Below are 72089 nucleotides of genomic sequence, written 5' to 3'. Positions count from 1 at the left end.
TGATGTGCCTAAACAGTGGAAATCCCCCACAAGTGACACAATTTTGGAAAGTAGACCCCCTAAGGAACTTATCTAGATGTGTGGTGAGCACTTTGAACCCCAAAGTGCTTCACAAAAGTTTATAATGTAGAGCCGTAAAAATAAAAAATCATGTTTTTTTTCACAAAAATTATATTTTCACCACCAATTTTTTATTTTCCCATTCGTAACAAGAGAAATTGGACACCAAAAGAGGTTGTGCAATTTGTCCTGAGTATGCTGATACCCCATATGTTGGGGTAAACCACTGTTTGGGCACATGGCAGAGCTCAGAAGGAAAGGAGCGCCGTTAGACTTTTCAATGCAAAATTGGCTGGATTTGAGATAGGACACCATATCGCTTTTGTAGAGCCCCTGATATGCCTAAACAGTGGAACTCACCCACAAGTGACACCATTTTGGAGCGTAGACCCCTTAAGGAACTTATCTAGATGTGTGAACTTTGAACCCCCAAGTGCTTCACATAAGTTTGTAATGTAGAGCCGTTAAATTAAAAAATCATATTTTTTTCACAAAAATGATCTTTTCACCCCCAATTTTTTATTTTCCCAAGGGTAACAGGAGAAATTTGTCCTGAGTATGCTGATACCCCATATGTGGGGGGGGGGGAACCACCGTTTGGGCGCATAGCAGAGCTCGGAAGGGAAAGAGCACTGTTTTGGAATGCAGACATAAATGGAATTGTCTGCGGGCATCATGTTGGGTTTAGAGAACCCCTGAAGTACCTAAACAGTAGAAACCCCACACAAGTGACCTCATATTGGAAACTAGATCCCCCAGTGAACTTATCTAGATGTGTTGTGAGAACTTTGAACCCCCCAAGTGTTTCACTAAAGTTTATAACGCAGAGCCATGAAAATATAAAATCATTTTTTTCCACAAAAATTATTTTTAGCACACAGTTTTTGTATTTTCCCAAGGGTAACAGGAGAAATTTGACCCCAAAAGTTGTTGTGCAATTTGTCGTGAGTACGCTGATACCCCATATGTGGGAGAAAACTACTGTTTGGGTATACGTCGGGTATCAGAAGGGAAGTAGTGGCATTTTGTAATGCATACTTTGATGGAATGGTCTGCAGGCATCATGTTGCATTTGCAGAGCCACTGATGTGCCTAAACAGTAGAAACTCCCCACAAGTAACCCCATTTTGGAAACTAGACCCTCCAAGGAACTTATCTAGATGTGTTGTGAGAACTTTGAACCCCCAAGTGTTTCACTAAAGTTTATAATGCAGAGCCGAGAAAAGAAGAAATATTTTTTTCCCACAAAAAAAAGATTTTTTGTATCCCCCAGTTTTGTATTTTCCCAAGGGTAACAGGAGAAATTGGACCCCAAAAGTTGTGGCACAATTTGTTCTGAATATGCTGATCCCCATATGTGGGAGAAAACTACTGTTTGGGCACACGTCAGGGCTCAGAAGGGAAGTAGTGGTGTTTTGGAATGCAAACTTTGATGGAATGGTCTGCGGGTGTCATGTTGCGTTTGCAGAGCCACTAATGTGCCTAAAAAGTAGAAACTCCCTACAAGTGATGCCATTTTGGAAACTAGACCCCCTAAGGAACTTATCTAGATGTGTTGTGAGAACATTGAACCCCCAAGTCTTTCACTAAAGTTTATAATGCAGAGCTGTGAAAATAAAAAATAATTTTTTCCAAAAAAAATGATTTTTTTTTAGCCCCCAAATTTTTATTTTCCCAAGGGTAACAAGAGAAATTGGACCAAAAAAGTTGTTGTCCAATTTGTCCTTATACGCTGATACCCTATAAACCAGTGGGGATAAACCACTTTTTGTGTGCACGGCATAGCTCGGAAGGGAAGGAGCACCATTTTACTTTTTCAACGCAGAATTGGCTGGAGTTGAGATCAGACAACATGTCGCGTTTGGAGAGCCCCTGATGTGCCTAAACAGTGGAAACAACCCAATTCTAACTCCAAACCTAACCCGAACACACCTCTACCCCTAATCCCAACCCTAACAACACAACCCTAACTCCCCAACACACCCCTAACCCCAAAACACCTCTAACCCTAATCCCAACCCTAATCCCAACCCTAACCCCAACCGCAAACGTAATCCAAACCCTAACCCCATCTCTAGCCCCAAACCTAACCCTAACTTTAGCCCCAACCCTAAACCTAACTTTATCCCCAACCCTAACTTTATCCCCAACAATAACCTTAACGTTAGCTTCAACCCTAACCCTAACTTTAGCCCCAACCCTTGCCCTAACCCTAAAGGAAAAATGGAAATAAATACTTTTTTTTAGTTTATTAGTTTTCCATAACTAAGCGGTGATAAAGGAGGTTTGATTTACTGTTGATAGTGGGTTTTTATGGTGGGTTACTATGTTTGGCAGCTGTCACACACTAAAAGACACTTTATTGCAAAAAAAATAATTTTTGCATCACCACATTTTGAGAGCTATAATTTTTCCATATTTTGGCCCACAGAGTCATGTGAGGTCTTGTTTTTTGCGGGAAAAGTTGAATTTTTAATGGTACCATTCTCGGGCACATGACTTTTTTTTATCACTTTTTATTCTGATTTTTGAGAGGCAGAATGAGCAAAAATGAGCAATTCATGAAATTCTTTTGGGTGGGGCGTTTATACCATTCCGCATGTGGTAAAATTGATAAAGCAATTTTATTCTTTGGGTTAGTACAATTACAGCGATACCTCACTTATATAATTTTTTTATGTTTTGGTGCTTTTATACAATAAAAACTATTTTATATACAAAATAATTATCTTTGCATCGCTTTATTATGAGAGCTATAACTTTTTTTATCTTTTCGCTAATGACGCTGTATGGCAGCTTGTTGTTTGGCGGGACAAGATGACGTTTTCAGCGGTACTATGTTTATTTATATCTGTATTTTTGATCGCGTGTTATTCCACTTTTTGTTCCGCAGTATGATGATAAAGCATTGTTTTTTGCTTTATTTTTTATTTATTTTTTTACGGTGTTAACTGAAGGGGTTAACTAGTGGGAAAGTTTTATAGGTGTGAACATTTTGGACGCGGTGATACTAACTATGTGTACTTTTATTGTTTTTTATTTACATAAAGAAATGTATTTATTGGAACAATATATATTTTTTCTTTATTTAGGAATTTTTGAAAAAATATTTTTACACAGTATAATATTTTTTTTTTACTTTTTTACATTGTCCCAGGTTGGGACATCACTGTATAAAGTCAGATCACTGATTTGATACTTTGCTTAACACCGTGTCAGATCAGCGATCTGACAGGCAGTGAAGGAGGCTTCTCAGGTTCTGCTCTCAGCAGGCACTGACAAGCCACCTCCCTGCAGGACCCGTAAGGACCCCGCGGCCATATTGGATCCGGGGTCTGCAGGCAGGAAGAACCTCAGAACAACGCGATCACAACGTGTCGTTCTGATGGTCTAAGGGAAGCACGTAGGGAGCCCCCTCCCTGCGCGATTCTTCTCTATGCCACTGGAATGTTGCGATCTTGTTTGATCACAGTGTTCCGGGGGTTACAGTTCCGGGAGTGGTCCGTGACCGCTCCTGGCACTTGGTGCCGGGTGTCAGCTGTGAGAATTAGCTGACATCCGACACCGATCGGCCTATTATCTCGTCCATGGTCATATGGGCGCAGCCAACATGGACAGGATAGTACATTGGATGTCAGAAAGGGGTTAAAGGGAATCTTGATGTAGGGACAGAGACTATGATTACAGAGATGTATCAATTACTTCATTGGGTGAAGTAGTTATGATAGGATCACAGTTTTCTCTGCTGCAGAACTCAACAGTTGAGCTGTGTATAACCTTAATCCACATTACTGCCTAATGTGTACATTGTGTGGTAACAGAGAGCTGATTATCAGTGCTGGGATAGTGGTTGGATTAGGATGCATAAATCCAGTTGTCTTGTAGTGATAATCTCCTGCTGATAAAACACTGATTATATTGAAATCGCAAACGCACAGCCCTATAAGTGACACATCACTAGAATCAGGGACTCTGCTCCTACTTAATGCACTCAGATTACATAGCAATAACCTGGTGGCATATTCCCTTTAATCCAAACCCTTTGACTTCTACTAGTGCATAACTGAATATTAAAGAATAAAGCAAAACTATAGATACAAACTGACAAAGACAATGTGATCCAGTAAAATTGTTTATTGTTTCCCTACATGTTATCTTAGTGCATGGGGAAACCCTGTATATGGACATTTTCACTACTGATAATGGAGTATAAAAATAAAATCTAATCACATGGCCTCAGCTGGTACTTTACTTATACATGCAGGACACTGAATGAAGCAGATGTTTGCCTAAGTGGCACTCTTCCTATTGAGGAGCATCTATCTTCCAAGGTTCACCCATGCCAGGAACCTTAGCATCAATTCAACAGCTTCAGAATCATAGTAAGATTTGGATAATATTATTCACACTAATGCCCATCTGTTTCTTTTTAAATCTAGTGCTTAGGAACAGTGGGATCAAAGAAATAATCATGCAAGCAAACTGCTTTTATACAAGTGCTTGAAGTATTTCTCAAGCAATAAACTGATAACTGTAGAGACAAGGTACAGCCAATGTAATGATAAAATATACTTACAAATTATATACAGTGTGGGTAATTAGTATTTGATCCCTTGCTGATTTTGTAAGTTTTCCCACTGACAAATACATGAACAGTCTATAATTTTAAGGGTAGGTTAATTTTAACATTGAGAGATAGAATATCAAACATAAAATCCAGAAAATCACACTGTATAAATTATTTAAATTTATTTGTCTTTTGCAGTGGGAAATAAGTCTTTGATCCCCTACCAACCATTAAAATTTCTGGCTCCTACAGACCAGTTAGACGCTCCTAATCCACTTGTTACCTGCATTAAAGACAGCTGCCTTACATAGTCACCTTTATAAAGAGACTCCTGTCAGTCAGACTCTAACCTCTACAACATGGGCAAGACCAAAGAGCTTTATAAGGATGTTAGGGACAAGATCACAGACCTGCACAAAGCTGGAATGGGCTACAAAACCATAAGTAAGACGCTGGGAGAGAAGGAGACAACTGTTGATGCAGTAGTAAGAAAATGGAAGAAATACAAAATGACTGTCAACTGACATCGATCTGAGGACCCATGCAAAATCTCACCTGGTGGGGTATCCTTGATCATGAGGAAGGTGAAAGATCAGCCTAAAACTACACGGGGGAACTTGGTAATGATAGCAAGGCATCTGGGATCACAGTCACCAAGAAAACAATTGGTAACATATTATGCCGTAAAGGTTTAAAATTCTGCAGTGCCCGCAGGGTCCCCCTGCTCAAAAAGGCACATGTGCAGGCCTGTCTAAAATTTGCAAATGAACACATGGATGATTCTGTGAGTGATTGGGAGAAGGTGCTGTTGTTTGATGAGACAAAAATTGAGGTCTTTGGCATTAACTCAACTTGCCGTGTTTGGAGGAAGAGAAATGCTGCCTATGACCCAAAGAACACCATCCCCACTGTCAAGCATGGAGGTGGAAACATGTTTTGGGGGTGTTTCTCTGCTAAGGGCACAGGACAACTTCACCACATCAATGGGAGAATGGATGGAGCCATGTACTGTAAAATCCTGAGCAACAACCTCCTTCCCTCCACCAGGACATTAAAAATGGGTCGTGGCTGGGTCTTGCAACAAGACAATGACCCAAAACATACAGCCAAGGCAACAAAGGAGTGGCTTAAAAAGAAACACATTAAGGTCAAGGAGTGGCCTAGCCAGTCTTCAGACCTTACTCCCACAGAAAACTTAAGGAGGAAATTGAAGCTCCGAGTTGCCATGCGACAGCCTCAAAACCTTAATGATTTAGATATGATCTGCAAACAGAAGTGGACCAAAATTCCTCCTGACATGTGCGCAAACCTCACCATCAACTACAGAAAATGTCTGACTGCTGTGCTTGTCAGCAAAGGGTTTTTTTTTTTTTATTTCTCACTGCAAAGCGCAAATAATTTATACAATGTGATTTTCTGGATTTTATTTTTTATAGTCTATCTCTAAATGTTAAAGTTAACCTACCCTTAAAATTATAGACTGTCCATGTCTTTGTCAGTAGGCAAACTTATAAAATCAGCATGGGATCAAATGCTTATTTCCCTCACTGTATTTTTGGGAATAACATGATATTTCAGCATTGATAAGACTTTGTTTTGTTTGTTTTTTTACCCTTTATATACCAAGACTGGTGAAGCATGATTAGTAGTTTTTCTCTAATACATCTAAAAGGCTAAAGAAATTCTGCGGTAAATACTGAATACACAGGCTAACATGGTTAGCACTTAAGCTGTGAATATATGCTTTAGGTCAGATCCCTGCCACTTCCCAAATGATTCACAGCTTGATTGTATCTTCCTAGTTGTGGAGAATACTTTAAAAGCAATTAGCCAAGAATAAAAAAAAACAAGGTGATATCTGCTCTCTGCAGGTTGCTTACTCTATGTGTCGATCATCATTTAAAAGTTAAAGGTTTTGATTTAAAAATAATGGCCTATTTGATTTTGTCTTTGGAGATGGTAATCCAGTATAAATCATATCCAAATTGTATCCTGATGTGCAGAGTATGTTCTTTTTGCCTTCAAAAATACAAGTAAAGAATTCATTAGTGTTGAGCGATACCTTCCGATATTTGAAAGTATCGGTATCGGATTGGATCGGCCGATATCCAAAAAATATCGGATGTCGCCGATACCGATACCCGATACCAATACAAGTCAATGGGACACAAACATCGGAAGTGATCCTGGATGGTTCCCAGGGTCTGAAGGAGAGGAAACTCTCCTTCAGGCCCTGGGATCCATATTCATGTAAAAAATAAAGAATAAAAATAAAAAATATGGATATACTCACCCTCGGACGAGCCCTGGCTGTCACCGCTGCAAGCGTCTGCCTCCGTTCCTAAGAGTGCAGAGAGTGAAGGACCTTCGATGACGTCGCGGCTTGTGATTGGTCGCGTGACCGCTCATGTGACCGCTCATGCGACCAATCACAAGCCGCGACGTCATCGCAGGTCCTACGCTCACTGCATTCTTAGGAACGGAGGCTGCCGGTTGCACCGCTGAGGTCCAGGGTCTGTCGGAGGGGTGAGTATATCCATATTTTTTATTTTTATTCTTTATTTTTTACATGAATATGGATCCCAGGGCCTGAAGGAGAGTCTCCTCTCCTCCAGACCCTGGGAACCATACGCACCACACACACCTGGGAACTTATAGGAACTTCCGATTCCGATTTCGGATATCACAAAAATATCGGAACTCAGTATCGGAATTCCGATACAGCGAATATCGGCCGATACCCGATATTTGCAGTATCAGAATGCTCAACACTAGAATTCATCCATGAGTTTCAATGTTTTGCCTCATTTTATACAATGTGTTATTTTATTGGATGAATTTCCCAATGTCCATACAAGTTCATGTCTAAAGTGTTCCATGGGGTTGAAATTAGGGCTCTGTGTAGCCTAGTCACGTTGTTCTTCACGAAGTCATAAAACAATGCCTTTATGAATCCTTCTTTGTACTCAAGAGTAGTGTTGAGCATTCCGATACCGCAAGTATTGGGTATCGGCCGATACTTGCGGGTATCGGAATTCCGATACCGAGATCCGATACTTTTGTGGTATCGGGAATCGGTATCGGGATTAATACCAATGTGTAAAAGAAAGAATTAAAATAAAAAATAGGGATATACTCACCTCTCCGGCGCAGCCTGGACTTTACCGCCGTAACCGGGAGCCGTTGTACCTAAAAATGCGCGCTTGAAGGGCCTTAGATGACGTCACGGTGCTCTGATTGGTCCGTAGTGGTCGCGTGACCGCTACGCGACCAATCACAAAGCAGTGACGTCACCTAAGGTCTTTCAAGCGCTTGAAAGACCTTAGGTGACGTCACTGCTTTGTGATTGGTCGCGTAGCGGTCACGCGAACGCTACGCGACCAATCAGAAACTGCGGACATCTTCTAAGGTATTTCAAGCGCTTGAAAGACCTTAGGTGACGTCACTGCTTTGTGATTGGTCGCGTAGCGGTCACGCGACCGCTACGGACCAATCAGAGCACCGTGACGTCATCTAAGGCCCTTCAAGCGCGCATTCTTAGGTACAACGGCTCCCGGTTACGGCTGTAAAGTCCAGGCTGCGTCGGAGAGGTGAGTATATCCCTATTTTTTATTTTAATTCTTTCTTTTACACATTGATATGGATCCCAGGGCCTGAAGGAGAGTTTCTTCTCCTTCAGACCCTGGGAACCATACAGGATACCGTCCGATACTTGGTGTCCCATTGACTTGTATTGGTATCGGGTATCGGTATCGGATTAGATCCGATACTTTGCCGGTATCGGCCGATACTTTCCGATACCGATACTTTCAAGTATCGGACAGTATCGCTCAACACTACTCAAGAGTAATCAAGCTAGAACAGAAGAGGACCTTCCCCAAACTATTCTTACAACATTATAAATATACAATTGTCAAAAATGTCTTGGTGTGCTGAAATATGAAGAGTGCCCTTCACTGGAACTAATGGTTCTAGGACAATCTCTGAAAAACAAACCAATAGCACCCATAGCACTTTTCCTCCTAAACCATATGCAAATTGCCTCTTCAGAGAAAAAGAGGACTTGAACTCTATAGCGCCACCTGCTGGAAGTAGCGATCCTACAAGTCACAATCAACCCTTTAATGAGTCTTGCAATATGACTTAGGATAAATAGCCAAATCAGTATCTCAATTCGCAGACACAGTGTTTCGGGCTGTTGGCCCTTGTCAGTGCGAAACATGAGAACTGATTTGGCTAGGTGAGAGGCTCTGGACTGAGGTCTAAGGGGTAAGGTTTCTCCTTGTGGAGAGTGACATACCAGCTTTGGCTTGTCAAGGTAAGGAGGTTTATTCACTGTGCAATGCTCCTCTGGGAAATTTAATATGCAAATTGCCTCTTCAGAGAAAAAGAGAACTTGAACTCTATAGCGCCACCTGTTGGATGCAGCAATCCTACAAGTCACAATCAACCTTTTAATCAGTTTTGCAATATGACTTAGGATAAGAGCCAAATCAGTATCTCAATTCGCAGACACTGTGTTTCGGGCTGTTGGCCCTCGTCAGTGCGAAGCATGAGAACTAAATTGGCTCCTAAACCAAAAACTTTACAGTTGGCACAATGCAGTCAGGCAGGTAACATTCTGCTGCTTTGCCTTGGAAACCTCTGTAATGAAGCTCCCTGTACAGTTTTAGTGCTGTTGCTAATGCAAGAGGAGGTTTATAGTCAGCTATTGCCAGTTATTGAGTCAACAAAGCAATGGTGACTTTTATGCACTTTGCATTCGATTACCCCACTCTGCATTATTTTGTTGTCTGCTTCTTCCCAAGTCTTAGAGACCCATAAACTTACTGTAGGCACTATAGTTAAGCTGTATGCTCAGATCACAGCTTTGCCCTAATTAAGCCGTGCAGTGGGCATGGCTAACTAAGGGCATGTTCTAACTCCATACAAGTATATGGAAGTGAGTCCATGCCCACTAGCAAATAGTATGTACTGTATAAAGGCAGAGACAGACTGCTGTATAACTCATGCAATGATCCCATCACACTGCACAGACTGGCCCGACACCTCTCTTGACCTGAGGATGACAGCGTGAAGTATTTCTATGCAGCTGTCAAGCTCAGGTCAGGAGAGGAGACAGCCAGTATGAGGTTTACAATGCGATTCTCATGCTAGTTATACAGCAGTCTGTCTCTGACCTTACTCATACAATCCCTCCAGTCCCCACTCTGAAACCTGCGAATCTCCGCAGCGCGCAGTGCATCCGCTGGTGGGATTCATAAGTCTGCAGTCACACTAAGTGACTGCAGACTTATTGATTTAGACATTACAACCCCTTTAAATAGACAAGTTGCACATGGCACTCGAGGTTCCTGGGTGGTGCTCAAGTAAGGTTTCCAACCCGTCAATAAATGAATAATAAACTTGGCACTCAGAAGTTCTTTTTGCAAGATGAAAGTAACTTTTTCGTTTATTAGTGCAACCAGTTCAATGATTAATGATTTAAACGTTTTCGGTCACAAGACCTTCATCAGAAACATCTCATATGAAACTGGAAGCAGGGCAGCGCAATGTACAGGCCCAAGTGGCCTGCGCACAAATGTAACCGGGCGATTATACCTGGAAAGTCCTGGGAGGTATACTAGGTAGGGCGCACTGGGGAGGCGAGAACCCCGCTGTAGAGAACTGGCGCTGATACGTCCAGGTCCAGGAAGCGCTGTGAAGCCGGTGAAGCCGGGAGTCGCCAGCTTCACCGGCTTCACAGCGCGACCTGGACGTATCAGCGCCAGTTCTCTACAGCGGGGCTCTCGCCTCCCCAGTGCGCCCTACCTAGTATACCTCCCAGGACTTTCCAGGTATAATCGCCCGGTTACATTTGTGCGCAGGCCACTTGGGCCTGTACATTGCGCTGCCCTGCTTCCAGTTTCATATGAGATGTTTCTGATGAAGGTCTTGTGACCGAAAACGTTTAAATCATTAATCATTGAACTGGTTGCACTAATAAACGAAAACGTTACTTTCATCTTGCAAAAAGAACTTCTGAGTGCCAAGTTTATTATTCAACCCCTTTAAATAGCACATCATTTTTCTCAATACTAATACACTAAAAAAGTAACTCAGGCACCAGAACTCAAGTGGATATAGGAAACTACAAGACAACACAAAGGGGCATAAAAAAGGCCCAAACATAGGAGTATATTGTGCCAAAGTGATAACAATTTATTATGCATAAAAAATACATACCATAGTACATAAATAGATAAAAGCTAGTGATGGGTGAGCACTAAAATGCTCGGGTGCTCGTTGCTCGGGTCGAGCATATTGGAATGCTCGGGTGCTCGACCTGAGCAACGAGCCTAATATAAGTCTATGGGAAACTCGAGCATTTTACCACGGCCCTCCCCGGCGGTCTTTAGAGGGACTAGATAAGAATAGTGCTCAAATGACATGGGAACATCATGGGGAAGAACCCTGGAAGCATTTTTCACTCCCAGGTCACTGCTGTGAACAATGTTGTCAGAGTCTTACGCCACTTTTACAGACTCACAATAAAACATACAGAAACGAAACCAAAATGGGTTTTCCTGGGAAATATGTTAAAGGGGTTGTCCACTACTTTCAATTAACCCCCCAATGTATCCCCCCGGGGCCCCTGATGAATTGTGCAAATACCTTTTGTTGCCGTTTTTGCCTGTGAGCAGCGCTGTAGCGGCGGCTGAGTCCGGGTCACGTGACCCCCAGGCTGCAGCCGCCGCTTATTTCCGCCGACGTCACGTCAATTTCCAGACTCTGGAAATTGACGTGACGTCAGCAGCAGGTGTGTCCCAGCCGCACAGTCAGGGCAGTCACTCATCAAGAGTGACTGGGCTGTGGGCGGGGCTGGGGGCTGCCTGCGGGGCTGTGCTGGGGGCGGGCGGGGTTAGGCAGTGATGATGAAGGTGCGGGCGCTGAGGTCTGTATGTACGTGCCGGCGCCGGTGCTCTGCGTGCCAGCGCCGGTATGTAGGTACGGCGCCGGGGCTCTGCGCCGGCATGTGGGGGTGGGGGTGGGGTCCGGCGCCGGGGCTCTGCTGCCGGTATGTGCTGGGTCTGCTGCGGGGGGTGGGGTGGTCTTTGGTGTGTGTGTGTGTGTGTGTCTCTGTGTGCAGGCATTGTCCGATGGGACTACAAGTCCCATGGGGCTCTGCCTGCTACAGTGACAGTCAGTGACACATTAGCCAATGATGGGACAGTAGTAGTCCCATCATCCGGCTAATGTGTTGAATGTAAAAAAAAACAAAACAAAAAAAAAACACACATATACAGTACATACACACATACAGAACATGCGCCATGCGACGACATGCGCCATGCGACGACATGCGCCATGCAACGCCATGCGATGACATGCGCCACGCGACGACATGCGCCATGCGACTGCATGCGCCATGCAACGGCATGCGACGACATGCGCCACGCGACGGCATGTGCCATGCGACGGCATGCGCCATGCGACGACATGCGACGACATGCGCCACGCGACGGCATGCGCCATGCGACTGCATGCGCCATGCGACGGCATGCGACGACATGCGCCATGCGACGACATGCGCCATGCGACGACATGCGCATACAGTACATACATACATACATACAGTACATACATACAGACATACAGTACATATAACATAGATTACATACTCACCATCACTTGTCACTTTGATCCCCGAAGCCAGTGTCATAAAAAATATTAAAATAATAAACAACCAATATACTCCCTGATCCGCAGAAATCCAATTAAAACGAGTGTCCCACGACGATCTCCCGTGGAGAGCAGGAGCCTCTGCTGATGCAACCACTCTCCAGGGGCTCCAGGAAGACAATGAGGGGAGGAAGGTATCCTTCCACAATGTATTCCCCACATTCCTACGCCCCTGTGAGAAAATAGTCCCTAGTCTCACTTTATGGTATGCTGTATGAGAAAGTTCCCACGCAGCTTTTTGCCATAAAGTGAGACCAGTGAACTATAGTAACCTCAGTGATGCAGTGCAGGAGCCATTGTCTCCTGTCAGTGTGTCACTGAGGGTTCTATAGAGCAGTGACATCACCCGATGTCTCTGTTCTATAGGGGAGGTCGTCGTGGGACACTCGTTATTATTTGGACTACGGCGGACAGGTAGTATACGGTTTATTATTTTACGTTTTTTGCAGGGGCTGAAGTATGGTAAGTATGGTGAAATGAAGCATATTAAAATACTTTTTCCTAATGTGTGTGTGTTTTATTAACCCTTTATTAATATTGGATTAATAATGGATAGGCGTCTTATTGACGCCTCTCCGTTATTAACCCGGCTTAATGTCACCTTACAATAGCAAGGTGACATTAACCCCTTATTACCCCATAGCCCACCGCTACAGGGGAGTGGGAAGAGAGGGGCTTAGGCTGGTTTCACACTTGCGTTTTTATCTGCATGCGTTTTTTAAAAAACTGCATGTGTGAAAAAACGCATGTAAACGTGGTAAAACGCTGCATTTTTTAGACGCATGCGTTTTTGCATGTAGAAAAAAATGCGGCGTTTTGCCACGTTTACATGCGTTTTTTCATGCGTTTGCGTTTTTAAAACGCATGCTGAGAAGTGTGTGACAGCTGCCAATCATCAAAATCCACAAGAAAACCCACTATAAATAGAAATAGCTAGGGGTAGGGTTAGGGCCTAACCCTAACCCTAAACGTGACAGAAATACGTGGCACTGAAATACGTGGCACTTACATAGGTGGCACTTACATAGGTGGCACTTACATAGGTGGCACTTAAATCCGTGGCACTGAAATACATGGCACGTGGCACTGAAATACGTGGCACTTAAATCCGTGGCACTGAAATACGTGTCACGTGGCACTTAAATACGTGGCACTTACATACATGGCACTTACATACATGGCACTTACATACGTGGCACTTACATATGTGGCACTTACATACGTGGCACTTAAATACGTGGCACGTGGCACTTACATACGTGGCACTTATATACGTGGCACTTACATACGTGGCACTTACATACGTGGCACTTACATACGTGGCACGTGGCACTTACATACGTGGCACTTACATACGTGGCACTTATATACGTGGCACTGAAATATCGTGGCACTATGTCATAAAATGTTCATTAAACGGTTAGGGGTGAGGTTAGGGGTAGGGTTAGGGTTTGGATCCCTTTATCACCCTGATGGTGGTGGGTGGTTTTTCAGTGTTTTTTCTGTTTTTTTTTCTATAAAAACGCATGCGTTTTTAATGTTAAGTATAGTGAAAAAACGCATGCGTTTTTTAGCGCTAAAACGCAGCGTCCAAAAACGCAAGTGTGAAACCAGCCTCAGTGCCGGAATTGACGCATCTAAGGCTACGTTCACATTTGCGTTGTGCGCCGCAGCATCGGAGATGCAACGCACAACGCAAACAAAAACGCAACAAAACGCACGCTAAAACGCTGCATTTTGTGACGCATGCGTCCTTTTTGGCCAAAAGTTGGACGCAAAAAAAACGCAGCACAATGCATGTCCATGCGCCCCCATGTTAAATATAGGAGCGCATGAAGCATGCGGCGACGCTGCGGGGCCGAACGCTAATGTGAACGTAGACTTACAGATGCGCCATTTCTTGGGTGGCTGCGGACTGGTATTTGTAGCCGGGGGGGGGACCAATATCCATGGCCCCTCTCTAGGCTATTAATATCAGCCCGCAGCTGTCTGCGTAGCCTTTCTGGCTATAAAATATAGGGGGACCCCACGTCATTTTTTGGGGGGGGTCCCTCTATTTTAATAGCCAGTAAAGGCTACGCAGACAGCTGCGGGCTGATATTCATAGCAGGCTACAAACATTGGCCTCGGCCGTCGGCTTTCCCCCTCTGGCACAGAAAATTGCGCGGGAGCCCACGCCGTTTTTTTCAGTTTTTTATTAAATTAAACGCTCATTAAGCCCTGTTTCACACTTGCGTCGGCACGGGTCCATCGCTATGCGTTGGGCCGACGTACCGACGCACGTTGTGAAATTTGTGCACGTCGTGGGCAGCGGATGCAGTTTTTCAATGCATCCGCTGCCCATTCTGAAGTCCGGGGAGGAGGGGGCGGAGTTTTGGCCGCGCATGCGTGGTAGAAAATGGCAGACGTGACGGATGTGCCAACGGTCCGCCAAAACACGACGCATCTGTTGCACGATGGACGCGACATGTGGCCATCCGTCGCGATCCTTCACTAATACACGTCTATGGGTAAAAAATGCATCCTGCGAGCACATTTGCAGGATCCGTTTTTTTCCCAAAAAGACGGATTGCGAAAAACGCAAGTGTGAAAGTAGCCTTATAGAAACATCGGCCTTTCTATTATATATCTATGGATATATCTATCTATAGATATATTTATCTATAGATATATCTATAGATACATAGATGTCTCTATCCATATATTTGGCTGCTTTCACACATCAGGTTTTTGCCGTGAGGCACAATCCAGCGAGTTTTGAAAAAAATGGATCCATTTTTTTCCGACGGATCCGTCTTTTTCTCATAGAGTTTCATCCGTTTTTTGCCGGATCCGTCAAAAAAGCTGTTTCCGCCGGATGGAAAACACATACAGAGGAACGTTTTTTCTGTCTGGCGAAAAAACGCACAGCGACGGATCCGGCAAAAAAAGTATGAAACTGAGCTGTGAAATGATGAATCCGGCCTTGGAATCCGTTTTTTCATGCATGTTTCCATTCAAATCATGCACATTTTCCGTTTATTTACTTATTTCCAAAAACGGCATTAAAACCGCGCATAAACCGCACCAAAAAAAGCATAAAAACTGCACCAAAAACTGCATCAAAACTGCACCAAAAACTGCATCAAAACCTGGTGCAGTTTCGCAGTTTTGGTGCGGTTTTGATACAGTTTTTGGTGCGTTTTTGATGCAGTTCTTGGTGCGGTTTCGGTGCGGCTTTTTCCGCAGCATGTGCACAAGTCTGCGGCTCCCATAGACTCACATTGGTTGTGCACTACACTGCGGATTTGATGCAATTCAGTGCAGCAAAAAACGCTGCGGACCTGCAATCAGATCCGCAACGTGTGCACACAGCCTTAGCATTTAGTGAACCTAGCCAAAAAGCCAAGCAAAAAACAAGCGTGGGATTGCACTTTTTTGCCATTTCATTGCACTTTGAATTTTTTTCACATTTTCTGCTAGACGACATGCTAAAACCAATGATGGCGTTCAAAAGTAGAACTTGTTCCGCAAAAGATAAGCCCTCACATGGCCATACTGACGGAAAAATTATGGCTCTGGAAAGAAGGGGAGCGATAAACGAAAACAAAAAAGCTCCAGGGGGTGAAGGGGTTTAGAAACATGGATATGGACATATCTATGGAAATAGACATAGATATATCTGTATCTATCTATCTATCTATCTATCTATCTATCTCATATCTATCTATCTATCTATCTATCTATCTATCTATCTATCCCTCTATCTGTAATGGAGTGTGGGTTGGACAAATGTAAAAGAGGAGGTCGGACAGAAATGACATCACAAATCTTTTTGAAGCTAGAGGAGGGAGAGGAGGGAGGGGTTGGGGTGTGTTTTGGAGAGGGTGTGCTAGGTTCAGGCTTAGTAGCAGTGCAATGCATCATGGAACTTGTAGTATTAGAGCACAATGACTCAGGAGAAAGGAAGTTGTCGATTAACCCCATGAGAGCTGAATCCAGCACTAAAATGTGCTGCTACAGCATGATAAAAGGTGATATTGCTAAAATAAACACAGTAGATGTTTTCAGTGGCCCATAATAGCAAGATTTATGAAAAAAAAAAAAAAGGTTATAGTAGTGGACAACTTCTTTAAGGAACATCCTTTTCAGGGTAATGAATTGTATTACAGGCAAAATAAATTACTGTGGAGATCAGATTGAAGAATCCATTTTGTCTTCCTTTTCAGAGACGTCTGGCTTAATATGAGGAAGACTTGAGCAAAATAGACATTTCCTTTTATGGACGCATTCCTTCTTGTTATTGTGACCTTTAACCTACATTCCAGAAGTTGAACGTTATCAGTAGAATAGATACTCTTTGTTAGAGAATATGAGCGCTTGTACGCATGTCTGTAAATGCTTATCTCTTTGCTATATAAAAAGGAGGGGTGAGTCCCAGTGAGTCAGAGGCGAGCTCCTGGGCGATCCCTGCACATGAATACACATCTCTTGTGCTGTGTGTCATTACTTGGATTTTCCTACATCAGAAAGCCAGGGACGGATAAGGACTCAACATTTCTTGGCCGCCCGAACAGGGACCCGAGGCGAGAGTATTTACTCAAGATTTACCTGCGGATACGGACAACGGAGATCTGGGATAATGGACGGCAAATGAACTGAAAAACCTGGCCAGGTAAGAGACATTATTAGTTCTCTTTTATCTGCCCTGTATTATCCGAAAGATCTCTATGAGCCGTGTCACGCTGGGTTAGTCTAGTAGTGAGTAGATACCTATAAAACTCGGGTTACCATATTGTATAGATTTATGAGTCTAGTCCCTGGCAGTGTGTGAACAGTGTGTGAACAGTGTGTGAACAGTGTGAAGGTTGTGACATGTTGTGAAAGAAGAATAGAAGTACGTAGAACAATAAGCCACGATTGTTAGAACAAGGTTATTGGTGAAGTCAGCCTAACTGGGTTATGAGGTAGCGTCCTTCTGGGAGACCTCCGCCCATGCTTGACTCTCCTATAGAACTTGTTTCTACATTCCCTGGATAAGGTGTGATAGAATGAGCCCAGGACGCGGTTTTCATGAGCCTGGGACAAGTATGCTAACTGACACAGAAAGTTTTGTGATCTGTATGGTGTTGCTGGGTCTGTGTGCATAATAGCACTTAAGTACGTCCTGCATATTAGAAGAAACGGAGCAGACAAGCCCTTCAATATTTTAGCTCCCTAGGAGAGAAGGCAACGAGACATCACCATAGAGTAAGTGATTGTCCAAACGTCACCTAGGGTAGTCATAGCTAATATTGAAAAGAAAAATGGGAAATAAACAGACCAAAACTGTCTTAGGACAAGTGGAAGCAGCAGATATCATACAGGAAAGATGTGGAAAGATAGTCAGAAGACAGATTAGAAGAGTAAGAGGAAAATTGGGAATTTCAGAAGCACTTATGTTCAGTACAGAATGGGAAAGACTGAGTAAAGAACGAGGTGGAATTATCAAAGACAATGGGTGGGAAGAAATCATACATTGTATGATAGAGGTCTCAAAAACAGCAAAAGAGGAGAATTGGAAGTATGATCCAGACACTTCCAAATGGATCATGGGAAAGGGAAAAAGTTGTGACATAATCCCACCACCTTACCTAGATCCAAAAGCCCAATCATTTGTACCATCTGGAAGAGCAGAAGGAGGAAAACAATTTCCAGCCTTGTATCCCAATCTTGGTGGGGTAGGAGGATGGGAATGTTCACACTGTGGACAACAAAATCCAGATTGGAGAAATGATTGCCTAGCCTGTGGTACACCTAGATATGGCGCTGTACTTGCCCCTGTTAGGGTAGTACCAAGACCTTTTAGAGAAGCTGGTGCTGACGGGGTAATGAACACCAGATATCATCAGACCAGACAATACTTCCCTTGGTCCCCTGCTGAGGGTATGTCCCTCTTACATAACGCACCAGATCCTATCCAGTTTCCAGTTAGATTTGCACAGTATATACAACAAATCATGCAGACTCATGCTGGGGTCTGGGCGGACGGGGAAGAATTATGTAGAATGAAAATGTCCCCCGGACTTTTTTCAGGAATTATTGACACACTTACAGCCCAATAGACCAGTGGCAGAAGGGGGTGCCTTACAGACAGAAGCATCAGGTACCCAGTTCACAGAGGCATTAATAATTTTCATGAGGGGAAAACAGAGGGAAAGGGGGTCTACAGGTGTGATTATGCAGAAATTTGGGCAAAGTATTGAAGAATATAGTCAGGAACTAGAAAATAGCTTTAGGGATGAAGGATTGGATTTGACTGATGCTTCAGTAAGGAGACTTTTTACAAAACAATTAATAGAGGGGCTAGATCCGAAAATCAGAGAAAAATTTAAATCCTCTACTCCAGATTGGAGAACAATTGAACAACCAAATATTGTGAAACAACGATGTTTAGGAATAGCCATGGATATGAGAGAGAATCATAAGCCTGTTAGAATAGCACAAGCTAATACAGGAGGAAGAATGAGACACAATTTTCCTTGTCACTACTGTAAAAAGCCAGGTCATTTCCAAAGAGAGTGCAGGAAGAAGTTGGCAGATATAAAGTCAGGCAAATTTGTTCCCAGAAATAACCCTCCCCAAACGGACAACCAGCAGAAATCTACCATCATAGATGGTTCCATACCAGATTCAGATTGACTCGATGTGTTACAAACTTCCCTACCAGCTAGGAGACCTATGATACAGGTGAATGTGGGGGGGAGAGAGATTCCATTTTTGATAGATACAGGTGCAACTTCCTCAATTTTGAATCAAGATTTTCTTCCAAATCCGGAAGATATTTCAGAACAAACAACTTTTGCTGAGGGTTATGATGGGGTAATTCGAACACTGCCATATACTGTGCCCCTAGAGGTCTCATTAGGACCTAAATGTTTTGCATCCAGATTTTTGTATGCCAGAGGTGCCCCAACATGTTTGTTAGGAACTGATGTCCTAAAGAAATTAGAAGCTAACATCAATTTTAGGGACGATGGCACAGTTATGTTGACTATCCCTGATGATGCAGAAACATTAGAACAATATGTCAGAATTCAGGCTTTTGAGGATTATGCTGAAGAAAAAGAGTACACCACAGATCTAGATCTCTCAATGGTCCCAGAAACACTGTGGGCACAGGGTGACACTGATGTGGGATTATTGCATATCTCTCCTGTAAAACTATCTGTGCAACCAGGAACTGTTCTCCCACAGCTCAGACAATACCCTGTGAGTGCCCAGCAGGAGAAGAGGAGAGGGACAGGTGGAAAAAGGAAGGGGCAGAAGAACAAGCAGGAATTTGGAAGAAAGATGGACTAATATGTCTACCTAGAGCCTGGTACCCGATTGTAGTTGGTGGACTGCACCACCCTACTCATGTGTCTGCAAATGCAATGACACTACTGGCAAAGCAAGTCTGGTTGGCTCCAGGTTTTGGCAACTACGCAAGAGACTATTGTGCAACATGCGCTATATGCCTGGCACATAATCCCGGACAGACAACAAAGACCCCTATGAAGCATCACGTCCGACCTCTCTATCCGTTTCAGCGATTACAAATAGACTTTATCCAGCTGCCGAAAAGTAATGGGTATGAGTATGTGTTGGTATGTGTGGACATGTTCTCGGGGTGGCCAGAGGCCTATCCAGTTCGGAAGGCTTCAGCTAAAAACACTGCTGTAAAGCTAGTTGCCGAACTGATACCCCGTTACGGTCTCCCTGAAGTGATCGAGTCAGATAGGGGTACTCATTTCACTGGAGAAATATTTCAAAATGTACTGAAAATGTTGGGTGTTGAAAGTCAGTTACACACTCCGTACCATCCTCAAAGTTCTGGTAAGGTGGAACGCATGAATGGAACTTTAAAATTAAAAATACAGAAAGCCATGGCTGAAACAGGAAAGCCTTGGACAGAATGCCTTCCACTGGCCCTTTACTCAATACGCAATACCCCAAGGGGTAAGACTAAACTGTCTCCATATGAAATTTTGTTTGGCAGGACTGCCAATTTAGGATGTTATTTTCCACAGCAACTTGTGTTAAATATTGAGTCATTGACTTCTTATGTGCAAAATCTTCAGAAACAATTAACTAAGGTGCATGCACAAGTTTTTGCTTCCCTTCCAGATCCTGACAACACTGAAGGAAGTCACAAGTTGGAACCAGGTGATCAAGTCTATGTAAAAAGACACACCAGAAAGGCTCTTGAACCAAGATTTGACGGACCCTTCCAAGTCCTGTTGACAACACCTACATCAGTCAAGCTCGAAGGAAAGGCATCATGGATACATGCAAGCCATTGCAAAAGAGCAGTATAAAACTCAGAATATTGATGTTAATAGTATTAACCTCAACGGAGGCATGGGATAAACTGAATTCTCTAACCCCTTTGAACAATAGATTCGTACAACATCATAGAAAATTAGTACATGACTTGTTAAATAATACACAACCCCTAGCAGATTGTTGGATCTGTACCCATTCACCAGTATCAGCCACAAGTATACCTTTTCTAGCAGTTCCCGTGTCAGTTGAAGAAATATTCGCTTGGCCTAATTGTTCAGACAACCTGGCCAACAACCAAATTGGTAATACTAGGCTGTGGAATACTACAATCGCCATACCAATTGTGGGATGGGTAGAATTTCCTTGGTGGCAGGGTAATCTTACAGGAAGAATAGGCAACTTACAATATTTTGCATTCAGGGGAGGAAAATGGGTACCTAGAAATAAGACTGGATTAACTGATTTAGGACAGGTCCCCACTGAAAATCTACAGCTCAGTTTCAGTACAACCACCGACTCTTCTTATGCTTTCAAACCTACAATGTTGGAAAGGTACATACATAATAGAAAATGGGAACATTCTGCGTTGTTCCCCCAAGGTGATGCAAACAGCTGTACAAGCAAACCGGGGAACCTGGTTTGTAATGAATCCGATGAGTATATCAGAGGAATGCCTTTATGTGGGAATCCCGCAGCCGGGTACTGTAGCCCCTTGGGACAAAAACCCTCTTGGTGTATGCTTCAGAATGTATCTAGATTTGTGGATTTGGCTCACAGATTGGTATTGCAGCACTCAGCACTATGGGATCTGCCTGAAGGTACATTTTGGATATGCGGAGAAGGAGCATATAAATGGCTTCCCGTAGGTATAAAGGGTACTTGTACATTAGGACGCCTAACCCCGGCTACTTTCATAATTTCAAATAAACAAGTGAATATGCAAGCCGTGCCCAAGCACACACTGTATAAAAGAGCTGCAGATAACTCACCACGTCCCTCAGGGAGACCACACATAGTGCAAATGGGTATAGCCAATAAAATTGTCAGTTCTATTTTTATTTACCCTATGTTAACACAAATGTGGGATAAATTAGTTAGAGCCACGGATTATCTAGATGATCAGATCTGGGATATATTGGATATACTAAACACTAGTATAGCTGTACAGAATCAGCTTATAATAGTCATCAACCAACATACTCTGGTATTGGATTACCTAACTGCCTCACAAGGGGGTATGTGTCAAATCATCGGACCCACCTGCTGTCATTATATAGACCCGAATAGTACTATGAGTATGACATTTAAATTAAAGGACGTACAACGACTCAGAGATCAGTATGATAAAGACAATGACCAGAATAAGGATAGCTGGTGGTCTGATACTTTCTCTTTTCTCAACCCAGCCAACTGGTTCAGAGGAATCGGTGGGTGGGTTGCTGGGATTATGCAGAGCATAATACATATAGTTATGATTATTGTAGTCATATACGTACTATTCCAGATTGTGCTCAAGAGTATCTCAGTATGCACAGATAAATTTTGTGTAATAGATGCAAGAGTATAAATTTTCTTCTTTATTCTTATGTTATCCTCTAGTGATTCTAATTAATATTACCGTACTAATTTTTGTTTTTATATTTTAGTATACTTATTGCAAAACAAAGAAAAGGTTGTGAGAGTTAAACGGAAGAATTGATACTAGATTTGATTCTCTTATTAATGATATAAGCGTGTACATGTGTAATACCAAAAATAAAGGCTTTGTCTTTGGCCCTGTGGTAATCTAAAATATGGATATGTTAAAGGGGATTTGTGATAGATTATAAAAGGAATATGTCAAAGGGGGGAATTGTGGAGATCAGATTGAAGAATCCATTTTGTCTTCCTTTTCAGAGACGTCTGGCTTAATATGAGGAAGACTTGAGCAAAATAGACATTTCCTTTTATGGACGCATTCCTTCTTGTTATTGTGACCTTTAACCTACATTCCAGAAGTTGAACGTTATCAGTAGAATAGATACTCTTTGTTAGAGAATATGAGCGCTTGTACGCATGTCTGTAAATGCTTATCTCTTTGCTATATAAAAAGGAGGGGTGAGTCCCAGTGAGTCAGAGGCGAGCTCCTGGGCGATCCCTGCACATGAATACACATCTCTTGTGCTGTGTGTCATTACTTGGATTTTCCTACATCAGAAAGCCAGGGACGGATAAGGACTCAACATTACCAAAACCAAAACTGCTCCTCCACACCTTGGGCTTTTTTCCTACGTAGCGTTTTTGATGCATTTTTTAGCTTTAGCATTGCTTTCAACTGAGACAAATGCATTCACTGGGTAATGTCATTTTAATATTTTACAACTGTAGCTGGCCATGTGGTGTGTGACACATCATCAGACACATGTTTCATTTATGAAGGAGGGACTTTGAAAGTCACAAAGCCTATTTTTATGGGGCCATCAGACTGCCTTGCTATTCATCCATCAGCCGGCTATGCTTTGCTGTTCCCATTATCAAACAGTTGGTCTCCTATACTTTTATTGCCTATGCAGTGAGTGTCAGGGCTTCCTAAAAAAAGGACGCACCCCAATACCCCTATAAAAATATGAAGAACCACCGAGCAGTCATAGAATCCAAAATTGTAACAACTTTTTTGAATATATAACAATAAAAACATGTCATATCAGACAACCGGACATGCAGGGCTAAAAAGATGGCAACAAGATGTCACCAGCATCAAAACCAGCCCAAGGTTGGGTGTATCCCTGAATGGGGGTATACATGTACAAATATATATAAAGAATATAGAATACAGTAGCGTCCACAGACTCATGGAACAGATGTAAGCGTTAAGAATAATTGGTGAGTAATGATAAAGTTATATGCTCTATAGCTGCAGTACTAATAAATAATACAATACTACAATAAACGTCCATGTATACACACTACCTGATGAAGATGGTAAGTAGCACAGGGACACCCGTCCACCCCGACACGCGTTTCGGTAATGGTACCTTCCTCAAGGGGCGCTACAAAACTACAAAATTTTATTGTAGTATTGTATTATTTATCAGTGTATTATTCTGTGATGGGATCGAATTTGGAGAGTGAGCCAGGGGAAATGCAGGGAGGGATGGGAGTCACTGCACTTGGTGGCTGGGAGCAGATTTCCTGACAGATATTATCTATTTTCTCTATAAAGTGGGAGGCCAGGTCATCAGCACAAATGTCTGTGATAGGGGCTTGTACTTTTGGCCTGAGGAGGGAGTGAAAGGTGTCAGTTTCTTGGGGTTGTTGCATAGTGAGGAGATCAGGGTGGTGAAGTAGGTCTGTTTGGCGAGGTGAAGAGCAGAATTATAGGTTCTTAACATAAATTTGAAGTGTATGAAGTCTTCTGGTGTGCAAGTTTTCCTCCATAAGTGTTCAGCACACCTAGAGCATCGCTGGAGAAATTGTGTTTGCGATGTGAGCCAGGGCTGTTTTAGTCTGTGTTTGGAGGTTCTGAGGGTGAGGGGAGCTACTTGGTCAAGGGTGCTTCTAAGAGTGTCATTGTAGTGATGTACAGCCAGATCAGGACAGGAAAAAGAGGAGATTGGGGATAATGATGAGTGTAGGGAGTCTGAAAGTGTATGAGGGTTAATAGCATATAGATTTCTGAAAGTGTGGTAGGTAGGAGTGTGCTGGGGTGGGCAAGGGATTGTGAGCGTGAAGGAAAGAATGTTGTGGTCAGAGAGGGGAAGTGGTGAGTTATCTTGTTAGGAGATTGAACAGAACCGGACAAAGACCAGGTCAAGGGTGTTACCGTCTTTGTGTGTTTCAGAGGTTGAGAGCTGTGAGAGGCCTAGAGAAGTAGTTAGTGATAGAAGCTGGGATGCAGATGTGGAAGTGGGGCTGTTAATGGGGATGTTGAAGTCTCCTAGGATAAAGCTTGGTAGTTCAGAGGACATGAAGTGCGGCAGCCAGGCAGAAAAATGGTCCAGGAAGTGGATGGGTGTGCCTGGGGGCCAGCATATGACCGCTACTCTGAGGGAGAGGGGACGGAAGAGCCTGATGGTGTGGACCTCAAAAGAAGGGAATGAGAGTGATGGAGCTGGGGGAGTGACCTGGAAAGTGCATTGTGGGGACAGGAGTATGCCGACTCCACCACCATGCCTGTTTGTGGGTCTCGGGGAATGTGGAAATTGTAAGCCACCATGGGAAATGGCAGCAGGAGAGACAGTGTCAGAATACTGAATCCCGGTTTCCGTGAGGGCCAACAGATTAAGAGACTTTTTCATAAAGTAATTGTGTAGGAAAGGAAGCTTGTTACATGCAGGCCATTGATTCCAAATGGCACAATTAAAAGAAGGAGAAGAAGGAGTGCAACTAATATTAGTAAGGTTAGTAAGGTTTCGATGTGAGATAGGGTAGGGGTTGAGGTTGGTGGATGGTGGACCAGGGTTTGGGGAGATGTCCCTTAAAATCAGTAGGAGTAGAAAGAGTAGTAGTGGTTCAGAAATTTATCAAAACATACCCTGACTTGCCGTACCTACTGGAGAAGGTGCGCCATATTTGTGCCCATTTCCGCCACTCCTCTACCGCTGTTGCCGATCTTGCAGCATTGATGCCAATTTATTTTCTTAACCTAAACTGCATTTTGGAGGGTTTCTGCTTTCAAAAGAATAATTTATTAAACCAATGAATGAATTTAACGTCAGGTTATAAGCTTTTATTTGCATAACATGGATAAGCGACATAACTTCTGTCAGGGAGTGTAGATTTGTGAACCCCTTGTAATGATGTTGGGTGGCTTCTTCCTGCATTAATCAACACACAGCATTTTACCGACTGCTTTTAAACAATCATGCACCCATTTCAGCCTTTTCCTCAGAAGCCCAGACCACTGTTAGGACTAGCATAAAATTACTTGCATTTCCCATTGACTTGCATTGCAAATATTTCACTACTCGCTCATCCCTATTCTGCATCCCAAAAATCGGAATAAAAAGCGATCAAAAAAGTAATGCGCCCAAAAATGGTAACAATAAAAACGTCAACTTGTCCCGAAAAAACAAGACCTCACATGACTCTGTGGGCCAAAATATGGAAAAATTATAGCTCTCAAAATGTGGTGATGCAAAAACTATTTTTTTGCAATAAAAAACGTCTTTTAGTGTGTGACAGATGCCAAACATAAAAACGCGCTATAAATAGTAAATCAAATCCCCCTTTATCGCCCCATTAGTTAGGGAAAAATAATACAATTAAAAAAAATTCCCATTATGGTTAGGGTTACAGTTAGAGTTAGGCTTGTGGTTAGGGTTATGGTTAGGGTTGGGACTAGGGTTAGGGGTGTGTTGGGGTTAGGATTGTAGTTGGAATTGGGGGGTTTCCAATGTTTAGGCACATCAGGGGCTCTCCAAACGTGACATGGCGTCTGATCTCAATTCCAGCCAATTTTGCATTGAAAAGTCCCTTCCGAGCTCTGCCATGCGCCAAAACAGAGGTTTACCTGCATATATTGGGTATCATCATACTCAAAACAAATTGCACAACAACTTTCGGAGTCCAATTTCTCCTGATACCCTTGGGAAAATATAAAATTGGGGGCAAAAAGATCATTTTTGTAAAAAAAAAAAAAAATAAGATTTTTTATTTTTACGGCTCTACATTATAAACTTCTGAGAAGCACTTGGGGGTTCAAAGTGCTCGCCACACATCTAGATAAGTTCCTTAGGGGGTCTGCTTTCCAAAATGGTGTCACTTTTTTTTTTTTTTACTGTTTAGGCACATCAGGGGCTCTCCAAATGCGACATGGCGTCTGATCTTAATTCCAGCCAATTTTGCACTGAAAAAGTCAAACAACGCTCCTTCCCTTCCGAGCTCTGCCATGTGCCCAAACAGTGGTTTACCTGCATATACGGGGTATCATAGAACTCCACCAGAAAGAATGATCATAAGGCAATTTTTACTGTATCAAAACCACAATTTTATTAAAGCACAATATCATTTAAAATCATACTGCCATAATTAGGGAAGTGGAACAACGGACAGCTCCAAGTGATAGACATTTACCTCACATATTGAGTATTGGTGGGAAGCTAATAATAACCAGTATAAATAAATAGTTTTTCAAGTTGACACACAGGTGTACTAGGTTTAAAATCATATGTATCCCATATTAATTAATTAATCCTGTATAGTAGAAGAAAACACGGCACTCAATAGAAAAAAAGTTTTTTGTAGGTGCTCAAGTAGGGTCTCCAACCCATAGAACAATAATAGAAAAAACTTGGCACTCAGTAGTGAGAAAAATTATTTTGCTTCTTTTTATTATTAATGCATCCAGACAAAATTAACGAATAAAAGTTTTCAGTCCGGCAAAGGACCTTCATCAGACAATTCTTTCGTGTGAACTATAAATACATAAAATAAGAGAACATCAGAAAATATAAATTGTCACAAGATGCAAAATATATCGAAAACAGTTGCTATACAGTGGTGATGATCATTAGAACTGGTGAAGTACAATTCAAAAACCGAAGAGATCTATCCGTGAGTGCTCTGTGGATGGTAGAGGCTCCAGTGAGTACGCCGATCGTGCTGTATGACATAAGTATAAGGGAAATGCAAAAGTGATATATTTGACTAATCAAAATCCACAACATATTAGAGTCCTGATAGCACTGAATGGTGAAGGATACGTAATTGGATATCCATGCCCTAGAGTGAACACGGTGTAAAATACATAGAGAGTCTTTTGATAGAAGTATCAGGTGACGATCTAAACATCAGATAAAGGATTAAGCGGTCACTGAAGCCCCCGTCTCACTAAGCGAGATCGCTAGCGAGATCGCTGCTGAGTCACAAGTTTTGTGACGCAACAGCGACCTCAGTAGCGATCTCGCTATGTGTGACACGTACCAGCGACCAGGCCCCTGCTGTGAGATCGCTGGTCGTGTCGGAATGGCCTGGACCTTTTTTTGATCGTTGAGGTCCCGCTGGGTAGCACACATCGCTGTGTTTGACACCTTACCAACGACCTCGTTGACGACTCAGACACTGAATTGTCATAATAGCTCCCATGTGACATCGTTGTACAGGTCGCTACAGGTCGCTGGTGAGATGTCAAACAGTGAGATCGCAGCAGCGATCATTGGGAAGATCTCACTGTTTGACATCTCACCAGCGACCACATAGCGACGCAGCAACAATCCCTGACAGGTCGTATCGTTGTCGGGATAGCTTTAGCGTCGCTAATCAGTGAGACGGGGCCTTAACAGTGAATATCATGTGAACAACCTGGAAAATATGAACAGGCGTTAATAGTAACCTGTATATAGAATGTGCCACAGATAATGATTGCAATAAGAGGAGTGACAGATATAGTGCCTGACATAGGAAAAAGGGATGGAACAAATAGTTTGGGTAAAGTAGAGCAGCCCAAATGGAAGATATAACAAGAAAAAAAAAGGGGTTAAAGATACCATAAATGGTGCAAAATACATATACCTGGATGTAGAAGCAATCTAAGAAGGTATAAGGAGCGTCCACAGATTATATAACAGCCTTCTGCAATAGGTATAATCTGCTGCAATAGGTATGATCTATAAAGGGCAAAGAGGGAGCACAGGTAATCGCATGAGTAAAGGAGTAAAACGAGGATAATAGAGCATGTAGCACCTTAGTGCCAAATACCTGAGATATGGAACACCAATCACACAGGGAGGATAAAGCGCCGGGGCATGTGGCAACATCAGTTGCAGAGGCAAAGCGCTGAAATGAAGGTGTGTAAATATTGAATTAGAACCCATGGGGTAGGAGAGGACGTATGGGGCGCAAAGAGTGCAGTATATCCTTACATTACCTGTGTCCGGATCAGTGAGGAGGAAGCGTGGCAACGTGCCGTGCAGCAGGAGGGACGCTGCAGTGCTGTGTTACTTCCGGGTATAAATCACGGTCTGTGGTGATGTCGTCGCAGTCATGTGACCGCCTGAGACAGAGCAGAGGCCAATTAAGGGAATGACTAGAGGAGAGGGGAGGGGAAGAACTGCTTAATACCAGATATAGGAGGATTGGTAAAACCTATCGAGGAGAGAATAAAGGGAATATATGTGAAAAGAGCATATAGAACAGGAAATATATATGGGCTGAAAAAGGGGAGAAAAAAAAAAGAAGAAAAAGGAAAGAAAAGAAAAAGAGGAATGGACCGCTAAATAAGGAAAAAACAAAAATGGAGATATATAAGATCAAACAAACAGTTCTCAGTCTCATAGTAATATACCATGCATGACGATGGAGGTGCCCAGTGAAGTGAATGGTGTATTAACGATTCTAAAAACAGAAAAAAAAAATTAGATTAAAAAACAATATACAGATGTATTGTCATAAATAACATAATAGACAATAAACATAACACAATAAGCAAAAATATTCACAAGAAGGATGATACATCATATTCCCGATTGAGCCCTTTGGGCTCAAGGGTCTGGAGTGTGAATATCCAGAAAGCTTCCCTTTTTTAAGCAATTTGGTCCTGTTGAGGCCTCTCCTGTTGGGATCAATTTGTTCCAGAACTTGGAACCTAAGTTGCAAGATATTGTGATTTTTTTCATGGAAGTGGTACGGGAGGTTTAGGTGGGTTTTCTTGCAGCAGATGGTGGATTTGTGCTGTGACACTCTGTCCCTGATAGGTTGGGTATTCTCGCCAACGTAGGCTAAATCGCAGGGGCACTTTATTAAATGTACAACATATGAGGACTCACATGTGAAAAAGCCCTTAATTGGAAATCCTTGACCTGTGTGGGGATGAAAGACCATGGGGCCTTTCTGTATATTGTTGCATTGTAGGCAATTCAAGCAAGGGAAGGTCCCTTGTTTTTGCATCTGCAAAAAAGGTGTGCCTGGGTATGCGGGTTTTAGAACCTATGTCTGCCTTCACCAGTTGGTCCCTTAAATTCTTAGCCCTACGGAAACATGGGAGGAATAGTAACTTAAATTCTGAGATTACAGGATAACTCTTATGTAAAAGATTCCAGTGATGCCTGATGATAGACTACACCAGATTCGAGAAGGGGTGATAGGTGCTCACAAAAGGAATACGTTTGCCACTGTCATTGGCTCTCATGGATGTACCACCTTGTCTGGCCTTGGCCAGTGTGGCGGTAGGATAACCCCTTGTATGAAATTTATCCTGCATTTCATTCAATCTCCTGATTTTTGTGGACTCATCAGAAACAATCCTGCTAACCCGTTGAAATTGGGATTTGGGGATGGCCTTTTTGATGGCCGGGGGATGGCAGCTGTTGAAGTGCAGTAAGCTGTTCCTGTCAGTAGGTTTAGAAAATAGATCAATGGCTAATACACCATTATGCTGTTTGCAGACCAGGGTGTCAAGGAAGATAATACGCTCCATGTCGTGTTGTATGGAGAATTTTAATTCCGGCCATATGTTGTTAAGGTGTTGATCAAACAATAAGAGTGATTCAATGGGGCCATCCCAGATGCAAAAGATGTCATCTATGAATCTGCGCCAGATGCGCGAATGGGTCTGAAATAACGGATGGGTATACACAAAATCATTTTCAAAAGATGACATGTAAGCAATTGCATAAGGGGGCGCTACATTTGAGCCCATAGCGGTGCCCTGTTGTTGGACATAGAAGGTGTCCTCAAACATAAAGTAGTTTTCTTTGAGAACCAGGTTGAGGAGGTCAGCACAAAATTGCCAGATTTTTTTGTCAGCGCCTGCTTCGTTAAGGAGTCTATCAATTGCAGACAACCCCTTGTCATGGGTGATAGAAGTATACAGGCTACTAACGTCCCAAGTCACCAATATTGAAGGCAAAGGAAGAGGGCCCAACACCCTAATGAGTTTAAGGAAGTCATTTGTGTCCAGGATAAAAGACCTGGTTTGTTTTACCAATGGGGTGAGAATTTTTTCAAGCACTATGGCTAGAGGTGCAAGAATAGAATCAGTGAGGGCAACTATAGGACGCCCGGGTGGTTTAAACAGCCATTTGTGGATTTTGGGCAACAAATGGAACACCGGAGTGATGGGGTCCGATTTAATAAGAAAGTTTTTGAGTTTTTTTATCTATAGTTCCCACCTGTTCATGAATTTCCAGAAGATTTTTAATCTTTCTGGCTATTGTATCAAGTGGATTGTGAGTTATGACTTTATAAACTTCAATGTCACTAAGTTGTCTATGGGCCTCTTCCAAGTAATCAGTCCTATCCATAACCACTATGGCCCCACCCTTGTCAGCTGGTTTAATAACCAGAGTGCTGTCAGAGGATAACTGTTCTAAAGATAATCTTTCAGGTGGTGTCAAATTAGTGTGAAAATGAAATTTCCCAGACTGTACATCCCTATGGAAATGATCGATGTCCCTTTCTACCGAGGAGATAAAGGTCTCAACAGGTGGACTGTTTTTTGGAGGCATGAAGGAGCTCGGAGTATGTAAACCCAGGCTCTGGAGACCAAGGAGAGAAGGGGTAGCCAATAATGGAGGGTACCTTAGTGATGGTTGAGTTGAGAAATGGACACGTAATCGGAGGTTATGAAAAAGTCTCTGTAAATCCTTGTTAAGTTCAAATGGATTGAACCTATATGTAGGGCAGAAGGATAAACCTTTCTGAAGTAAAGTCAACTGTGAAGTGTCCAATGATTTGGAATAGATGTTGATTACCAATGGGGGTTGCATACCTGTGACCTGGTCGACATCTGGCTTCTGGAGTCCCCGGCGGCATTGGCCCCCCCGCCTCGTCTTCCTTTTGCTCGTCCCCGGCTGTGCCCTAAAAAAGCATTGGAAGAATAGGTATTTGAAGTGCTGGGTCTGCGGTCGGCCGAGCCTGAGGAACTTAGGGAGGTTCGTCGCCTGAAGGATCGCTGAGGGTCTCGCCATTGGTATACTCTGTTCTGGAGGTAATCCTCGGTATCCCTTAAAAATTTTGACCTTTTCTTTTTCTCCTGTTCTGACCTGTGAGTGCATAGAGTCCCCTGATTCTTTATTTTGAGTTCCTGAAAGGCTTCTTGGGACATGGTGCTGGTTAATTGATTTTCGATGGCACATATTTGAGAATTGACGGTTTCCATGTTCTGTTGCAAAAAGGACAAGGTTAATGTCATAAGATCAGCAGAGCACTTATTAAGTATATGTTCAAACTTGGTGCAATAGTCCTTGTCGTCCCTGAAGAATGTAGGTTGTAGAGGGACTCTCAGGCCCCGTGGAATTCGTTGAACCCGAAGATATTCGGCTAACCTGATGATATGTAGTTCAAGGTTGACTGCTTGTTTGGATTCCCGCTCCAAATCCCTGTTCTTAATCTCCTGTGTGGGGATTTGGAGGAAGTCACTGGATGCAGTCACTTTGGATAGAATCTCGGCTGTCTCAGTAGCATTATAGAAAAAAGTACGACTAGACATTGTCTATGGTGCTCGTGTGCGGAAAAATGGAATAGTAGAAGAAAACACGGCACTCAATAGAAAAAAGTTTTTTGTAGGTGCTCAAGTAGGGTCTCCAACCCATAGAACAATAATAGAAAAAACTTGGCACTCAGTAGTGAGGAAAATTATTTTGCTTCTTTTTATTACACAGGTCAACAAAAAAAATTTTTTTTTCTGGTGTCCAAAATATGGGTATTTTTGGGGTGCTGATTCTGAATATGCTATCAGTTTTGCCAGATTGGCTCAAGTTTTTGAGATTTTTGGTATCTTATTTATAGCACTTGTTGGTAAATGCGACACATCATCTCATTAATTTCTTTGGATTAGTACTTGAACTGAGCAGTTCTCAATATAGTTTTGTGTTAATTAGTGTTCTAAAAGTGTATTTTGCCTATTTTGGGGTTATGCTTGGGGACCAAGACAAGTTTTGGGCACCACACATAGTGTGCAAAGCATGTATCGAATTATTACGAAAATGGAGCAAAGGACAAAGAAAAAGCTTCAAATTTGGTGTTCCAATGGTGTGGAGAGAGCCAAAAAATCATCATGATGACTGTTATTTCTGTGCAGTGCAAGTGCAAGGATTCAATAAGCATAAGAAACGAAAATGGGAGTAACATGGAATCTGCAAGAAGGCCTGTCCCTCATTGTGAAGATGTGCCTGTACCTGTGTTTACCATAAATAACAGTCATCATGATGATTTTTTGGCTCTCTCCACACCATTGGAACACCAAATTTGAAGATTTTTCTTTGTCCTTTGCTCCATTTTCGTAATAATTCGATACATGCTTTGCACACTATGTGTGGTGCCCAAAACTTGTCTTGGTCCCCAAGCATAACCCCAAAATAGGCAAAATACACTTTTTTTACGAAGTCTGTTATGTTTCTTCTATGTTTTGGCAGTGTGTATTCACCACAAATGTAACAGAATGAGTCTGGATCGTTAAGACAACTTCTTCTTGATGAGTTCATGCTTTTCACTGGAAAACAGACAACAACATAAAGTTAGTGCAAAAATCAAGCTATGAACAAACTTTTAGAACACTAATTAACACAAAACTATACTGCTCAGTTCAAGTACTAATCCAAAGAAATTAATGAGATGATGCGTCGCATTTACCAACAAGTGCTATAAATAAGATACCAAAAATCTCAAAAACTTGAGCCAATCTGGCAAAACTGATGACATATTCAGAATCAGCACCCCAAAAATACCCTAAATTCGATGAAATATCTTTGGCACCAAAAATGCTGTTGACCAGTGTTATTAATGCATCCAGACAAAATTAACGAATAAACGTTTTCGGTCCGGCAAAGGACCTTCATCAGACAATTCTTTCGTGTGAACTATAAATACATAAAATAAGAGAACATCAGAAAATATAAATTGTCACAAGATGCAAAATATATCGGAAACAGTTGCTATACAGTGGTGATTAGGGTTGAGCGACTTTTATTTTTATAGGATCGGGTCGGGTTTCACGAAACCCGACTTTCTCAAAAGTCGGGTCGAGTGAAATTGGCCGATCCTATAAAAAAGTCAGGGTCGGGGTCAGCCGAAACACGAAACCCAATGCAGTGCAATGGGATACTATGGTTCCCAGGGTCTGAAGGAGAGGAAACTCTCCTTCAGGCCCTGGGATCCATATTAATGTGTAAAATAAAGAATCAAAATAAAAAATATTGATATACTCACCCTCGGACGCGCCCTGGTACTAACCGGCAGGCTTCCTTCCTAAGAATGAGCGCGTGAATGACCTGCGGTGACGTCACGGCTTGTGATTGGTCGCGAGCGGTCACATGGACAAGACGCGACGGCATCTAAGGTCCTTCACGCACTCATTCTTAGGAAGGAAGGCTGCCAGAAAGAAGCAGGGCGCGTCCGAGGGTGAGTATATACCTAATAGGAATATACTCACCCTCGGACGCGTTCTGCTTCTTTCCGGCAGCCTTCCTTCCTAAGAATGAGCATGTGAAGGACCTTAGATGACGTCGCGGCTTGTCCATGTGACCGCTCGCGACCAATCACAAGCCGCGACGTCACCGCAGGTCATTCACGCGCTCATTCTTAGGAAGGAAGCCTGCCGGTTAGTACCAGGGCGCGTCCGAGGGTGAGTATATCAATATTTTTTATTTTGATTCTTTATTTAACACTTAAATATGGATTCCGATACCGATTCCCGATATCGCAAACATATCGGAACTCGGTATCGGAATTCCGATACCAGATTCAGAAGATCGCCGACCTCATGGCCGACCCCACACAGGGGTCGGGTCGGGTTTCATGAAACCCGACTTTGCCAAAAGTCGGCGACTTCTGAAAATGGCCGACCCGTTTCGCTCAACCCTAGTGGTGATGATCATTAGAACTGGTGAAATACAATTCAAAAACCGAAGAGATCTATCCGTGAGTGCTCCGTGGATGGTAGAGGCTCCAGTGAGTACGCCGACCGTGCTGTATGACATAAGTATAAGCGAAATGCAAAAGTGATATATTTGACTAATCAAAATCCACAACATATTAGAGTCCTGATAGCACTGAATGGTAAAGGATATGTAATTGGATATCCATGCCCTAGAGTGAACATGGTGTAAAATATATAGAGAGTCTTTTGATAGAAGTATCAGGTGATACCTGATGTTTAGATTGTCACCTGATACTTCTATCAAAAGATGCAGGGAAGCCGATGGTGCCGGTGCATGCATAGTGGAGAGGAGATTTCTTCAAAGCCCATCCACTATGCTGTAACATCTGACTGCTGTGAGTTGGACGCTGCGGATGTATGCAGCATCCAACCTACAACATTTACTGACCGTGGAAACGTACCCTTATAAAGTTTTTGAAGATTAGACAGATACTGCGTTTCATGCAGATTTTGTGTGTCTTTACACTTTTATAAATGGTATCTAATTGACACCTGGTCATTACTAAACCTCAGGCTTAGTGTTATATATATATACAGTATATTGCTCTGGCAAAAATTAAGAGACCACTGCAAAATGTTCAGTTTGTCTGATTTTTTTCTTTATAGGTATATTTTTGAGTAAAATGTAAATTGTTCTTTTATTCTTTGTACAACAAGAAAAAAAAAAAGAGAGCATGAACCGCACCTCCAAAAATCATACGTTGATCTAAAGCCGCTAGGCAAAATTTTTTATTACTGAACATGAGGTTTTCAGTTTAACATTCTGATCAGACTGTATGAAGCCCACTGCCACTTCACGGCAAACCTCCTTTATTCTATAAACTTCTGACAAGTGACAAGTGATTTCCAAGCAATATATTTTGTATTTTTTTCTGAAAAAGAAAAATAGTCAAAATTTAAAAAAAACAGTGCTTTCAGAACTCAAATAATGCAAAGAAAACAAGTTCATAATCATTTAGAATCAACAATACTAATGTTTTATCTCAGGAAGAGTTCAAAAATCAATATTTTGTGGAACAACCTTGATTTTTAATCACAGCTTTCATGCATCTTGGCAAACTTTCCACCAGTCTTTCACACTGCTTTTGGTGCAACAATTTTAGCAGTTCTTCTTTGTTTGATGGCTTGTGACTATCCATCATCCTCTTGATTACATTCCAGAGGTTTTCATTGGGGTTCAGGTCTGGAGATTGGGCTGCCCATGACAGGGTTTTGATGTGGTGGTCTCTTAAGTTTTGCCATAGCTGTATATGTATATGTATATATAATGAGGAAATTATTATAAAAAGTGCCGACAAAGGTGGTGCTGTGGTAATCATGGATCGCCAGAATTATATTAAAGATATTCAAAGACAATTGGGGGACCTGGAGGTATACGATAGACTTACATATGATCCTAAATTTGAAATTGCAAGAGAGATCAAAGGAATTTTGAATGAAGCTTTAAATGAACAGATAATTGATAAAAATGTGTTTGATTTTTTGATTATTGAACACCCGACTACACCGGTTATATATACCATCCCAAAAGTTCATAAGTCTCTCGTAGATCCTCCAGGAAGACCCATTGTCTCAGGATGTGACTCTATTTTTATCTAATATCGGGGTTTATTTGGATAAAGTGCTTAATCCGATTGCCAGTTGTACTGACTCCTTTGTCAAAGACACCATTGACTTCTTGCAGAAAATTAATCAAATTGTGGCCTCTTTTGACATCACATCATTGTATACGTGTATTGACCATTCTCGGGGGATAAATGCAGTAACCAGCAAGTTGAAGAACACTGAATTCTCTATACAGGCATTGAAATTCATTTTACAACTCTTGAAACTGGTTTTGACTAAAAAAAATTTGTTTTGGGGATGATTATTATCTCCAGTTGTGCGGTGTCGCCAAGGGCACAAACATGGCACCTGCATATGCTAATTTAGTCATGAGCGTTCTTGAGGAGGATTTCATCTATGTGTCCCACCACTTATGCTATGTTGCTGCGTGGTGGAGATACATATACGACATCTTCCTCATTTTGACTGGAACAGAAACGATGCTCTTGGAGTTTCATGAATATATGAATACCATTCAGGGCCGGCGTCAGCACCCGGTCCACCCGGGCAAGTGCTGGGGCCCTGGTGAGATGGGGGCCCACTCAAGGGCACACCTACCATGTGACAAGTTGAGCACTTTGCCTCAGGTGGCACTGCCATCGCTAAAGAGAGGGGGCGGCAGATTCTGCTGGTGTAGTAACTGAATTTGCGTTAGAGATGCAGGTTCAGTTACTACTCTGTTATACAGGGCTTCGAGTCCCAACCATCCCGAATCCCCTCATCCATCCCTCCCCAGCTCACGTGACCGGTCATGTTATCGTAACATCATCACAGGTCCTGAAGCTGAAGTCGCTCCTCTCATGCATCTTCTTGGGCTGCTCATATAAGCACGTTCTGTGCACACAGGACCTGTGATGAGGTCACAGGAGGGGAGGAGTCAGATGTCACATGATCAGTGGCCTCAGTGTATGCAGGATTCTGCTGTGCTGGTTGTCATGGTGCTGGGTGAGGGGAACTTTATGTGTGGGGTCAGGAGGAGTTTGCAGGGTGAATGCAGCAGAGCCATGTGTGTGCGAGGTGTACGGAGCGGAGCTGTGTGTGTACGAGGTGTGCGGAGTTGTGTGTCTACGAGATGTATGGAGCGCAGCCGCGTGTGTACGAGGTGTACAGAGTGCAGTCGTGTGTGCATGAGGTGTGCGGAGCCGTGCGTGTATGAAGCCAATGTATGGTGGGGAGCCAATTTCATACCCCCAACCATCCCGGATCCAGTGGGACAGTCCCAAATTTTGAGAGTCTGCCCCACTGTCCCATCCGGGAGCATACTTTTCACGCGGACACAGGAGTACACAACGGAGCCCCGAGGAGCACTTTAAAACTCGCACACAGGAAGTGACGTGCTGGAAGCTGACCGGAAATTAAGTAATTTCAGGAGGAGATTGTGACGGAACCATGGAGGTACTTCAGGGAATGCTTCAGATCCATCACCGTATCCTTCTCCGACAGGGCAGACAGCGGGATCACCTTGGAATCGGGGATGCCAGCCATGTGAGCAGATCATGATATGGCCTGCATCGGGAGGCTCAGGTGGGCATTACAATGGGAGTCGGGCTGCTATAGTATCTTTATAGAATCTTTCTTACTTTCTCTCTCTCTCTGTTCTTTCTTTCCCTCTCTAATCTTTCTTTCTCTCTCTTCTTTCTTTCTATCTCTGTTCTTTCTGTTTTTCTCTCTCTGTTCTTTCTCTCTGTCTCTCATTTCTTCCTTATTTCTCTCTCTGTTCTTTCTTTGTCTCCCTGTTTTTTCTTTCTTATTCTCTTTTCTTTCTTTCTTTCTTTCTTTCTTTCTTTCTTTCTTTCTCTCTGTTCTTTCTTTCTTTGCCCTCTTTCTTTCTCTCTCTGTTCTTTCTTTCCCCTCTTTCCTTCCTTCTTTCTTTCTTTCTTTCTTTCTTTTCCCTCTTTCTTTCTCTCTCTGTTCTTTCTTTCCCCTCTTTCTTTCTCTCTCTCTGTTCTTTTTCTTTCCCATCTTTCTTTCTCTCTGTTCTTCCTTTCTCACACTCTCTGTTCTTTCTCTCTCCTTTATTTCTTTCTTTCTCTCTCTCTCTCTCTACTCTTCCTTTCCCTATAACCAACGAACAGAAAAAGGGGGTGGGGATGTTAAAAAGGTACTACTGGCCTCTCAGATCCTCAATATTAAGCTGATCTGATAGCAAAATGACTATAGTTGCCCATAGGATGAATAGTATATACATGATCTCATTTATATGGTACAAATAAGTGGTGCTTATAAGAAAAGGATGTTATACCCATACATGTTATTTTGACTTACTTTTGCTAGTGTTCCAGGACCCAGAACATGGCCATCCAAGTTATCCCTGCAACTACCTGACCAGAGAGCCCAGTAAACCATGACAGGCACATCATTGCAAGCAGTGGCAAGAAGGTTTGCTGTGTCTAGTGTCCAGAGGCTGGGGGCGCTACCAAGAGACAGGCCAGTACATGAGGAGACGTGGAGTGGGCCATATGAGGGCAACAACCCAGCAACAGGACATCTACCTCAGCCTTTGTGCAAGGAGGAACAGGAGGAGCACTGTCAGAGCCCTGCAAAATGACCTCCATCAGGCCACAAATGTACATGTGTCTGCACAAACTGTTAGAAACTGACTGCATGAGAAGTGCCCAACGTCCACAGATGGGGGTTGTGCCCACAGCCCAACACCGTGCAGGACGCTTGGCAATTGCAACAGAACACCAGGATTGGCAAATTCGCCACTGGCGCCCTTTGCTTTTCACAGATGAAAGCAGGTTCACACTGAGCACATGTGACAGATGTGACAGAGTCTGGAGACGCCATGGAGAGTGATCTGCTGCTTGCAACATCCTTCAGCAAGCAGGTTTGGCAGCGGGTCAGTAGTGGTGTAGGGTGGCATTCCTTTGGGAATGAAGTAGCATGACTGCCATTAGGTACCGAGATGAGATTCTTAGACCCCTTGTGAGACCATATGCTGGTGCAGTTGGCCCTGGGTTCCTCCTAATGCAGGACAACGCCAGACCTCATGTGGCTGGAGTGTATCAGCAGTTCTTGCAAGATGAAGGCATTGAAGCTATAGACTGGCTCACCCGTTCCCCAGACCTGAATCCGATTGAACACATCTGGGACATCATCTCTTGCACCATCCACCAACGTTGCACCACAGACTGTCGAGGAAGAAACATTGTTTTCTGTATAATGACTTGTATATAAAGCAAAATTTAAAAAGGATTAACCCCTTAATGACAGAGCCAATTTGGTACTTAATGACCAAGTCAATTTTTACAATTCTGACCATTGTCACTTTATGAAGATAATAGAGAAAACCGTATGCACTACCAGGAGTGGTGCCTTAGTAGGGTCCAAAACCATATAGTGAAAGATAAACTTAGTCACTCAACTTATGTGAAATTTCTTTTGTCATTTATTGTAGTCATCAAAATAAAAGTTTCAGCCTCCAAGTATGGCCTTCTTCAGTAACTACATAGGAAAAATGTGTATATACAAATAAACAAGCTGCTGATTATCCAACATAAAAAGGTGTACAAAAATAATATAATCAATAAAGTAAACAAAGTATATACAAAATAGTAAACAGGTATATACGTAAAATACCACGTAGGAGAAAATGGCCATAGAGCAAATCTCAATTCATTACAGCAGGGAAAGTACGTATTATGCTCAGAAAATTTAGTACATAATGTAAGGCGCGTATAGGAGCCTATAACAAGACCTGATGTGCATTAAGATATGGCTGCAAGGTAAAAGAAGAACTTACCAATTCCTTCTAGGAGATGTAAGCGCTTTAATGTACGCTGTGAAGTAATATCAGTGGCACGAGTGCTATAATGGTGAAGGACGAAAGAGAAGTGAGTGCCGGTATATATTCGTAAAGTGCAGATGTGGCCACATGGCAAGTGATGATATTACAAGTAAACTGCTGCAAGTAGATAACATTTCCAAGATGGAGTATCCAATATTAGTGGGTGGCCTGTAAAATGACATAGTTGCTGTAGAAAAAATCCTTAATCCGAGTTCTCAGAGGTGTGGGGAGCGGTAGTAGTAGACTTACACTGGGGGAAGTGCCGGCGTGTCTGACAGTGTCTGGCAGTGACGCATCCACCACTAGGCAGCTGGCCAGGAAGAAGAATGTCAAGTATAAGTGCCTGAAAGGTGGGACTTACAAGCCATGCATGTGATCAGATCTAAGGCAGGGCTTGTAATGCAGATGTGACGCTGCCGAAGGAGCAGGGTTGTGCGGTCCATAATCCTTGCGCTTGTGTTCCAGCAGCCATATAGAAGGTGTACTATGGGATTTATAAGCTCCGGACAGTAGTGGTGTACCATGTAGTACAGAGAAGGTGCAAGGGGTAGGAAGGTGTGCAATGGGAAGAACACAGATATAGAAATCTCTAAGGATCCTATGTGAGTTTCAGGAAGGCTCAATATAAACGACTCTGCAAAGAAGGATGCATATATTTGTATCATACATTATAATACAATGAAATCAATTCTTATGCAAACATGGTGACATAATATTATATGTAATATACAAAGATGAAATAACCCAGAACAAACATATGGATGAGGATTAGACCTATACGTATAATATTGATATTATATTATCTATGAGCTTGTTTGAATCTGGAGTGAGTGTTAGCAAAAGGAAAAATACAATCTGTCTTAGACAAAATAATTAAAGGACATGAGATCGTAGTCTCAATTTAAACCACGAGGGTGCAGGGTATTCAAAGTATGTATCCAATAGGCTTCTCTTTGTTTCAGTAACCTAATACGGTTACCTCCACGTCTGGGGGTAAACGCCTGTTCAATGACCTGAAACCTCAATTGTGAAACCTTATGGTTATGGTCAGCAAAGTGTTTTGGGATAGGTAATAGAAGGTTTCTACACCGAATCGTGGACTTGTGCTTCCATATATGGTCTTTTATGGGCTGAGTGGTTTCGCCCATGTAACCCAGGCCGCAGGGTCATTTAATTAGGTACACCACATTAGGGGTATCACATGTGTTATAATCCTTGATTTTAAACTGTTTACCGGAATGGGGGTGATAGAGGATATTACCCTTTTGTACATTGCCACATTGATTACAGTGTAGGCAGGGGAACGTGCCACTTCTGGGCTGATGCAACGTCAATTGGCATAATGGTGTAGTCTCTCTTCCAAGATTGGCTCTTACGACTGTCCAGGAGTTGGCGTATGCTTTAGTCCAAGTCTGGGAGGAGATCCCTCAGGAGACCATCCACCGCCTCATCAGGAGCATGCCCAGGCGTTGTAGGGAGACACACTGAATTTGCAGAATGGGCAAAACAGAAATTGGAACAGGACCCTCAGTTTTCATAGAACATTATACTGTGATGAGGCAAACTTTTTTGGGTGAACCATTTATATGGATACACCTAAATAACATGGGAATGGTGACAGTTTTCTTGCGCAGGGCATCTGGCATTGAAATCTCCTGCAATAACCCGGGTGCTGGGTTTACAAGACATCAACATAATTTCTATCCGCTCCTCACATGTTAGCCTCTGCAACATGTCAATGGCTGTAAACAAAGGGAAACTTGTAAATAACTCATGAAAGAATAAAGTTACGTTAAAGCCAAGCACACCATTTTTATGCTGTGAAATTCTCAATAAGTTTGATGTGTCACATGACCCTCGTCCCACTGGAAAAAATAAAGTTGGATTCAAAATGGTCAACTTCAAAATGGCCGCCATGGTCACCACCCATCTTGAAAAGTTTTCCACCCCCATATACTAATGTGCCACAAACAGGAAGTTGACATCACCAACCATTCCTATTTTATTTAAGTGTATCCATATACATGGCCCACCCTGTATATATATTAGATAGATAGAAGATCAGCCAGCAATTCATGTGTGCATGCAGTAAAATCACAGGTTAGAGTAGAATAGATAGATATATACGCATAGAATACATAGATATATAGATGTCAGTGACACACAAATATATATGTATATACAGTATATTACATAGATAGATAGAAGAAAAGCCGGTAATTATTCTGCCGTGTTCTGTATTATCACAGCAGGAGCTGACAGGATAGAAGAGATGGATTACATACAGTACATAAAAATGGAATAGGTAGATATATAGATGTCAGTGGAAAATACAATTACTACAGTGTGTGTGTAAATTTCTGGACATTAGTGTTGAGCATTCCGATACCGCAAGTATCGGGTATCGGCCGATATTTGCTGTATCGGAATTCCGATACCGAGTTCCGATATTTTTGTGATATTGGAAATCGGAATCGGAAGTTCCCAGTGTATGGTTCCCAGGGTCTGGAGGAGAGGAGACTCTTCTTCAGGCCCTGGGATCCATATTCATGTAAAAAATAAAGAATAAAAATAAAAAATATGGATATACTCACCCCTCCGGCGGACCCTGGACCTTAGCAATGTAACTGGCAGCCTCCGTTCCTAAGAATGCAGTGAGTGTAGGACCTGCGTTGACGTCGTGGCTTGTGATTGGTCGCGTGAGCAGTCACATGAGCAGTCACGCGACCAATCACAAGCCGTGACGTCATCGAAGGTCCTTCACTCTGCATTCTTAGGAACGGAGGCAGACGCTTGGACCGGTGAGAGCGAGGGGCCGTCCGAGGGGTGAGTATATCAATATTTTTTATTTTTATTCTTTATTTTATACATGAATATGGATCCCAGGGCCTGAAGGAGAGTTTCCTCTCCTTCAGACCCTGGGAACCCTTCCGATATTTTGTGTCCCATTGATATGCATTGGTATCGGATATCGGTATCGGCGATATCCGATATTTTTTGGATATCGGCCGATCCAATCCGATACCGATACCTTTGCATATCGGAAGGTATCGCTCAACACTGCTGGACATGTATTTAATTATTGAAAGATTATTTATCACAAAAAGGTGTTGGCTCCCTCACAATTTTCGTAACCAGCAGAGGGAAAGCCAAAGGCTGGGGGCAGATGTTTATAACCTGGGAATGGGGTAATACCCATGGAGCTTCCCAGGCTATTAATATCAGGTCACAGCTGTATAAATAGCCTTTACTGGCTATTAAAATGGGGGACCCTAAAAAATAATGCAGAGTCGCCTTATAATTAATAACCAGCAAAGGCTATGCAGACAGCTGTGGGCTGGATACTGCCTCCCCCAGTCTAAAAACATCAGCTCTCAGCCACAACAGAAAATCTCCAAGAAGATCTCCAAGATGTGCCAATTCTGGCACTTAGCCTTGGTCTTCTCACTTGCCCTGTAGCGGTGGCAAGTGGGGTAATAGTTGAGGGGGTTGATATCACCGTCACCGTACTTATGACCTCGCCTTCTCCCCCTGATGCCCTCGTCATCTGTAATAGAGGTAAAAACACAAATGACAGTATTCCTCACCTTTCCGCATGGGATCCCGACCGATATTGCTTCTGATCAGGGGCGTGCAGTTTGTCTCCAAGTTTTGGAGGGTATTTTGCACCCGTCTGGAGATCCATTTGTCATTTTCTTCCACTTTTCACCTGCAGTTTAATGGGCAGACTGAATGAGTTAACCAGAATGTAGAAATGTATCTCAGGTGTTTTGTTTCTTAAAATCAGTAGAACTGGGTTACTTACTTACCGTTCGCAGAATTCGCTGTAAATAATCGTTGTAAGAAATCAACCAGTAAGTACCCATTTTTCGGGGCATATGGGTTCCATCCTCAGTTTAGTTCTTTTAATGATAATCATCCTTACTGGATGAAGAGCCATTTTCATCATTTATTTCTACCATATGGCAGAGGGTTACGAATAATTTGAGGAAGATGGGATCCAAATATAAGAGTGTGGCTGATCGGAGATATTTGGTGAGTCCGGACCTGTGGGTTGGTGATTTGGTGTGGCTGTCCTTTAGGAACATTAAGCTGAAGGTTCCGTCTTGGAAACTGGGTCCCAGGTTTATTGGTCCTTGTAAGATCATAGCCATCATCAATCCCTAGCATTTTGCCTTGCCTTTCTGCCTACCTTTAGGTTCCATAATGTACTTCATTGTTCTCTCCTCAAAAAATATGTTGCATCTTCTGTACCATCACCTCTACCATCATCTTCTGTCATTGTCGTTGTCGATGGTTTCAGATTACGAAGATTTTGGACTCTCATCTTGTTCGTCGGTTGCTTCATTATCTGGTACATTGGAGGGGGTATGGTCCTGAGGAGAGGATGTGGGTACCATCTGACGTTCACGTGGCCAGAATGGTCGGGGCTCTTCATGTGGCACTCCCTGTTAAGCCTGGTCCTGAGGTTCAGGAGGTCCCTCATAGAAGACAGGGTACTGTCAGATAGTTACTATGACAGTGTAGAGCCAGAAGACCACAGTGTATGATTGCTTCTACTCTAGCGCTGAGAAGAAGCACTTCTCCTTTGTTATAAATCTGTTTATTTCCTCTGGCAGAACTGGGGTTAATCGGTAATGTTGGAAATCCCTGTGCTCACAGCTGTGTTCAGATAGTCAGTCCTTTTCCCTTTATAATCTGGGCTCTGTTAAGAATCCTTGTCAGAAGTAGCTTTATTGCTGCATGGCTGATGGAGGGAAAGGAGTTGGTATGAGAAGGAGAGTGTTGGTTTATTCCCTTACCTTCTCACCACGGTGCATTCCTCTGTTAAATGTGAGTGAATATTTTGTATGCCTGGAGTTTTCTGTTAACCCTTGTTTGTGTTGCCTTGTTTGTCGGGTTGGTGTATTATGGTGCACAGTAGCGCCCCCTCTTCCCTGGGTGGGGGAAGAGAACAGACAAAGGGCTAACTTAGGAGATAAGGCAAGGGTGGAGACCCTGGCATCTTCGCCATCGGAAGGACCCTGGGGCGCAGGGCAAGCTAGGGCACCTTATAGTGTTAGGGATAGGGAAGGAGCCTCTGGTCCCAGGATACCTGACAGCTGTGCTGTGACAGTGGCGCTTCATGCTGAGTACTTACTTTTGGAGTTTCCATCTAAATCTCGGAGTGATGTAATTCAGATGAAATCCCCAAGAGAGCCACTCACTATAATGAGGCAGCAGAGATACTCTGGACTCCATCTGGCCTTTGTTCAGCAGTGTCCTTTTATCAAAAGTCCGCAAAACTGTGGCCTATCTCGCTTTTATGCATGCCTAAAAAGACATACATTGCCGGATCATAGGCAGCTAGAAGGCGTCCACAGTGCCTCCATCTGCCTCATTATAGGGAATGTTCCACAGGGGGTTTTGTTCGAATCACGTATTTCAAAGAGTTATACCGAAACCCCAAAAGCAGGATAAATGTGCCCTGAACATTAATGTTATCTATGGGAGGCAAAATAAACAAACCAACAGCAGTTGAAGAATTGGTTTTATTTATATTTTATGCAATTTCTCAAGAGGTATAAGTGATTAAATGACTTTATTCTTCGGGTTGGTGGGATTACTAATTTTATATCAGGTTTTTATATTTGGCTGCTGTCACACACTAAAAACCCTTATTTTTTGCAAAAAATAGTTAACCCCTTCCCGACATCTGACGTTATAGTACGTCAGATGTCTGGTCCCCTGCTTTGATGTGCGCTCCGGCGGTGAGCGCACATCAAAGTCGCGACATGTCAGCTGTTTTTTACAGCTGACATGTGCGCGCAATAGCGGCGGGTGAAATCGCGATCACCCGCCGCTATTAACTAGTTAAATGCCGCTGTCAAATGCAGACAGCGGCATTTAACTACCGCATCCGGCCGTGCGGCCGGATATGAGCGCATCGCCGACCCCCGTCACATGATCGGGGGTCGGCGATGCTTGTACATTGTAACCATAGAGGTCCTGGAGACCTCTATGGTTACTGATCGCCGGTGGCTGTGAGCGCCACCCTGTGGTCGGCGCTCACAGCACACCGGCATTTCTGCTGTGTAGCAGCGATCTTATGATCGCTGCTGCATAGCAGGGCCGATCGCGTTGTGCCTGCTTCTAGCCTCCCATGGAGGCTATAGAAGCATGGCAAAAGCAAAAAAAAAAGTTAAAAAAAATGTGAAAAAAATAAAAAAAATATAAAAGTTTAAATCACCCCCCTTTCGCCCCAATCAAAATAAATCAATAAAAAAAAACCCCAACCTACACATATTTGGTATCGCCGTGTTCAGAATCGCCCGATCTATCAATAAAAAAAAAGCATTAACCTGATTGCTAAACGGCGTAATGAGAAAAAAAATCGAAACGCCAGATTTACGTTTTTTTGGTCGCCACGACATTGCATTGAAATGCAATAACGGGCGATCAAAACAACGTATCTGCACCAAAATGCTATCATTAAAAATGCCAGCTCGGCACGCAAAAAATAAGCCCTCACCTGACCCCAGTTCACGAAAAATGGAGACGCTACGAGTATCGGAAAATGGCGCAATTTTGTTTTGCTTTGTTTTTTGCAAAGTTTGGAATTTTTTTTCACCATTTAGGTGAAAAATAACCTAGTCATGTTAGGTGTCTATGAACTCGTACTGACCTGGAGAATCATAATGGCAGGTCAGTTTTAGCATTTAGTGAACCTAGCAAAATAGGCAAGCAAAAAACAAGTGTGGGATTGCACTTTTTTTGCAATTTCACTGCACTTGGAATTTTTTTCCCGTTTTCTAGTACACGACATGGTAAAACCAATGATGTCGTTCAAAAGTACAACTCGTCCCGCAAAAAATAAGCCCTCACATGGCCAAATTGACGGAAAAATAAAAAAGTTATGGCTCTGGGAAGGAGGGGAGTGAAAAACGAAAACGGAAAAACGGAAAAAGCTCCGGGGGTGAAGGAGTTAATGCAACGCTATATTTTAATAGCTATAAGTTTTCTAAATTTTGACCGACAGAGACAAGTGATGGCTAGTGTTGAGCGATACCTTCCGATATGCAAAGGTGTCGGTATCGGATTGGATCGGCCGATATCCAAAAAATATCGGATATCGCCGATACCGATACCCGATACCAATGCATATCAATGGGACACAAAATATCGGAATGGTTCCCAGGGTCTGAAGGAGAGGAAACTCTCCTTCAGGCCCTGGGATCCATATTCATGTATAAAATAAAGAATAAAAATAAAAAATATTGATATACTCACCCCTCCGACGGCCCCGGTTCTCACCGGTCCAAGCGTCTGCCTCCGTTCCTAAGAATGCAGAGTGAAGGACCTTCAATGACGTCGCGGCTTGTGATTGGTCGCATGACCGCTCATGTGACCGCTCACGCGATCAATCACAAGCCGCGACGTCATCGAAGGTCCTTCACTCCCTGCATTCTTAGGAACGGAGGCACCGCTAAGAGCCAGGGTCCGCCGGAGGGGTGAGTATATCAATATTTTTTATTTTTATTATTTATTTTTTACATGAATATGGATCCCAGGGCCTGAAGGAGAGTCTCCTCTCCTCCAGACCCTGGGAACCATACACACCGCACACTTCCAATTCCGATTCCCGATATCGCAAAAATATCGGAACTCGGTATCGGAATTCCGATACAGCAAATATCGGCCGATACCCGATATTTGCAGTATCGGAATGCTCAACACTAGTGATGGCTTGTTTTTTGCAGGACAAGTTGACAATTTTATTGGTACCATTTTCAGCATGTGAATTTTTTCCTCCCTCTGCATGCCTGCTAAATGCTGAAATTGATTTTGATTGCAGCATTTAGCTGGTTAAAGTGCCGGGTATCAGCTGACACCTGGTGGCTATCGCCCGCGCAAGTCTCCTATGTGCAGGAGATCGCCATGATGTACAGTATATATACTGCATTGGTCAGGAAGTAATTCCCGACCATCATGTATATATACTGCAAATGTCGGGAAGGGGTTACATCTACACTACAGTATAAGAAGACATTGCCAGAAGATGTGAATTGTATGAAACGCAAATATAAAATATGTAATTCATTTTATTTTTATATAAGTCTACCTTGTTTGGATTTAGATGCAAAACAAGGCTGTTAGTATGTGAGCCTAAGAACTTGTATGCTCATTATTTTTTTTTCCTTTTGCCCCTGGAATATAAAAATGTAGTATGTTAGCTTGATAGCAAATGTGCATATGATAAAATACATCTTGTTAAAGGGACAATTTTATTATAAATCTTTTTTTCACCAAAGCAAAGGAGTTTCTGTAAAATAGAAGAGAAATTCAATAAATACAAGTGAAAGCCACATTTGCTTCTCTTTACATGCACATACAGTATATATACAGTGCATATGTTTGCAATTTCATGATAAGACCTGACACTTGCTCTCCCATCATTATATTGTTCAACTGCTGAGATCTGAGCGCTATCAAATTGACAAAGATAACAGAACACATAAAAGGGCAAAGAACAAACACAAAAGGGACTGGCCTGTCTCTAAGGTAACGTGTTGATGCTATAGATATAGAATTGACAACATACATTTGTGAGAAATTCAACTGTCTTTTTCATATAATTTGCAAATGTATATATTTAATGTGTGGCTTCATAGGTCATATTTCAATAATGTTGTCAGTAACTACAAATAGCACTAAGAATGTTAAATCATCAAAGGACTCCTTTCCATCCAAGTGCTTATCTTTGATCAGTGTATGTAGTATAAATTCTGTTTTGCCGAGGGAACCTTCGTATTTGATTTTATCTTCTAAATAGGGATTCAGGTCACAGTTCCTTTCCATAAAATACTCTACTTGTTAAGTGATTAAAAGTTTGAAGAAACAGCATTGATAGATGCAGATAAAGAAAAATAAAGTGTTGTCATAGTTTACATTTTAAAGCTTTATACCAAAGGCTATCAATTAGAGATGAGCAAGCACTAAAATGTCCTGGTGCTCGTTGCCATGAACTGAACAATGCCTAATACTCGTATGCTCCTATTTAAAGTAATGAGTATAATGGGAGTAAATGGGAAAGTCGAGCATTTTTCCGGCAGACCCTACAAAGAGGTCTGGGGGCAGTGAAAATTTTCAAATGGATGGGACAAATGCTGAATGGAAGGAGAACAGCATGGGAAAGACTCCTGGAAGCATCTCTCAGATCACTGCTGATAACAATGGGGTCACACTTTTACTCCACTTTAAGGAGTGACAGTAAAACATTCCAAACCGAAGAGAAATTGCATTTTACAGGAAAAAAATGAAGAAACATTGTTTTCTGTATAATGACTTGTATATAAAGCAAAATTTAAAAAGGATTAACCCCTTAGTGACAGAGCCACTTTGGTACTTAATGACCAAGTCAATTTTTACAATTTTGACCACTGTCAATTTATGAAGTTAAACCTCTGGAATGCTTCAACGTGTCCCACTGATTATGAGAATCTTTTTTTGTGACATATTGTACTTCATGTAAGTGGAAACATTTATTTGATATAACTTGTGTTTATTTATGAAAAAAACAAATTTGGCAAAAATTTAGAAAATTTTGCAATTTTCAAAATTTTAATTTTTGCACACCTAAATCAGAGAGTGGTGTCACACGAAATAGTTTATAAATAACATTTCCCACATGTCTACTTTACATCAGCACAATATTGGAAATGTAATGTTTTTCATTAGGACGTTATAAGGGTTAAAAGTTGACCAGCGATTTCTAATTTTTCCAGCAAAATTTACAAAATCATTTTTTTTATCGACTACCTCACATTGGAAGTGAGTTTGGGGTCAATATAATAGAACTACCCAAAAGTGACACCATTCTAAAAACTGCACCCATCAAGATGCGCAAAACCACATTCAAGAAGTTTATTAACCCTTCAGGTGCTTCACGAGAACTAAAGCAATGTGGAAAGAAAAAAGCACCGTTTGACTTTTTGCAAAATTGGCTGGATTCAATGGTGGCGCCACGTCGCGTTTGCAGACCCCCTAAACAGTGGAATCCCCCAATACTAACACTAACCCTAACCCCAACACACCCCTAATCCTAATGCCAACCCTAACCATAACCCTAATCACAAACCTAACCCTAACACACCCCTATACCTAATTCCAACCCTAACTGTAATCCCAACCATAACCACAGCCCTATGTTGTGAACTCTATTTTTGGGCTCCCTCTAGTGGTCACAAGCGGTACTGTGTAGTGTTGTCTTTCTGCAGGTGGCCTCATCAGCTGGTTCGTTATCCTTGGTTGGTTTCCTATTTAACTCACCTGGATACTCAGTTCCTTGCCTGCTATCAATGTATTCAGTGCTCTTCAGATTCCTTGTGACTACCTTGCTCCCAGTCTCTCCAAGACAAGCTAAGTCCTTGTTTGTTCATTTTCTGATTATCAGCGTTCATCATGGTTTTTTGTCCAGCTTGCTAAAATGTGATTTCTTACTTGCTGGTTGCTCTAGGGGACTGACTTTCTCCCCCCACACCGTTAGTTGGTGTGGGGGTTCTTGAAATCTCAGTGTGGATATTTTGTAAGGGTTTTTTACTGACCGCATAGACCCCTTTGCTATTTTCTGCTATCTAGAATTAGTGGGCCTCTTTTGCTGAATCTGCTTTCACCCCTGTGTATGTGCCTTCCTCTTACCTCACCGTTATTATTTGTTGGGGGCTTCTATATCTTTGGGGATTATTTCTCTGGAGGCAAGAGAGGTCTTTCTTTCTCTCTAGGGGTAGTTAGTTCCTCAGGCTGGCTAGAGACGTCTAGGATTTTTAGGCACGTTCACCGGCTACTTCTAGTGTGTTTGGATAGGTTCAGATTTGCGGTCAGTCCAGTTTGCCACCTCCCTAGAGCTTGTCCTATGTTTTGTTACTTAGCTGGAGTAATTTGTGATCCTCAACCACTAAGGATCATAACAGTATAGCAGGCCAACAAGTGTTTAATGCATCGCAGAAGTGGGATTAAAAGAAGACCTGAGTACATTTTTTTCCCCCTCCTGCTTTTCCTTGCTGCAGTCTGTCTAGCTTCTTTCATCCCCTTGAACTCTGAGTGGTTTTGAGCTCAGCTGCAGACATGGATGTTCAGACTCTGACTTCTAGTGTGGATCATCTTGCTGCACCGGTGCAAAGTATTCAGGATTTTGTTATTCATAGCCCTATGTCAGAACCAAAGACACCCATTCCTGAGTTGTTCTCTGGAGATAGATCTAGGTTTCAGAATTTTAAGAATAATTGTAAGTTATTTCTATCTCTGAGACCTCGTTCCTCTGGTGATTCCGCTCAGCAAGTAAAAATTGTTATCTCCTTGTTGCGTGGCGACCCTCAGGATTGGGCTTTCTCTCTGGCGCCGGGAGATCCTGCATTGCTTAATGTGGATGCATTTTTTCTGGCTCTTGGACTACTTTATGAGGAGCCTAATCTTGAGAGTCAGGCAGAAAAAGCGTTGCTGGCCCTCTCTCAAGGGCAGGATGAAGCAGAGGTGTATTGTCAAAAATTTCTGAATTGGTCAGTGCTTACTCAATGGAATGAGTGTGCCTTGGCTGCAAATTTCAGAGAAGGTCTTTCTGAAGCCATTAAGGATGTTATGGTGGGGTTCCCCACCCCTACAAGTCTGAGTGATTCTATGGCTTTAGCCATTCAGGTTGATCGGCGTTTGCGGGAGCGCAAATCTGCTCATCCTTTGGCGGTATTTTCTGAACAGAGACCTGAGTCTATGCAATGTGATCGAACTCTGACCAGAATTGAGCGACAAAGTCATAGACGTCAAAATGGGTTGTGCTTTTACTGTGGTGATTCTGCTCATGTTATCTCAGCATGCTCTAAATGCTTAAAAAAGGTCGCTAAACCTGTCACCATTGGTACTATACAGCCTAAATTTATTTTGTCTGTTACTTTGATTTGTTCTTTGTCGTCCTACTCGGTTATGGCCTTTGTGGATTCGGGTGCTGCCCTGAATCTGATGGATTTGTCATTTGCCAGGCGCTGTGGTTTTGTCCTGGAGCCTTTGGAATTTCCTATTCCTCTGAGGGGAATTGATGCTACGCCATTGGCTGAGAATAAACCTCAGTATTGGATGCAAATGACCATGTGCATGACTCCCGTTCATCAGGAGGTGATTCGCTTTCTTGTTCTGCATAATTTACACGATGTTGTCGTTTTGGGTCTGCCATGGCTGCAGGCTCATAATCCAGTTTTAGATTGGAAAGCTATGTCTGTGTCTAGTTGGGGTTGTCAGGGAATTCATGGCGATACTCCATTGGTGTCTATTGCTTCTTCCACTCCTTCTGAGGTCCCTGAGTTTTTGTCTGACTACCAGGATGTATTTGATGAGCCCAGGTCCAGTGCCCTGCCCCCTCATAGGGATTGTGACTGTGCTATAAATTTAATTCCTGGTAGTAAATTCCCTAAGGGACGACTTTTTAATTTGTCTATACCAGAGCATGCCGCGATGCGGAGTTATATAAAGGAGTCTTTGGAGAAGGGACATATTCGTCCATCCTCTTCCCCTCTTGGTGCAGGATTCTTTTTTGTGGCCAAGAAGGACGGTTCTTTGAGACCGTGTATAGATTATCGCCTTCTGAATAAAATCACAGTCAAATTTCAATATCCTTTGCCACTATTGTCTGATTTGTTTGCTCGGATTAAGGGTGCCAGTTGGTTCACCAAGATAGATCTCCGTGGTGCGTATAATCTTGTGCACATTAAGCAGGGAGATGAATGGAAAACAGCATTTAATACGCCCGAAGGCCATTTTGAGTACTTGGTGATGCCTTTTGGACTCTCTAATGCTCCTTCTGTGTTTCAGTCCTTCATGCATGACATTTTCCGAGAATATCTGGATAAGTTTATGATTGTTTATCTGGATGACATTTTGGTCTTTTCTGATGATTGGGAGTCCCATGTGAAGCAGGTCAGGATGGTGTTTCAGGCCCTGCGTGCTAATGCTTTATTTGTGAAGGGCTCAAAATGCCTCTTCGGAGTACAGAAGGTCTCCTTTTTGGGTTTTATTTTTTCTCCTTCTTCTGTGGAGATGGACCCAGTCAAGGTCCAGGCTATTCATGACTGGACTCAGCCCACGTCTGTTAAGAGTCTTCAGAAGTTCTTGGGTTTTGCTAATTTTTACCGTCGTTTCATCGCTAATTTTTCTAGCGTGGTTAAACCTTTGACGGATTTGACCAAGAAGGGCTCTGATGTGACTAATTGGTCTCCTGCGGCCGTGGAGGCCTTTCGGGAGCTGAAGCACCGGTTTTCTTCAGCTCCAGTCTTATGTCAGCCAGATGTCTCTCTCCCCTTCCAGGTCGAGGTTGATGCTTCCGAGATTGGAGCAGGGGCTGTTTTGTCGCAGAGAAGCTCTGAGGGCTCTGTGATGAAGCCGTGTGCTGTCTTTTCAAGAAAGTTTTCGCCTGCCGAGCGAAATTATGATGTTGGTAATCGGGAGTTGTTGGCTATGAAGTGGGCATTTGAGGAGTGGCGTCATTGGCTCGAAGGAGCTAAACATCGTGTGGTGGTCCTGACTGGTCACAAAAATCTGATTTACCTCGAGTCTGCCAAGCGCCTGAATCCTAGACAGGCTCGTTGGTCGTTGTTTTTCTCCCGTTTCAACTTCGTGGTCTCATATCTGCCTGGTTCGAAGAACGTGAAAGCTGATGCACTTTCTAGGAGCTTTGTGCCTGACTCTCCGGGAGTTTCTGAGCCGGCTGGTATTCTCAGAGAGGGAGTGATTTTGTCTGCCATTTCTCCAGATTTGCGACGAGTGCTGCAGAAATTTCAGGCGGATAGACCTGACCGTTGTCCACCAGAGAGACTGTTTGTCCCGGATAGATGGACCAGCAGAGTTATTTCCGAGGTTCATTCTTCGGTGTTGGTGGGTCATCCTGGGATTTTTGGTACCAGAGATTTGGTGGCTAGGTCCTTCTGGTGGCCTTCCTTGTCGCGGGATGTGCGTTCCTTTGTGCAGTCTTGTGGGATTTGTGCTCGGGCTAAGCCTTGCTGTTCTCGTGCCAGCGGTTTGCTTTTGCCTTTGCCTGTCCCGAAAAGGCCTTGGACGCACATTTCCATGGATTTTATTTCGGATCTTCCAGTATCTCAGAAAATGTCTGTCATCTGGGTGGTGTGTGATCGTTTTTCCAAGATGGTCCATTTGGTGCCCTTGCCTAAGCTGCCTTCCTCCTCCGATTTGGTTCCTCTATTTTTTCAGAATGTGGTTCGCTTGCACGGCATTCCTGAAAATATTGTGTCTGATAGAGGATCCCAGTTTGTGTCCAGGTTTTGGCGAACTTTTTGTGCTAAGATGGGCATTGATTTGTCTTTTTCGTCGGCCTTCCATCCTCAGACTAATGGCCAAACCGAGCGAACTAATCAGACGTTGGAGACTTATTTGAGATGTTTTGTTTCTGCTGATCAGGATGATTGGGCGACTTTTTTGCCATTGGCCGAGTTTGCCCTTAATAATCGGGCTAGTTCTGCTACCTTGGTTTCGCCTTTTTTCTGCAATTCTGGTTTCCATCCTCGTTTTTCCTCGGGTCAGGTTGAGTCTTCTGACTGTCCTGGGGTGGATTCTGTGGTGGATAGGTTGCAGCAGATTTGGAGCCATGTGGTGGACAATCTGAAATTGTCACAGGAGAGGGCTCAGCGCTTTGCCAACCGCCGCCGCGGTGTGGGTCCCCGACTTCGTGTTGGGGATTTGGTGTGGCTGTCTTCTCGGTATGTTCCTATGAAGGTCTCATCTCCTAAGTTTAAGCCTCGCTTCATCGGTCCTTATAAGATCTTGGAAATCCTTAACCCGGTGTCTTTTCGTTTGGATCTCCCGGCATCGTTTGCCTTCCATAATGTGTTCCATAGGTCTTTGTTGCGGAGGTATGTGGTAGCTGTGGTTCCTTCTGTTGAGCCTCCTGCTCCGGTGCTGGTCGAGGGCGAATTGGAGTACGTGGTGGAGAAGATTTTGGATTCTCGTATCTCTAGACGGAGACTTCAGTATCTGGTTAAGTGGAAGGGCTATGGTCAGGAGGATAATTCCTGGGTTGTCGCCTCTGATGTTCATGCGGCCGATTTGGTTCGCGCCTTCCACGCGGCTCGTCCTGATCGCCCTGGGGGTCTTGATGAGGGTTCGGTGACCCCTCCTCAAGGGGGGGTACTGTTGTGAACTCTATTTTTGGGCTCCCTCTAGTGGTCACAAGCGGTACTGTGTAGTGTTGTCTTTCTGCAGGTGGCCTCATTAGCTGGTTCGTTATCCTTGGTTGGTTTCCTATTTAACTCACCTGGATACTCAGTTCCTTGCCTGCTATCAATGTATTCAGTGCTCAATTTATGAAGTTAAAGCTCTGGAATGCTTCAACGTGTCCCACTGATTATGAGAATCTTTTTTTGTGACATATTGTACTTCATGTAAGTGGAAACATTTATTTGATATAACTTATGTTTATTTATGAAAAAAACAGAAATTTGGCAAAAATTTAGAAAATTTTGCAATTTTCAAAATTTTAATTTTTGCACACCTAAATCAGAGAGTGGTGTCACACGAAATAGTTTATAAATAACATTTCCCACATGTCTACGTTACATCAGCACAATATTGGAAATGTAATGTTTTTCATTAGGACGTTATAAGGGTTAAAAGTTGACCAGCGATTTCTAATTTTTCCAGCAAAATTTATAAAATCATTTTTTTTATCGACTACCTCACATTGGAAGTGAGTTTGGGGTCAATATAATAGAACTACCCAAAAGTGACACCATTCTAAAAACTGCACCCATCAAGATGCGCAAAACCACATTCAAGAAGTTTATTAACCCTTCAGGTGCTTCACGAGAACTAAAGCAATGTGGAAAGAAAAAAGCACCGTTTGACTTTTTGCAAAATTGGCTGGATTCAATGGTGGTGCCACATCGCGTTTGCAGACCCCCTAAACAGTGGAATCCCCCAATACTAACACTAACCCTAACCCCAACACACCCCTAATCCTAATGCCAACCCTAACCATAACCCTAATCACAAACCTAACCCTAACACACCCCTATACCTAATTCCAAACCTAACTGTAATCCCAACCATAACCACAGCCCTATGTTGTGAACTCTATTTTTGGGCTCCCTCTAGTGGTCACAAGCGGTACTGTGTAGTGTTGTCTTTCTGCAGGTGGCCTCATCAGCTGGTTCGTTATCCTTGGATGGTTTCCTATTTAACTCACCTGGATACTCAGTTCCTTGCCTGCTATCAATGTATTCAGTGCTCTTCAGATTCCTTGTGACTACCTTGCTCCCAGTCTCTCCAAGACAAGCTAAGTCCTTGTTTGTTCATTTTCTGATTATCAGCGTTCATCATGGTTTTTTGTCCAGCTTTCTAAAATGTGATTTCTTACTTGCTGGTTGCTCTAGGGGACTGACTTTCTCCCCCCACACCGTTAGTTGGTGTGGGGGTTCTTGAAATCTCATTGTGGATATTTTGTAAGGGTTTTTTACTGACCGCATAGACCCCTTTGCTATTTTCTGCTATCTAGAATTAGTGGGCCTCTTTTGCTGAATCTGCTTTCACCCCTGTGTATGTGCCTTCCTCTTACCTCACCGTTATTATTTGTTGGGGGCTTCTATATCTTTGGGGATTATTTCTCTGGAGGCAAGAGAGGTCTTTCTTTCTCTCTAGGGGTAGTTAGTTCCTCAGGCTGGCTAGAGATGTCTAGGATTTTTAGGCACGTTCACCGGCTACTTCTAGTGTGTTTGGATAGGTTCAGATTTGCGGTCAGTCCAGTTTGCCACCTCCCTAGAGCTTGTCCTATGTTTTGTTACTTAGCTGGAGTAATTTGTGATCCTCAACCACTAAGGATCATAACAGCCCTAACCCTAAATTTAGCCCAAACCTAACCCCAACCCTAACTTTAGTCCAACCCTAACTTTATCCTAGCCCTAACCCTAGCCCCAACCCTAACCCTAGTCCAACCCTAACCATAGCCCAACCCTAAATCTAACTTTAGCCCAACCCTAACTTTAGCCCAACTCTAACAATAATGGAAAAATGAAAGTAAATACATTTTTTTTTTTTATTATTTTTTCCTAACTAAAGGGGTGATAAAGGGGGTTTTAATTTACTATTTTTTCATTTTTATCACTGTGATAGGGTCTATCACAGTGATCAAAATGAACCAATAGGAAAAATGTCCTATTGTTGCTGGGTGCCGGCCGGCAGATCTCAGCAGGTACACTGCGCATGTGCTCGCCATTTTCTTCCAGGAAGAAGACGGCAGCCTGGGGGACTTCACAGGGGGTTGCAAGGACATTGGAGGTACCAAGGGGATCGGGTTACCCATTTCTCTCTCCTCTGATGTGCAATCACATCAGTGAAGAGAAAAATTAAATGGGAAATTGGACTTTTTTTTCCGGTCACCATTATTCCATTAATAATGGTGATCGCAACAATGGGGTTGCTAAAAACATACCTGAATCATGTTCTCTGGGGTCTCAGCTACCCCAGATAGCCGAGACCGCAGAGAAATTCTGATGCTGGGGGGCGCTATACACTTATTTCTCAGCACCGTTAAAAAGCTGCACTGAGGCATAAGTACCTTTAACTCATTAAGGGGTTAAAAAATATGATTTTAGTAAACCAAAATTGATTTTTGTAAATTAAAAAATAGGAAATGTCAGTTTAATTTATGAAGGAAGCAAGAACTGCTAAAAATTAGAGACTCAGAGGGACTAAGATACACCCATTATCAGACAAAAAGGATGGCCTCATATACATTCTATTCAAATTGTCATGCATTTGAGTCCTAGTCTCATAAAGACTATTCACTTTTGAGTGTTATGTGCCAACGAAATGAACTCCAGGCCATGGATTAGTCTATGGGTGAGCAATATAATACCGATAAGGGTATGTGCGCACGTTGAGTAAAATTTATGCATGATTTCTGCATCTTTAGGCAGAAAAAAACGCAGCTGCAAAACACACATTTTTTTGGCATGTTTTTGGTGCGGTTTTGCCTGCAGTTTTAATTGATTGGAGTGAAGTCAGTGGTGGAAAACGCAGGGCGAAAACAAACAGACAATTGATATGCAGCAGGTTATTTTCTGTACCAAATCTGCAAATCAAAAATACTCAACATGTGCATGACTAGTGTTGAGCGATACCTTCCGATATTCGAAAGTATCGGTATCGGATTGGATCGGCCGATACCGGCAAAATATTGGATCTCGCCGATACCGATACCCGATACCAATACAAGTCAATGGGACACAAATATCGGAAGGTATCCTGGATGGTTCCCAGGGTCTGAAGGAGAGGAAACTCTCCTTCAGGCCCTGGGATCCATATTCATGTAAAAAATAAAGAATAAAAATAAAAAATATGGATATACTCACCCTCGGACGGCCCGTGGCTGTCACCGCTGCAAGCGTCTGCCTCCGTTCCTAAGAATGCAGAGTGAAGGACCTTCGATGACGTCGCGGCTTGTGATTGGTCGTGTGACCGCTCATGTGACCGCTCACGCGACCAATCACAAGCCGCGACGTCATCGCAGGTCCTACACTCACTGCATTCTTAGGAACGGAGGCTGCCGGTTACACCGCTAAGGTCCAGGGTCCGCCGGAGGGGTGAGTATATCCATATCTTTTATTTTTATTCTTTATTTTTTACATGAATATGGATCCCAGGGCCTGAAGGAGAGCCTCCTCTCCTCCAGACCCTGGGAACCATACACTGGGAACTTCCGATTCCGATATCACAAAAATATCGGAACTCGGTATTGGAATTCCGATACAGCGAATATCGGCCGATACCAGATATTTGCAGTATCGGAATGCTCACCACTATGCATGACACATCAGGTTTCTCATTCACTTTTCTGGCATCATGTTTTGCATCAGGTTTTGTCACAAACTCAAGCAGAACAAATGCGACAAAAATGTACCAAATTTACAACGTATTCACACAGCTAAAAATAAAAAATTTTAAACAAGTGTTTTTAGGCCTATATATCAACAAAATGTGATCCAGACCATGGAATACCCCATTGGAGAGCAATATAATAACGATAAAATCTTGAACTATTTTTTTGATCAAAAATGTAATTAAAGCACTCCTGTGGCTGGTGCCCAACTAGGATCCTATCCCATGTAAATCTTGTAGAAAACTTGGCAATCAGGTAAATGTTGTAAGCTAATAATTTTATTGTGTGCAGGCAATCCAAAAATAAAGAAACATTTCGGTCCTACAATGACCTTCGTCAGTCAGACAGATTGCAGTGTGCAAAGTTTTAGGGACATAAATGAACGCTCAGGATATGCAGCACATGCATAACACATTTTTGAGGCTTTTATAACAATGAAATGGACTCCTAACTATTGAATAGTCTATGGGTGAGCAATATGATACCAATAAATTTTTAACTCATTTTTTGAGGGTAATATACCAACAAAATGTAGTCCAAACTACGGAATACCCTATGGGTAAGCAATATAATACCATTACAATTTGGACCAAGTTTTTTGTAGCTTTTATACCAACAAAATATATTCCATATCACAGAATAGTCTATAGGTGAGCATGATAATATCAATAAATTTTTTAACAAGTTTTTTTGATGCCTTTATAACAATGAAATGTACCAAAGAAGATGTAATACCCTAGGGGCAAGCAATATAATACCGATACATTTTGAAAAAAAATTTGAGGCTTTTAAAGCAATGAAATGTACCCAAAAATATGTAATACCCTATGGGAAATGAAGCATCCCTGGCCACAAACCTTTGTCCATGTGCCTGCTGTTAAGTGAACAATGCCATTAAGTGCATTGGTAAGGGAATGGGTGATGTTCCTGGACATGGCTGCTTGAAGTTTTGTGCATCACTAAACAGAGTGCCATCCTGTCCCTCTTGGAGCATGCAGGTTGAGAGGCCACAATCAAGAAATGCTGTGGTGAACAGCTCCTCGGAGTGTCCTAGTGTTGGATCACTAGTTTTTTGGGACTCAACATGGTGGGAGGAAGGAGGATTAAGGTAAGGATTAAGTGATCCAGACTTTAGGCTGGTGAGACTAAACCATGAGGAAGACTGTATGGTTTTGCCAAGCCTGTTAGAAGCATTATTTGCTATCCAACTGATCACCTGTTCTCACTGCTCTGTCTTCAGAAGTGGTGTACTGTGCCTCCCTGCTAAGTGGGACAGGAATCTATGTGTCATGGATATGCAACAGGCGTAGTCGTACCTGCCCACATGTTTGGCATCTACATCCACCATCATCAACACTTCCACTTCCCTATCCCTTAACGTAAACATTATGCATTTTGTAATTACTAGGTCTCTTGAAACCAAGTTTCTTTTTAATAAAATAAAAAAATTGGTCACCTGCAGCAATCAAATAGGTTTTGGGGAGTTTTCTCCACCAGAATGTAACAGAAAGAATTTCAAACTGTATGGATGACTATCAAATTCAATCCAGAAAAATGTTTTAGTGCTTTTTTTCAGTTCTAGATATCACAGAAATGTTAACAGACCATATAACACTGTATGTCTGAGAAATGGACGCATACAATTTTTAAAAAGCTTTTGTTCACTTTTAGAGATCACAGAAATATTCACAGAAAAAGTAACACTGTATGTCTGAGAAATGGAAGCCTACAACATTTTTTAAAATTTTTTAACAGTTTTACAGATCAAAGAAATGTTCACAGGCAACATAAAACTGTATGTCTCAGAAATGAAAGTCTGCAAAGTTTTTAAAAGCTTTTAAAAAAATATTTAGAATTGAGAGTCCTCAGTGGTTGATACCTTTTAATGGCTAACTGAAAAGATGGTAACAATTTGTTACCATCTTTTCAGTTAGCCATTAAATGTATCAACCACTGAGGACTCTCAATTCTAAATATTTTTCTATCTACTGGCTAACACGGTACCAAGATATATTTCTTTCCTGTATCTAAAAGCTTTTAAGCAGTTTTACAGAAATTTACTCCACACTATGAAATATGAAATACTGTATTGGTGAGAAATGTAGCCCGGGAAAATGTTTCAACGATTTTTGTTTATGTTATATAACACAGAAAAGGACCTCAAAGCACGTAATACTTGATTGATCAAAATATATTCAATTTTTTGCGCCCCCACAAAAATAACTGCAGCTATATATTTGCCAATGGACTGCACAGGCTTAATCCCTGTTGTAAGATTCCACTTACTAAAGGGTAGGGGATTACTCCCTTGGCACGGGATTCAAGCACACGGGCATGAATTTTCCAAACAAAATCAGTCCATACGGTTTATTTTATACAGCATAAACCACATGAACAGTCCATTACACATTCCATCAGGACATCACATTAAATCTGCGGCAACTAAACACGCTGGTCCTCTTCTGACCAGTTTCCGTGGGTTGCCACACAGTTCATAGAGACAATAAGCTCCAACAGTCTATGGAGGTACCTTACGGGAGCTCCTGCTCCACCTGCTGACTCCTTGTCAGTCCTCTCTTCTGGGAAAGCTGCCTCACGGGGATCACCAACTTGAGTGGGCGGCACACATTAGTCAGTCCAGGCCCACCGAAGGACGGTAGCTTCCCCAACAGTTTCACTGTGCGCTTCTCAGGGATTCGGTCCTACTCCCAGGACCTCCCAACACACAAGCATGTGGCCTGTCCGGGTGCTATTCAGGACGTTAGTCCAACACCCCAGGCCACCAAATCCAAAGCCCCACTACGTGCTGTTCAGGAATCCTACTCCCAGGACTTCCAACACGGGCTTCCAGGACCTTGTACTTGGACCCTTCAGATCCAAACACTGGAACCACAGAGGACTTGTGACCCACACCCTGGACACATTATCTAGTTGTAACCACTCTCCTGGGTGGGAGTGTGGGTGTGTGGCTAGTTTGTCCCGCCCATCTCACATAACTAGCCCTGCCAACCTCCCATGATAAACACACAACACTATAACTATAGGACTACAGGTCCCAGAACACCACATCACTTCAGGCTGGCAGCGCAGAGTCTTCTCCTCTGCGACACACGTATCGGCCAATCAGAATACTGTCGGACTTTATCACATTACCACAGTCATGCCTGCAATTGCCATGCATTCCTTTGGCCTCAATACGCCTCCGTGCGTATACTGGGGAGACCATGCAGCGCCCCCTACCTGTTACAGGGGTCACTGCATCACATTGCATACAGACTGGATTCTGTCACTCTTCCTGCTTCTGCGACTCACTCCCTCTAGGCTAAATGCAGATTGTATGTGCTGCAATTAGCCCTTAGAAGGGCTGTTAGTATGATGGCTCAGCTTCAGCACCAGTATCAACATTACAGGCCTCTTATTCATTATACTGTGCACACAGACCTAGAAAAACACTCTCTCCCTCCAATATGAAGTGTCAAAGAGCTGTGCAATGGAGTCATTGTGCCAAGCTGGGGAGAGCCTGTCCTTTTATAAATGTATGCTGATGTCAGATGACTAGCCAATCACAGAAATACAACCAAGATGGCTACAGCATTACAGAAACTCACAGGCAATCCTTGCATGCTTATTGGCTGCATAAAAGGCTCCAAAGCTGCAGAGTGGGGATTTGAGTATTACATTAAGCACCGCCCATTACTCACCGAGTAATGAGCACATCTGAGCACTGTGATACTCGAGTGATAACTGAGTATCACTGAGCACGTTCGCTCATCTCTACTATCAATCTATGGATAAATAGAACCTGGCACTCAACTTAAGTGAGAGCACTGAATTTATTCGTAGTACCAGTAAATGTTTCGGTCACAGGAGACCTTCATCAGTTACGTACTAGAATAGTTGATAGAAATGCGTGAGGATTGATCATAAATCCGTAATCACATGCTCTGATTGCTTAGGATTAACCGTCCATTCAGCTAGATGGAAAAGGAGATTGTGCTTAGTGGTCTGGAGGTCCAGAGTGAGACGCAGAGTCCACCGCTAGTTTGTCTCTTGGGTATGTGAACCTACATGTGCACCCTTCTCAGTAGTGCTCACGCTTTGCTCTAATACTATCAGTCTATAGCTTAGCTTACAGTGAGCTGTAAAAGTTTGGGCACCCCTGGTCAAAATGGCTGTTATTGTGAATAGTTAAGCAAGTTGAATATGAAATGATCTCTAAAGGGCCTAAAGTTAAAGATGACACATTTCCTTTGTATTTCAGGCAAAAAAATATTTATATATTGTATTTTTTTTTTCATTTTAAACATTAAAAAAGTTAAAATGGGCAGATGCAAACGTTTGGTCACCTTTATAGATTTGTGTGCTCAGATAACTTTGACCAAGGTTTCAAACCTTAATTATCCTATTAGGGCTATGGCTTGCTCGCTATCATCATTAGGAAAGGCCAGGTGATCCAAATTTCCCAGCTTTATAAAAACTCATCTTCCTCAAACGTTGTGCCAAAAAAACAGCAGCCATTGGTTCTTCTAAGCAGCTGCCTAGTACTCTGAAGATGAAAATGGTGGAAGCCTACAAAGCAGGGGAAGGCTATAAGAAAATATCAAAGCATTTTCAAGCAGCCCTTTCCACTGTTTGAAATGTAATTAATGAATGGCAGTTAACAGGAACAGTGGAGGTTAAGAGAAGGTCTAGAAGACCAAGCAAAATTTCAGTGAGAGCTGCTTGTAGGATTGCTAGAGAGGTAAATCATAACCCCTGCTCAACTGCAGAAGATCTTCAGAAAGATTTATTAGAGTTTGGAGTTGTGCTACATTGGTTTGAAAAAGTATAAATAATATTAAGGGACTGTAGGGGCAAACATATAACCCTTAAAATGTATGTTTATTTGAAAACTCTAAAATCACACCAAAAGAAACTTTAGCGTACAAATAGTGATACATATAAAAATAATGTCAAACTATATTACATGACTGACTGTATTGATAAGTCATGTCTTGAGACAGTCACCTGTGTTCCAATGGATCACCACTATCCCTGTCTCCCCTTGCACACACCAAGATAAAGGTGAAAAGGTTAAGGGGAAAAAGGGGGACTGGTAGGCTAGATAAGCTCTAAAGGAGAAGTCCCAGGTACCACCAGAAACATCCTAGGATGCACTATGTGTCCACTATAACATCCCTGCCTACCAGCAAAGGTTGACACCCTAAGCACAATATTTGGCTTCCTCGCTCCACGGTGGCTGGCCCTCACTTACCCTGCATGCCCTGTGCTGATGTGTCTACAGGGAGCCTAGACTAGACAATAAGCAACTAGACTATAAGAGGGGAAGGGATGTTGGATATCACGTGATAGAAAAGGGTAGATGTTAGATGCTACTTATCATTCTGATGCATTATGAAGTTCAATGCTTTTATGCCTCTAACTCAATGCATTTCTCCTTGGGTGGTTCATCAGGAGGCTACAGCTATTCCGTAAGAGGTTTAAATGCTGGAGGATAGTCAAAAAGCCCATGGTGATGTACCTGGGGCCAAATAGGTTGTGCTCTTAAATGTAGCCACACAGGTGGTGAATCCACCACTGTGCGGTTTGATAGGTCCAATTCACTGTCCACCTGATTCAAAATCTATTGATTGGTTAGAAGAAGATAGGGAGGGTCATGAGATATAGCCCCTCTCCTACCCTCCCAAAGTTCAAATTATTGTACCCCAAAGTCGGAGATCCCCGGTGCTCATGAAGTGGGACAACTCGTAACTCTCATCGGAGGACTGTTTATCCATTCATTGTATTGGTACTCTGATATGGTAGCGGCGGGTGCTTCTACTGGAAACCGGAAGTACAAACATTCCAGGTTGGAACACATAGATGCTAGATGAGCATGCGCAGGGGTGGTCACCGGGTGCCGGAAGTGCTTGTGCTCCAGGCTGAAGCACAACAGTAAAGGTTGCCTAAGTATATGAGGGCAGAGCTTGAGACCGTGGGCAACCATGCTGATTCATAAAGATGCGCAGGTGCACCATAAGCCTGCAGGATGTGCATATGACATGATGGTATGTCCCTGGCCATGATTGTGATATACTGTACATAAATGATAATCTAGAGAAAGGTTATACCTCTCCTGTGTACCAGACATGATGGTATGTCCCTAACCATTATTGTGACATATGAATGGTAGCCTAGAGAGAGGTTATACCACATTACAATTTACACATACTGCAATAAACATATTAATCCCAATATAATTAGTTGTAAAAGTACCTGAGTAGTTACTATATAATAAGTGGATCTAATATAGGGGTACAGCGAGGTGGGAAGTAAATGAAAGGGATAGGAGTTTAATGGTAATGGTTATAAATGATGCCACCTGTTAGTGTAGAATAGGATGTATTGGTACATTGTTATACTGTTTAGAGACACCTGCAGAAATATGGCCTTTATGGGAGAGTCAACAAAAGAAAACTTCTCCAGCATCATCCCCATAAAATACAGCATCAGAAGTATGCAAAATAAAATCTAAATAAGCCTAATGCATTTTGGAAACAAGTACTGTGGACCAATGAGGTTAAAATAGAACTCTTTGGTCACAACAATCCAAGGTTTGTGTGAAAAAAAGGGTACAGAATTTCAGAAAAAGAGCATCTCACCAATCATTAATCATGGGAGTGGATCAATCATGCTTTGGGGTTGTGTTGCAGCCAATGGCACGGGGAATATTTCACGGGTAGAGGGAAGAATGGATTTAAAAAAATTTGAGCAAATTCTTGATGCAAACATAACGCTATCTGTAAAACAGCTGAAGATGAAAATAGGGTGACTTCTACAAATGGATAATGATTCTAAGCACACGTCAAATTCCATAATAAACTACCTCAAAAGGCTCAAGCTGAAGTTTTTACAATGGCCCTCACAGTCCCTTGTTCTGAACACCATTGAAAATCTTTGGCTAGACCTCAAAATAGCAGTACATGCAAGGTGACCCAAGAATCTCACAGAACTGGAAGAATTTTCCAAGGACTAATGAATAAAAATCCCTCAAACAAGAATTGAAAGATTCTTGACTGGCTACAAAAAGCGCTTACAAGCTGTGATACTTTCAAAAAGGTGATGCCACTAAATACTAACCATGCAGGGTGCTCAAAGTTTTTCATCAGCCTGTTTTCCTTTTTAAATTGAAAAAGATGAAAATACTGTATCTACTTTGTTGCCTAAAATACATGAGTCATCTTTAACTTTATGCATTTTAGAGATCATTTCATATTGCTTGACTGTTCTCAATAACAGTAATTTTGACCCGGGGTGCCTAAAGTTTTACATGTCACTGTATATGTTTAAAAAAAAAATATTTGATTAGACCTAAGATTGAAAATGGCATTATTTTAGCATGCAAAAAAGGAAAAACCAGCACAGGTGATTTCCATAAAAATTCAAGTTTTGTCTATTATTTAATCCATTGTTTGTAAAAAGTTAAAAACATACATATCATAGAGTCTCAAGGGGCAAACATCCCCCGCACACCTGACGCATTTCGGACTTTATGTCCTTACTCATAGGCATAGATGCGGGGACGTTTTCCCCTTGAGACTCATTATATGATATGTATGTTTTTAACTTTTTTACAAACAATGGATCAAATAAAAGACAAAACTTGAATTTTCATGGAAATCACCTGGTGCTCGTTTTTCCTTTTTTGCCTGCATTTACAAGTGGACACCAGCCACATTGAATCTGGCACCCGTGGCCCTGTGATACTCTGGTGAGCTCTGTGAAAATAATTTTCCCCCTCTCCCATGTTGAATTATTTTAGCATACCATATATATTACTTTTTTTGTTCTTGCTGCTGCTCAGTGGTGTTACGCTGTGTGTGCAACCTCTCTTCCCTCACCAGCATCCCCTAGTGGAGGTTGTGCTATACTGCACTGCAGCTGCATTACAGATTACAGCAGCCAGAAAGTGGGCGAAGTACTTCCATGCGGGCTTCCCATAATGCCTTATAGCTGTCACATGAGATGGTCTAGCGCAGTTAATAAAGGAGACTATCACACCTTCCATAAAATGTTAAAGATTGTATAGCTTTGTAATGGGAGATCAAAGCAAACAAGTCATCATAGATAGAGATAGAAACAGATCTATATCTGTGGTGTGTTCCTACAGTGCTGGAGCACATTGAAAATGGGATTAATAGTGTAAGGGGGTGCCACGTCCCTATTCCCTTAAGGTGTATAGTTGTTATGCTGCTATGTAATTAGCTGATGTGCTACGTGTTAGATCTGTTCCATTTTTTGTTATGTCTATTTCAGTAGTGATAGGGTAAGTGTAGGACCCTACATCAGACACTAGATTGGGCACCACATTATACATTGTTATGTAGGAGGGGCTGTTTGTGTCTAGAGGAATGTGCCTTCCTGTTAGTGAGTAGTAGGGACCTAGCGTCCTTGTTGGGCAGACAGCTCCGCAACGTTAAGCCTGATACCCAGCCATTCAGGGTCTGGATGGACAGATGGACAGCTGAGGTAGCAGCATTACCACAGTTTGGGAGAGGAGCTTGAGAAGTGGTCCTGGACCAGTACAGACACACAGGTCACTCACCATGTGACAGATCATTGCTTGGGCTGACTCGCTCCGTACCAGTGCAAAACTGACAAGGGAGTTCTCAGGAGAAGTGAGCTCGCACAGGGAGGACGCTGCATTATCACAAGAGGTGATATGACCCCGTAATGTACTTCAGGATGTAGGAGAAAGGGGTGAACTGTATGGAACCTAACGCTGATGAAGTAACTGACAAGAATGTGATATAAGATCTATAATATACTGCAGTACAGCAGCTTAATAACAGCATTTTCTTTAGTCTTCACACATTGAAAACAAGAACAGTTTAACTCCTTAATGACCCCAGATGTGCCTTTTAATGGCAGCAGTTAAAGGACCTTATTCCTCAGCACTGCTTTTTAATGGCGCTGAGAAATAAAGGTATAGTGCCCTCTAGAATTGGATAATCCCCAGGGTCTCGGCTATAGTGGAGAGCTGAGCTCAGAGCTGAGCTGAGAACATGATTCAGATCAGTTTTTACCTTACCCAGTCTCATGATAAACGTCATTCACTGAATAACGTCGATCGTAGAAAAAAGGCAGATTTTCAATTAATTTTTCTCTCCTCTGATATGATCTGATATGATCTAGCATACCAAAGGAGAGAGAAATGGAGTCCCCCGACCCCCCAATACCTCCATCATCCCCGAGCGCCCAGCTCCATCCCCCAGCCCTCCGCATCATCTTCTTGGAAGTAAATTATGGGTACATATGCAGTGCGCCTGCCAAGATCTGCCAGCAGGTACCTGGCAACAATAGGAGATTTTCCCTATTAGTTCATTTTGATCACTGTGATAGACCCTATCATAGTGATCAAAATAAAAAAATAGTAACTCAAACCCCTCTTTGTCACTCCCTTAGTTAGGTGAAAATAATTAAAATAAAAAATATTTTTTTCCATTCTTTGCAGTTAGGGTTAGGGTTGGGGTTAGGGTTGGGGGTAGGGTTAGAGCTAGGGTTAGGGTTGGGCTAGGTTTAGGGTTGGGGCTAGGATTAGGGTTTGGGCTAGGGATAAGATTGGGGCTAGGGTTTTGGTTTGGGATTAGAGCTAGAGTTAGGGCTGGGCTAGGGTTATTTTTGTAGCTAAGGTTAGTGTTGGGGCTAGGGTTAGAGTTGGGGCTTGGGTTAAGGTTGGGGCTAGCGTTAGAGATGGGGCTAGGGTTAGGGTTGTGTTGGGGTTACGGTTGGCGCTACGGTTGTGATGTTGGGGTTAGGGTGGTGTTGGGGTTAGGGTGGTGTTGGGGTTAGGGTTGTGGTTAGGGATTTGGTTGTTTTGGGGCTATGGTTGTGATTAGGGTTAGGGTTGGGATTAGGGTTAGTGGTGTGTTTGGGTTAGGGTTAGGGCTGTGCTAGGATTGGAGTTAGAATTGGGGGTTTCCACTGTTTAGGTAAATCAGGGGGTCTCCAAATGCAACATAACACCTGACATTGACTCCAGCCAATTTTGCATTCAAAAAGTCAAATGGTGCTCCCACCCTTCAGAGCGCTGCCTTGCGTCCAAACAGTGGTTTTCCCCCACATACGGGATACCAGCCTACTCAGAAGAAATTGCACAACAAATTTTGTGGTCCATTTTCTCCTGATACCCTTGTGAAAATAAAAAAGTTTGGGTCTAAATATTTTTTTTTTTAAAGTGAAATGTTCATGTTTTCCTTCTACATTGCTTTAGTGAAACTTCTTGAATGTGGTTTTGAGCACCTTGAGGGGAGCAGTTTTTAGAATTGTATCACTTTTGGGTATTTTCTGTCATATTGACCCCCCAAATTAACTTCAAATCTGAGGTGGTCCCTAAAAAAAATGGTTTTGCAAATTTTGTTGGAAAAATGATAAATCGCTTGTCAACTTTTAATCCTTATAATGTCCTAAGAAAAAAAATCATGTTTCAAAAAATGTGCTGATTTACAGTTGACATGTGGGAAATGTGAATTATTAACTATTTTGCGTGACACAACAAAAATTAAAAGTTTGAAGATTGCAAAATGTTCAAAGTTTTTGCCAGATTTCAGTTTTTTTCCTAAATAAACACAAGTCATATTGAAGAAAATTTACCACTAAAATTAAGTTCAATATGCCATGAAAAACATTCTCAGAATCAGTGGAATCCATTGAAGCGTTCCAGAGCTATAACCTGTGAGAGGGGTCAGAATTGTAAAAATTGGCTTGGTCATTAAGGTCAAAATTGGATCGGTCCCTATGGGGTTAATTCCTTTCTTTCCTAGTTTTGCTACTATAGAAACAGAGAAATCATGGTTTATTTGGCACAGAAAATGTGTTTACTGGCTTGTAAGATGGAAAAGTCATCATTTTTTAAAAGCAAAAGAACATTTTTTAACACTCCTTAAAATTGTTGTAATAGTCCAATATTCGATCCGTAAATGCAACCTAAAAACCACTGTTGGTTACTATTGTTTACCATCCATTTCTCCTTAACCACATAGGCTAAGGTCACTTGAACATTTAGGATGTTTTTTCAAAAGGGTTCAAGGGAATTAGATGCTTTGCAGCACTGAGATTTGCAATGAATTTATTCAAGAAAAATTACATTTTTGAAGGTAAAATTATGCGAGGCTTAATATCTATATCAAAAGATCTGCTCATCTCGAGAATAATGAAAAGACAAAAACTATAGTGTTAGAAAATATGTGACTCTATGACTGAAAGCACTAAGGGACTGATTCATCAGACAGAAATCTTGCAAATGTAACAAATTATGGCTGCACGAAATTTTTTGCAACCTTTAGTGTTTTGGTGTCAGATTTATCAACTTGTAAAAATGAGCAGAGAATAATGAGATGGGTGAGCACTGCATGACAAGTTTTTTATAAATCATGCAAAAAAAAGACATAAATTATATCAGAAATATAAGCCAGTCCACAACATTTATGTGCAAACTTCAGTAAGAGGCTTATTTAAGCAGACTCTGCCAATTTCATAGAGATGTAACAGGGCACTTATAAATTTATAAGGAGCTTTATTGCACTTCTGAAGCTTCCAAATACATATTCTAGCAAGGCAGAAAACATTATAACATTCTCCACTAGATTCCATATTATGAAGGTATTCGTCCTTCAGAATTTGTTTCAACCAACTGTCACATTTCACATAACCAGTTGGGTGAATCAATCAAGTTGCTCTGGGGTCATGTGGATACCTAATTTGTGTGTGCAAATATATATTTATATACAGTGGCATAACTTGAAATTCATGGGCCCTGATGCGAAAGCTCCAAAATATGTTAAATCTTTAATAGCAATAGTCTTTTTCTGTAGGCCAAAGGGACTTTTAGGGCCCCCTAGGCTCCAGGGCCTGGGTGCAATTGCAACCCCTGCACCTGTTGTAGTTACACCCATGTTTAAATATACATAAATACAGTACAGTGGGGAAAATAAGTATTTGATAGACTGCCAATTTTGCAAGCTTTCCCACCTACATAGAATGGAGAGGTCTGTAATTTTTATTGAAGATAGTCTTCAACTGAGAGAGACAGAAACTAAAAATAATCAAGAAAATGACATTGTATGATTTTCACATAATTAATTTGCCTTTTATAGCATGGAATAAGTATTTCATACAACTGAAAAACAGAACTTAATATTTGATACATTAACCTTTGTTTGCAATTACAGAGATCAGATGTTTCCTGTAGTTCTTGACCAAGTTGCATACACTACAGCAGGGATTGTGGCCCACTCCTCCATACAGATCTTCTCCAGATTTTTCAGATTTCGAAACTGCGCTGGGCAACATTGAGTTTCAGCTCCCTGAAAAGTTTTTTTATTGGGCTCAGGTCTGGAGACGGGCTTGGCCACTCCAGAACTTTGAAATGCTTCTTACGGAGCCACTCATTAGTTGCCCTGGCTGTGTGTTTTGGGTCATTGTCATGCTGGAAGACCCAGCCATAACTCATCATTAGTGATGAGCATTCCGATACCACAAGTATCGGGTATCGGCCGATATTTGCCGTATCGGAATTCCGATACCGAGTTCCGATATTTTCAGTATATCGGATACCGGAATCGGAAGTTTCCACAATTCAAAGTGCCCGAATTCAGCCAATGAGGAATGATTAGAAGTGTGGGCACATCCTGTTCTGCATTGTGGGCATGGAAGTACTGGCATGGCTGTGATTGGCTGCTGAAATTATGTCATGATGCACTATAAAAGTCGCTGCTGCAATTTAGGGCTCACTCTGCTGTGAATTCAGTTAGGGACAGGACGCTGTGTTCTGACTGAGGGCCAGTTAGAGATAGCGATTTGCTTCATTGTGCTTTACCAAGGCTAATTTAGCAACCACTGTGTGAGATCCTTGCTTTTGCCTTGCAGCGCTGTTCACAGCTGTCTGCAAGGTCTCTGTGTGTGTGAGTGCACATCGCTCTGTAGTCTGTCTGCAGCCACAGCCAGTTGTAGTCAGCTCAGAGTGCATCACTGCCTCACACTGTTCTATCCATTGTCCTTTTTTGCAATTAGTGCAGCCTGCTGCACATTTTTTCAAATATTTCCTTTTAGTGGCTTTCCATCCATATCCAGCAAAATTGTGGAAAAACACTACATAGGATTACATAGAGCAGCTTTTTTTTGCCTTGCAGCGCCGTTTACGGCTGTCTGCATGGTTTCTGTGTGAGTGCACATCGCTCTGTAGTCTGTCGGCAGCCACAGCCAGTTGTAGTCAGCTCAGGGTGCGTGACTGCCTCATACCGTTCCATTGTCTGTTTCT

At 42.4% G+C, this 72089-nt stretch overlaps 1 long non-coding RNA gene across 1 annotated transcript; it reads right to left on the bottom strand.

Moving 5' to 3' along the window:
* Window positions 1–28193: 28193 nt before the first annotated feature.
* LOC143807981 (uncharacterized) lies at window positions 28194–28534 on the bottom strand. Its single transcript, XR_013221904.1, has 3 exons — window positions 28482–28534; window positions 28313–28390; window positions 28194–28221 (listed from the first exon to the last, which is right to left on the bottom strand). It is a non-coding gene; the product is annotated as an uncharacterized LOC143807981 (long non-coding RNA).
* Window positions 28535–72089: the final 43555 nt, after the last annotated feature.

The sequence above is a fragment of the Ranitomeya variabilis genome, chromosome 1 (assembly GCF_051348905.1).
Source record: "Ranitomeya variabilis isolate aRanVar5 chromosome 1, aRanVar5.hap1, whole genome shotgun sequence".
Classification (NCBI taxonomy): domain Eukaryota; kingdom Metazoa; phylum Chordata; class Amphibia; order Anura; family Dendrobatidae; genus Ranitomeya; species Ranitomeya variabilis.
This window is presented reverse-complemented; position numbering and strand designations above follow the sequence as displayed.